Genomic DNA, 72,089 nt, shown 5'->3' with positions numbered 1-72,089 from the left:
GATGAAGTTTATGCTATTGAAATGATCGTTGTTGACGAGGATGTATGAATGCAAAATTTTTGTAAATCACTTTTTATTGTTAGATATTAGTATATACAATTGTTAGGCCCTATTTTGTATATTAGAGGTCTTTTGTATTGTTTACGTATGTATTGTAAGGCCAATATTTGTGACTTGCGATATCAAATTACGAAACTCATTATTTATTCATGGTCAAGTTAATAATTAAAGTGGGCGAGAAATCCGGACACGAGACGAGAGCTTCGACGCACGTTTAGCTTCAACGGGAAAGCTTCTAGAATGTTTTTTTGTTTGGCTATAAATAGGACTTAGTTGTTAGCTTTATGTGTATGTTTTGATGGTGTAAACAACCACCCAAGGGGAGCTCACCTTGGTTGGGATCGGTCCGTCTTAATATTATGAATCTTTTGCACCGGTTACGAGATCGTTTACCCTTATCATATCTTTACATTATATGTTCTATCGTTTGTTTATACCGCACTCGTCTCGAGCACTTATCAAGAACAAAGCCGTTCGTTATCGGATCCGGTTTCGGGACCTACAATTGGTATCAAAGCGGGTTTGAATCAACTGATTCAACTTTATTCTTGATATTCGGGTTCTATTTCCGCGATTACCCGAACTAAGACGTTAATGTCTTGAAGACCTGTTGAAGTTTTGGAAATAAAGTTTATGTTTGGAAATAAAGTGTGAAGATTTGAGGAAATAAAGATGCTTGAAGTTTGTCTCGTGTATTCGGATCTTTCTCTGCCTGTTTAAAAGAGGTATGTTCATATATGTCGACGCTAAACTCAGGTCTGGGTATGTTCGTCAAATTATTGTTCGATTCACACTCTATGATGCTCGTATTAAAAGAGAATAGACAAGTGTATGGTGAGTTTTTGGTCCAGATTTGTTGACAAACTCTTGACTTCTGGTTCCTGTTCATCCATGGCGGATTGGTTCTTCATGGAGATTTATGGTGAAGAAGATGATGTTCTTTGGTTTTTTTTTTTCTATTTACTGGATGAATTCTGTGATAAATGAGTTCATATTGGTTGTTGGTGGCTGTGAGTGTAGCGGCGGTGGAAGAAGTGGCGGTAGAGGCGGCAGCAGAGGCCGTGGTGATGATGGCCGTGGCTGTAGAGGGTGGCAGTTGAAAGGGTGACGGTGTATGGTGGTTGAAAACCGGAATATGGCGACATCTCCGGTAGGTGACGACTCCGACCGAATTTTCCAGCGATCAGTCACCGGTGCTCAGATGGAGGCTACAATTGATGCGGCTCATGGTTTTCACTAAGGTTTTTGGATGTCATAACTAAATTCTCATGTGGGGCCATACTGGGCCACGAAGTTTGTTTGTTTCAACATAATTTGGGTACTTGGGCTGAAATGTCTCAGTTCCACCATTTTAAACCTTTCTTTTGAGCCTGTTAACTTTGGACCTAGTTATATGGACAAATTTACTTCATGTTTGAGTTTGGGCCAGAAGTTAAACACTCAAATCATTGGTTGGTTTATTCAGGCCGGTTGTATGAAGCAGTTTGGGCTTGTATTTGTGAAATATTTTTCGGCCGGTGGATTATTGTTCGGTTTAACCAAACTGAAGAAAGTCAAATTCGATTGGGTTTTTCGTCATTATTGGACCGTGTTCAAAGCATATTATTTATATGTTATTTTCAAGGCGTTCGAGAATTGGATCCTGAAAACGTGGGCTACGAGCATCCGAGATGCTTATTTATTAAGGTGATAATTTTTAAACAAGTTGGATTTAATAGGGAATTAAATTGTTTAAGCCCTCAGCCTGAAAATGTGGGATACGAGTATCTGGGATACTTATTTATTAGGGGTGAGTTGCTTAAATAATTTCATACACGGAAATAATAAGCTTTGTCATTTGATCGTTGTCCCCGGTATTTCGTCAACCTCTTCTGAACCTATATTGCTTAAGATCCGAGATAGATAAAGAAGCGAGAACGTCTTCATGAATGAATTAGGTGGATCATACCTTGAGGGGGTGATTGAAGAAGCTTTGGTTATCCGGATGATTTGCGAAAATACGAGACACGGTTCGACGATGTTTTGAGATCACAAGTCAAGGGGGTGATTGTAAGGCCAATATTTGTGACTTGCAATATCAAATTACGAAACCCATTATTTATTCATGGTCAAGTTAATAATTTAAGTGGGCGAGAAATCCGGACACGAGACGAGAGCTTCGACGCGCGTTTAGCTTCAACGGGAAAGCGTCTAGAATGTCTTTTTTTGTTTGGCTATAAATAGGACTTAGTTGTTAGCTTTATGTGTGTGTTTTGATGGTGTAAACAACCACCCAAGGAGAGCTCACCTTGGGTGGGATCGGTTCGTCTTAATATTATGAATCTTTTGTACCGGTTACGAGATCGTTTACCCTTATCATATCTTTACATTATATGTTTGATCATTTGTTTATACTGCACCGTCTCGAGCACTTATCAAGAATAAAGCCGTTCGTTGTCGGATCCGGTTTCGGGACCTACATGTATTTTATCGTCTTTGTAACTTCTCATGTATTTGGGCCCAATGCCTTTTAAACAATTGCTCATTGGGCCATGAATAATACAATGGATGCATGTCATGCTTCCCCTATATTAGTGAAGCATGGTCATGCAAACCACAACCTTTTACAAAAACATTATCCCTCTACCAACTCTCATTCTCACTACCTCTCTTCTTAACCGAAAATGACCAAACTCCAAACAAGATCCGAGATCTCGGTTCTTTAGTGTGATTTCTGCTAGCACTAAGTAATTGATCCATGAATAGTTGTTGTTAGATTTGGTTTCACGGCCTACAATTGGTATCAGAGCTTTCGGCTCTACTAGTTGAGGTTCTTGGATCACAACCTTGGATTTTGGTCTTGCTTGTGAGTATTAGAGTGTATTTGTGAAGAATCATAAGTGTTTATAGGTGTTACAAAGAATTCAAGTGTTTACGGGTTCCTTGGTAAAGTCTAAAAGATTCACGGATGTTTGTGTGTGATTTGTGTGTTACGGGTTGAGAAAGTGTGCTCAAGTAATCTAATCGCATCTCCAAATAGAGTATTGGGTGTACTTTCATCAGAAAACCTAGCAAAAGTTGGTAAAATTGTACTAAACAAGTTCCAAGATGGATTAAGTTTTGAGAAAAGTTCAAATCACATCGCATCAGTTTCGAATCGCATCGAACAAGAAAAAGATATCGCATCGAACAAGAAAAAGAAATCGCATCGCTTGAAAATTTTAGTCGCATCACTTGAATTTTTGAATCGCATCACATTTGGGTTTTGAATTGCATTGCATTCAAAATCCAATCGCATCGCATTTCAGAAAATTCAACTGCATCGCTTTTTCAAACAAATCGCGTCGCATGCACATGCGATTTGTTTGAAGAAAAATTTCCAATCGCATTCTCGTGCGATCCGATTCTTTTGGACTTGTATTTTTTCTAATTTCGAGGAGTTCTTGCTACTACAAACTGATTTACCCCATGGCTAATAACGTTGAGTGTTGAAAAGTTATCTCTTGCTTGAAAATGAGGCCGTAACAACCACTAAGCCTCCAAAGTTTATGACCTTGGAAAGTAATTTTACTGATTCTAAATGGAGGTTTAAGAATTTTATCAAGCTGATTGATGTTGGACTTTTGAGATTTTTAGAAGTTGGTCCTCATATCTTATGGTTGGAACTATAACTAGACCTGAGCCAAAACTAATTGATGCATATGATGAGAATGATAAACTGCTTCTGCAAGAAGATGAACGGGCTTTCCTTACCCTGACTGTGTGTTTATCAAATAAAGTAACTCAAACACTTAGAGAACAACTGCCAAGGGTATGTGGGATGCTCTGGTTGTAAAGATTGAAGGAAATGTTGAGATGAGAAACAGCCAGAAAGCTATGTTAAAAGAGGAATTTAACATGTTCACTCGTGTTCAAGGGGAAAGTGTGGGTGACCTTATCAAGAGATTCGAGAAGCTGTTGGCTCGAATAAGAAGTGCCGAAGTTGTTATTGATATGTCTGAATTAAACCATAAGCTGTTGAACTCTTTGCCTTTTCTTGGAACAAAAATGTGGTTACGATCAAAAGAACTACAAATCTCATGCCATTCCAACTCAAGACTTAATCTCTACTATCAAGCCATTTGAGTTAGATGACAAGTTACGAATGAATAACCATTTGAGTTCGTTGAACCAAATCGGCATTGCAACAGGAATAGGAATGAGATCTGCTTTCCTCAGCCAAGCTCACCCAACCGTGTTCCCTGTGAATGGTGTGAAAAATTATTCTGCTCAACCGACTCAAAATTCAGCTTTTATCTCTGCATCAACCAGCTCAAGCTCTATTCAAGATGTCGTAAACAAAGCTATTGAACAAGCTTTGAAGGCCCATGGAATCAATCCTTCTCCCAAAAGTCAACCCTACTCAAGCTGCTCCTACACCATTCCACTCATCAATGACTCAAGCATCGCACTGGTTCACGCCTTTCTTTTAAGTCATGAGGAGTTGCTACAAGGAAAACTTTTGCCTTCATTATTTGACCAAGGTGACCTTCAAGACATCAACAAGAAGGATCTCAAGAAAATGCATATCAAGTATCAGATGGCTATGGCTGTTCATCGAGCCAAAAACTTCATGAAGAAATATGGCAAAGACAGCTTCAGAGACACCGATGCTAAAATGATTGGGTTTGATAAAGAAAAGCTCAGATGTTGCAACTGTAATGAGCCATGTCACTTTGCAAGAGAATGCACCAAACCATCCAAGCCAGCAAATGATATCCGAGTACCAAAGTTTCTGATGGAGAAGGAAGCAAGTCAGTTGGGAAGAAGCCCATGGGACAGAACTCCAATCATAGGGTTCCAAGGATTGGCAGCAATTCTCACAAGGGCAACTCAAGCACAAGTTCAAGAGCCCTTGTCTCCCAAGCTGAAGCTTCAGCGGAGCCAGACTAGAAGGATCAATTCAAAGAGCTTGAGAACCCACTGAACTTTGTTGGAATGGCTTTCACCAGCAACCATGAAGCCTCCAGCTCCTCAGCACCAAGTCTTAAGTACAAAGTTGTGATACGAAAAGAGTTTTCGTTCCACTTTTTGAATATGTTGTGACTCTAAAACAATCAAATGTCAACTTAGTTTGTAATAACCTGTATAAATCGATGAAAGACACTCTTGCCTCATCTTCAAGTCATGTATTTTGTGAAAACAAGGTTGTTTAAATTTCTAAAAGTGATTCAAATGAATGTGATAGTTCAACTTCTGATTCAGAATGTGAAACCGTTTTTGATGAAACTATTGCTGATACGGTTGATGAGATGAACGTACCTAACTTTTCATCAACTAGTTATAAAGTTGAGGATGATTAAAGTGAAAGAAACTATTTTGAAAATGAAAAAGCCAATGCCTCCTGTAAATATATTCCACAAGAGAAAACTTCATTTTCACAAAATACAAATTGTTATAAAAATCCTCAATCTTATAATCAATTTGATAATAACTACTATGCTTCTCAACAGCCAAGAAATGTTAAAAACTTTTATGTAAATTCTTTAGATGATAGGGGTCATAGGTCTGACTGTTGTTACAAACGCGTTTCCTTTCATGCATCAGCTTTCCCACTACATCACACATATTACAACTCAGATGATATCCACATAACTCAACGAAGAAAATCTGTCTGTGCATGATTGCCAACGCCTAGACCAAAAACACCTAGATGATGTATCCCAGATTCGTCCAGATGTTGTTAGATGATATGATGCCAGGTGTCGAGGCCCGAGTATTTTGTTGAAGTGGATGAGAATGGTGAAGAGTTGCCTACATCAGAGCCATATCACGTGAAAATGGTTAAGCAGACGGTGTTAAATGTGATGTTGAACATGAAGGGCAAGGGATATGTGTATAAAGGGGCTCTACCAGGGAGGAAGTTTGGTTTGTTTAGTGAGACAGAGATGATATTGGTGAATCTGGTGATGATAGTGGGGAGATTGTTGGTACCGAGGGCGAAGAAACTGAAAGTGTTGAAGAGGCCGAGAAGAGGACCAAGAAGAAGCATGACACGAAGAAGCGGAAGGCCGCTAGCAAGCCTTCTGCTGGTGAGTCGTCCCAACAAATTGAGGAGGAAGAAGCTAAAGAAGATGTTCAGCCGCTGAAGCGTTTGAGAAAGGTAGGGGACCCGAAGAAGACCCCGACCTTGGTCATCGAGCTTCCCGTCACAGGTAAACCCTCTTCCCAACCTGACCCACATACTGCCTCACCAACCACCCTAGCCCAAACCCTAGTCAGCCTTAAAGCGAAACAAGTGCAAATCCCAGTCTATACCAAACCAAAAACCAAAACAAAAGCCAAATCCAAATCCAAACAACCAAAGAGCTTGCTACACGACTCACCCGTTACCTCACCCGAAACCTCACCTACCCAACAAGATCAACCACTACAAACCCCGCTAGAAAACCTTCCACCATCACCGCCACAACAAACCGTACATACCTCAACTTTCCATCAATTATTCTCACCACTCACAACTACCACTCAAGCTGACCAACCTATATCATCTGATCCATCCAGATCCGCACCATTCAAATCAACAACATTTCACCTTTAAGAACCATAAATTTCTGGTCACAAACATTTACAACCTCACCCTCAACCCAGACAATACAAACCTCCACCACAACCCAACCTGAAACCACAACCCCAGACCAACCAAAAGCCCTACCTTTAACCATAACCTCACCACTCCCTACCCAATCAATAACCTTACCATTACAAACCACAACTCCACCTACACAATAAGACACACCACCTACCATCTCCAAACCCACAATCTACACACCTAAACCCCTGTCAAGCGGGAAGTATAAAAAGTCCATGGTATACGCTGATCCTATCCTCGATAGGATTGTCGCACTGGAGGAATCAAATGCCAAGCATGCTGAACGGGAACGTGTATTACTTGAGTACGTTAAAGCACAAAAGTAGAAGGAGGTGGAGACCGGAAAGGAGAACACAAGTTTATTGGCTCGAGTTTCCAAGTTGGAGGAGGAGCGGGAGCTGGATAAGGCCCTAATAAAAAGCCAGAGGGGGTGGATCGAGACCCTCTAAAAAGCGAGTTGACGGTCAACAAAAGCTGCTAAATGATCAATCACTGTTACTCACTAATCACCATGTGGAGGGGTCAAAGGTCGAGGATCGGGTGTCAACTTTGGAGAAAAACTTACCATCTGCCTCAGTTCTTCAAACAAAACTAGATGTTAATCTGAAGACAGTGGTGGATTGAACAAGAGGTGATTGATGCTCGAGTCAATATGTTGGAGAGCCAACAAGGGACTTCTCTATCTATCGGTACTCTTATTTCTGAAAATGCCGATTTCAGAACTGAGATTGAGGCCCTGAAGACAAAGCTTGCTGCCCAAGACCGTCTGAATGAGTTACAGCTCAAGATTAATGAAGATATGGCGAGAAAGTATCAAGAGGCTTTAGAGTTGATCGAAATACGTGATGATGACTTAAATACTCTTGAGGACCGTCTTGATTTGCTGTTTGGTAGTTGGAAGTGTCATGGGGAAGTAAAGCACACTTAAGGACAGCAACCATCTACTGGTCCGAGTGCTACTACTGGTTTAGAGACGGCAATGGCCTCAGAGGGTGAGGCAACTATGGGTGCAATCGTACCACATGTTGGAGTTTCTTCGAGAAATGTTGGTGTCGGTCCTGTTCCACCAGACGTTGGAGGGTCTACTACAAGGACGACGGTACAACAGGAGGAGGAGGATGACGAGGACGATGAGGAAGATGATGAAGAGAACGTTCATGATAGTTTTTATGAGGATGGCGATGACAATGATGACGAAGGAGGAGACGGTGGTGAAGGAGGAAATAGTGCTACAGAAGTAGGAGGTGGTAATGGAGCGGACACACAAATTGCCCCACAAGATGATCAGCCACACGAAGACCCGTTCAACTACCGAGGCTTCTAAAGGAGTGAGATATCAAGATGTTGCACTAGAGGATGAATTTAATGTGTTTCATGCAGGTGACTTTGCAAGTACCGTCTCGTCTCCTAACAAAAAAGGGATCTCTGACACAAATTACGGAATCAACTACTCTCCACGTCCTGACACACCTCCTGAAGTTGTCAGAGATCCGGCTCCTGAAGCTGATCCCGTGATTGCTCTTGCAGCAGACTCGTCAAAAGTGCCAAAACCAATGAAGAAAAGTGGCACTATATGACCAGTCGTGGAAGCGCTCGCTACCGCAACTACCCCTATCACGACAACGCGCTCATTTCTTATGCGAAGTATCATGCTAATAGCGAGTCGTGGGCGTTGCGAAGGGTAAACGGGGACCTCACCTACATGCATTCAACTGAAATGTATACCCTGCCCGAGCTCGGCATGAACTATTTCAGGCGGGCTGTAGGTGAGGGTATTGGTGAAAAGAAGATGGAAGGATGGTTCAAGCGCCACATGGATCGAGAATCAAAGCGCAACTATGCCAACTTCCAGCTTAATAAAGGTCGGAAATACAAGCATCTGACAGAGATTGACCCAGCAACGAGCAAGCGCAGAACGGCGTGGAGGTAAAAGATGCCCGAGGAAGGTCATGAGGTTTATCATGAAGAGCCGTTTGAGCCAAATCTCCTCCACGACTTCCTTTGCTGGGAGTTTAATAATGACACGGGTGAGCCGTGATCCACTGAAAAACCATGCATCCGTTGCGTCTGTTTGACGAGCATGAGTTGATGGGCCTCTGCAAGGAGGATATCTTGAAGCTGTACAACTCTCTTTTTCCCACTCTGGAGGATCACAGCGGAAACAGAATACCAACAAGATATTTGAAGCTTGCAACAAGTTCCTTCGCAAGCGTGTTAAACTTCCACTACCTGATGACGGCGCTCTTGAGTACGAGACCGACTAGAGACGAAGACGAGATACAATACTAAAGACTAGAGGGAGATTGTTAGGACCTATTTTGTATATTAGAAGTCTTCTGTATTGTTTACATATGTATTTTATCGTCTTTGTAACTTCTCATGTATTTGGGCCTGAGGCCTTGTAAACAATTGCCCATTGGGCCGTGAATAATACAATGGATGCATACCATGCTTCCCCTATAAATAGGGAAGCACTGTCATGCAAACCACAACCTTTTGCAAAAGCATTATCCTTCTACCAACTCTCATTATCTCTACCTCTCCTTTTAACCAAAAATAACCAAACTCCAAACAAGATCGGAGATCTCGGTTCTTTAGTGTGATTTTGGCTAGCACTAAGAGATTGATCCAAGAATAGTTATTGTTAGATCTGGTTTCGGGACCTACAACAATTTTAAATTTTGTGGTTAATATTTGTTGTAATTTTATTATTGTAATGTAGTTTTGTTCAAGTATGTGTCTCAAGAAATGGTTGCCGAAGTTTTTTAAGATAGAATGAGTCTTTAATGTATAATCGATTTGTAGTTAAAGTGTGATTTTGAATTTTTGATATTAATCAAATTAGGATTAATGAACATGAAACCATGATAATTCTTCCAATTCTGAATCTGTTTATGTATAATTTTCAAAACAGATTTTTTAAAAATAAATCATGGCCGGACAAAATTGCAATACGCGTTTTTATGGTACTCACTTCCATCTTCGTTATATCTTTTCATTTCAACTTTAATATTATATTAGTTCCCATGCTAATGACAGGTATGTTGAATTCGTTGGCGAGTGTTTGAACATAATGAAGAAGATGTATTTCGATTTAGAGGTGTACTAACCGGTTTTTTTTAACCTAAACCGGTTTCGGGTTAAACCAAACCAGATTTCAGTCAAAACAATCAAAACCGGTTTGGTCCTAACAGATTATAACCCGAACTGGCTAGAAACCTTAGAAACTATAAATTGATGTAATGTTTGGGTCGGGTTCAAACCAGTTTTACTTGAACCGGTTCCAAACAGGTTTGCAGGTTAGAATTAAAAGAAAAAAACGCTACAAATATTTGATTCTATATTTAGTATGTTATAGCTGTCTATGTCTATTTAATATGGAAACCATTTCCATATGTGTATTTAATATTGTCCACCATTTGAATTTTCAAGTTTTAATATACCCTTATATTAAGGTAATTAAATGAATATATTTAAGACAATACGTACATTAATAAGATTATGTTGAAAATTCAAATTACAGTATTATACATTTAGGGTATGTTTGTCAAAACTAGTCGGTGGTTGTTAGCTGTTAGCTGTAGATTTTTAGATATATTTAGGTGTTTGGCAGAGTAGCTGGAGCTTTTAATAAAACTAGCTGAGTGCCCGCGCGATTCGCTATTCTAATCTGAAACCTGTTATGACCTGACCCCTTTCGACTCAAAACCGTATCAACACGAACTGAACTAAATTAGCACTTTTTGCATCGACTTGTTCCGGCCCTAATTTGGTCTTACACATGACCTGAGCTCGCCTGACTCGACTTGTTGCCTATCCTAACTGGTAATATGTTAATTTTTAAAAGTTAATGACATATAGCAATACCATACTCAAATTAAAGAGAATAAAATGCTCGTTTTTATGATATGATTTTTTTTAAAAGAATATTAACGTGTGAAAAGTTATGGCCTCTTAAAAAGTCATGGAGGTAGTTGGTTTTGTATAAGGGTTAAATGTATAACTATTATATAAATTAACAAAAGGTGATGGAAGTTCAAGTGCCAATATTGTAAAATTTTAAATACTAAAGCTTGTACATTTTCTTAAACGCTACTAGTTGGAGCTTTTAGCATAAGCTTTTTCTCCTAAGATAAACGCTTCAAGCTACTCAAACCAAACAAGACTTTTTATTAAATAAGTGCTTTTTCTTTAAAACTTTTAGCTAAAAGCTTCTAAAATCTCTTTGCCAAACATACCCATAATATGTATTAAACATAATGAATTTAGCACTAATACTATGCCTAATTTCTAATTTGAATTTTAAGGATGAAAATAATTTGAAGAAGTCATCAATTATATTATCTGATGATAAACTGAAGAAGAAACTTGTGGATGTATTTGACGTTGATGATGAATCTAACATGTCAGCAATTAAGTGTAAAACATCACATGCAGAAGAGAAGACCAATGTGTTTAGTGGTGTTGTTAAAGATAGAGTTAATGACAAAATGACAGAAGGTGTTAAACTTGTAACTCCTAAGTTGGAGAAGGTTTCAATATGAATGGTTATGATTACATTTATCGACTAATAAAGACAATTATATGTTTTTATTGTTATGTTTCAAGATTTGGAGACTTTGATTTTTTGCTTTTATTTTTTTTATTTGGAGACTAATTTGTAGTCATAGTATAAGTTATAAAATATTTAAAATTTTCATTTATCTCATTAAGTTTTATTAGTATTCATATGTTTTTGTATTTGAATTAAATAAGTTATGATGTCTTATAATTCATGTAAAATTATCATTTATTTATAAATACGAAATTTACATTTCATTAAATTTATTTGATATTATATATATATATATATATATATATATATATATATATATATATATTACGTTTTAAATATGTTTTATTCGTGTGTAACATGAGTACTATCCCAGTAAGATACAAAAGAAATGAAAAACTAATACAATAGAAAGTGATTACAATTACAACTAAAGTAAATGGAACGTGAACAACGGGTGCGTAGAAGAAAAGATAGTGAGCTTGTGTTTGACAAGATTCTCTTAAAAAGAAATTTTATGTCTCCTTTTGAGAACGTCAAGGTACGAAAAAAAAAGTAACATTGTCGGAGTAGATCACCAAGCCTAAAATTCACCATCATGTTACTAGAATTTTGTGACCGAGTGTGAGAACATAAGACTCTCTCAAGTTTTGGGTGTTTAAGCACCTTCATCTTTCTAATGCATCATATTAGTTAAATAGTTGAAATAACAACAGAAACCGGTCACCATTAAAGTAAGGTGTTATTACTAAACATTTTTACTGCATTAATTTTAACTTGTTTAATCATTTTGTTTATATTGTGGTGTTAGTCATCTTTAAAGCGTTAGTTAATCAAGTTCTGTAAGACCCTAAATCCCGGGAATCAAATAGTTGGTAATCACACCATAAAATTCATATGTAAACGTTAAAGTGAATTTGATTTATTAGAATAAGTCTAGAGTGACATACAACGGAAAAGTTTTCAAGTGCAAATCCCAACTCGGGAAAAACATCCGGATAAAATTATTAAATCAAACAAAACAAGTTTCTACATTAAATGGAAATGTCTATTATTTTTAATAAAAGTCCTTCAACTAGAAATGCCTCCAAATGTTTTGGGTAGCCTCGAGCACGTCCAAACGGTATTCCATGTCTCCTCAAACCTGAAATCAATCTAACATGCACACAAAGTCAGCTTAAGCTGAGTGAGTTCATGTTTTTATAAACAACATTTATCATAAATCGATTAATTCAATAAATATAAAAATAAAGCAAAATAATATTTTCCTCAGTCAAGCACGTAGCACGGGCCTCCTCACCTTAAGTCACTAAACACGAAGTCAAGGACTCAAGTAAATTATCCTCTTGCCCCAAGGACAGTTAAACTTTTAGGGGACTCCTCACCTTAACCCGCAAAAGGGGGAATAAAGAATTTTTATCCTCTATTTGACCCGGTCACGGCTTAACAAAAACATTCACATCGGTGGCCACACACACATACAATTTAGTCAAATATTAACTAAATAAAATCCTCAAGCATAGACAATAAATAAATACATAAGTTCAAAATATACAAATATAGTAAAATCTATGCAACATCATCCAAGCAATTTAAATGGGTAATAACATAGTAAGGTGTGCATGCTAGCCTAAAACGTAAAAATATTTTAAAAGGGACATCATGAAACTCACCTGCGTGCAAATCAAGTATGACAAAAAGCCAAGTGACCGTCAAGCAACCCACAATCATTCAAAGACCTAAAGCTGATATATATGTAAATATACCACTAACTAGGCTTTTGAAACTTCTAATAGTTAAACGGACCAAACGGGTCAACAACTCCTAACAGAAGTTGGCACGGTTCTAACCTATACAACCCGTGACCCACTTTTCTATTTAAGACCTAAGGTTCCCATAAACCATCCTAAATACTCTAAGACATGCTTTAACCATTTAATATCAACCCGATTTATTTTTCAACTTTAATTAACCACTTACAATTCAAGAACACCGTAACAGGTTGTCTACTTGAAATAAGCGTTCTAACAATGTTAAGCCCATCCAATACCCAAACTAATTCAAAATATTCCAAATCAGCCCCGAATTACATTATTATTATATTCCATCAACCAATTTCATCGGGAAGCAACAAGGTGTAAAACTACACCTAGATCAAATCAAAGATGTCGCATTCGCGTGTTAAAAACATAATAATGTGTTTATTAACCAATTCAGCTCCAAACAAGAAAATTATATAAAATATAATGCAATACGTCATCAAAAGGGTTTAGAACCTAAATTGGTTGTTAGTTTCATCACGCGCAACACGAATAGCAAAATCTCTCATCTATCCCGAACCGAAACCTTAACGAAACGTTCTAACAAGATTAAACCAACCCAAAGCCCATTCTCCTTCAAATTCATTTACAACATCCCGTAATACCACTTTATTACATCCACCCTTCAGCCAATTACAATCGTGAGAAATGGACTACACAACTTCACACGGTTCAATTCAAAGATGCCGAATTCGTGTGCTAAGAACTCGATAGTGTGATTGCCAATAAATTCAGCCCCAAATCATGAAAAAGTTTTAAAATATAATACAGTAAGTCATTATAAGAGTTTAGGAACCGAATTGGGTGTCAATTTGGCCACACAACACACGAATCACAAAATCCCCAAATCTAGTCGAACCGAAACCTTAATTTTAAAATCTTTGCAATTAACTGACCAAATCAGATCTAATGACTATGAAATTCAAGCATCACGATACGGACATACCTTAGGAGCTATCAGAAGAAAATCCTTAATTTAAACCCTCGCAAGGTTTGCAATTTGCACAACCGCATGTTCGTTCGCGTATAAATAACCTGTAAACAATGTTACCGAAAAACGTCCTCAAACATCATTCCCAACAAAATTTCTCACATCCTAGATCATACCAAACAATACATAAAAGATTCACGGAGTCATGCATTCAAGTATAAGTCGTTCTGAACTCATATGCACAGCATCCTAAAGTACCGACGCGAACAAAAACTGAAATGGTCATAACTTGACCATACAAACTCCGATTCGCACGAATCACATATCCACGAACTTGTCTCAACATGCAGGACCTTAGAAAATTACAATCACAGGCTGCCTCCATCCCCAAAGCTACCAGAACCGAAAATAGTCTCTAGGTTAGTTCGGTTTTACGCGTTAACAGTCAAATAGCTCGAAACCCTATCAAACGAACTCTGTTTTTAAAAAGTGTTTTGAAATTAAAAAATAATTAGTGAAATGTAGGAGAGAAACAAGAAAAAAAACATTGAGATGATCGAGCTTTATGAAAGAAAAAAATAATTTTTTAAACGTGTTTAGTTGTTTAGACAAATTTTTCGCCGATGTGCATGAATCCCATCAAATCAATCAAACAATAATTACTTTGATTTCGAAACCATAAAACAATGTAAAGAATTAGGGAACATGAGTGTTTGGTTTGCTAAAAATCAATTGAAATTTGATTTAAGTTCTTAATCTATTTTTGTTTAAAGGCTTTCAGGAGATTTCTCTTTTTACTTTTTGTGTCATAACTAAACAAAAAAAAATACTAAAACAAATTCTTAAGTTATTAAAAGCCGGGTAAAAGCCTGATGTAATTAGCCCATTAATGTTAAATATAATAACAAAAAATTAAAATAACCTAAAACGAAAATTATAACATATTTTTCTATCAACTCTAAATATCTCACATTTACCAGCTACAAAGCATACAATGTATCTCACTAAACTACGGTTCACTAAATGAGCATACTAGTGTCGAATGAAGTAGTTCATGGCTCGCATACTGAGCACCATTGAAACTCCCGTCTTAGGTTCCCCACAACCAACATATATATAAACGAGCATGCAACATCAGGAAGCAAATGACAACAAATTAAGTTTGACATTACACGAGGAATAAATTATGGTTTACAGTTTTACATATACTCTAGAATTCAACCAGTATTTCATGGGAATACAAAGAATTGATTTGCTACATAAGACCAATATTTGTACGGCATTGTCTTACCAACATAAACGAATACTGACCATTGGCTTTTCAGTTTCTACAAAATAAACGTTAATATGAAAAAAAAAAAAACAAAGAATTTAATAATTTCAAATAAAGGGGAAAACAATCATTAAAAGCAGTGGACCTATTGAGATGTCTCACTAGCATGTGTGGCCCTCAATGTGAGCTTCTCTTGTTTCATTCTTGTATGGGGTAGCTAAGTTGTTGTTCGTTCTCCGAACATGTCTGTCACACCCCAACCTACAACGGAATATGCCGTGGCACGCCTATCACTCAATAGCTCACAAGATACTATTTAAATATAATGTGAATGTCTAATTTATTTCATTCCATAAAATTTAAATACGCAATCCAAATAAAAATAATCCATAACATGAAACAAGCAGACAAAAACACAACATGTCATTTTTATGGTGGATAACCTAAAGTCCAAAATAAAAATAACTACTCGCTTCAATCTTCAATCATCCATTTTCAGTACTTTCAATACACGTAAAAAAATATTGTGGATGCGGTATTAACAACAATTAATTTATGCGATTAAATCTTTTTACAAACACTAGGTTAGGTTACTCGGATGGCGTATGATCATACTAATGAGAATGAGGATGAGGCCACCGAACAATAACCAATAAACACCTTGTCATATAAGCACATATCACTTAATTGAGCAATACGCATACACGCAAATAAATAGAATTATGGTTGAGGACTCGTTTAACATAAAACACGAGTTTGTGCCTTTGTGGTCCCAAAATAAAAGATGAAAAGGGGGTGCGATTACTCTCTTAGGAAAGTAACAAGTGGGTGATAATTGTAAGGCCAAAATGTGACTTGCGATATCAAAGTATGAAACCTGTTATATATTTACGGTCAAGTTAATAATTAAAGTGGGCTAGAATTCCGGACACGAGACGAGAGCTTCGACACGCGTTTAACTTCAACGGGAAAGCTTCTAGATTATGTTTTTATTTGGCTATATATAGGACATTTGTTGTCATATGTAAGTGTGTGTTTTGATGGTGTAAACAACCACCCAAGGGGAGCTCACCTTGGATGGGGTCACTTCGTTAATGTTATGAAATTTTTGTTACCAGTTACGGAGTTGTTCAATATTTTCTTTATATATTTGTTCGATTGTTTGTTTATACCGCACCCGCCTCGAGCACTTATCAAAAACAAAGCCGTTTATTGTCGGATCCAGTTTCGGGACCTACAATTGGTATCAGAGCATGTTTGAATCAACCGATTCAACTTTGTTCTTGATATTCGGGTTCTACTTCCACGATTACCCAAACCGAGACGTTAAAGACCCGTTGAAGTTTGAAAATAAAGTTTGAAGATCTTGGAAATAAAGTTGGAAATAAGCGTGTTTGAAGCTTCTCCTTGTAGATTCGGATGTTCGGGATCTACAAGTGCCATATCCGGGCGTTTCGAGAACCGTTCCGCCATACGCCAAAAATCCGGCAACCCTACGGTCCTTCCCGGCGAAGATTCTAGAGATTAGAGATGCACATCAAACTCCAACATGAGTCAGTTATCTCTGTTTGTTCAAGGAGGTCCGTAGTTGAGAGTTAATAATAATAATAATAATAATAATAATAATAATAATAATAATAATAATAATAATAATAATAAAACTGGCAGAAGTAGCGCCGGCGACCTAAGTGGTGTTGGAGGCTGGATGTGGCCGGCAACGGATTTCCGGTGAGTGGTGTACCAGAAACGGCGGCGGCAGAGGTAGGTTTGGTGGCGGTGTGAATGACTTTCTGGCTAAAGAGTGGCCGGAGGTGGAGTGAGAAAGGAGCGATGGTGGTTGAGGACCCGAATCAACTTTTCGGTGGCCGGAGATCAGTTTTCCGGCAGGATACCATGGGTGACGGCTGGTGGAATTTGCAGCATCATGTTGATGTAAGCTTTTTCATAATGGCGGGTAGGTTTTATTTGTTATGGATATGGGCCTACTTAGATATGGTGTTATTTTGTAACCTACAGACCTTATGTGTGGGCTGCTAAATTGATAAAAAAAAAAAAAAAACCAGCCCATTGCTTTCCAATTTGGGCTGCTGGTTTTCTTTTTTCTTTTGGGCCTGCTAGATTATTTTTATGGTGGATAAATTCATGCCGAGTAAGAGATTATTTTGTGTTGGCCAAACTGAAGAAAGTCAAATTTGTTCAGGTTTCATCATTATTGGACCGTGTTCAAAGCATATTATTTATATGTTATTTTCAAGGCGTTAGGCGTTCAAGAATTGGATCCTGAAAACTAGGGCTACGAGCATCCGAGATGCTTATTTATTAAGGTGATAATTTTTGAACAAGTTGGATTTAATAGGGAATTAAATTGTTTAAGCTCTCAACCTGAAAATGTGGGATACGAGTATCTGGGATACTTATTTATTAGGGGTGATTTACTTAAATAATTTCATTCACGGAAATAATAAGCTTTGTCGTTTTATCATTGTCCCCGGTATTTCGTCAAGCTCTTCTGAACCTATATTACTTAAGATCCGAGATGGATAAAGAAGCGAGAACGTCTTCATGAATGAATTAAGTGAATCATACCTTGAAGGGGTGATTGAAGAAGCTTCGATTTATCGGGTGATTTGTGAAAATGCGAGACACGGTTCGACGATGTTTGAGATAGCAAGTCAAGGGGGTGATTGTAAGGCCAAAATGTGACTTGCGATATCAAAGTATGAAACCCGTTATATATTTACGGTCAAGTTGATAATTAAAGTGGGTTAGAATTCCGGACATGAAACGAGAGCTTCGACACGCGTTTAACTTCAACGGGAAAGCTTCTAGATTATGTTTTTATTTGGCTATATATAAGACATTTGTTGCCATATGTAATTGTGTGTTTTGATGGTGTAAACAACCCAAGGGGAGCTCACCTTGGGTGGGATCGGTTTGTTAATGTTATGAAACTATTGTTACCAGTTACGGAGTCGTTCAATATTATCTTTATATATTTGTTCGATCGTTTGTTTATACCGCACCCGTCTCGAGCACATATAAAAAAATAAAGCCGTTCGTTGTCGGATTCGGTTTCGGGACCTACAATAATAACAAAATAAAAAGAAGTCTTTTTAAGCGATCTGAGCAAACCAAACTTGTGAATTGAACCCTAAAATCTAACAATAATACCAAATCAATAAAAATAATAAAACTTAGACCATTTAAAATTAAAACTAAAAATTGTGAAAAAGTATGTTAAGCGAATGTTTGGTTCATAGTCGGTCCAAATATCGATATGGGTTGGATTCGGTTCCGACATGTCCAAAACATGAGAAATAGGATAGAGATAATGAAAAGTCAGGAGTAAAACAGGTCAGAATGTTAATTAAACGAGAAACCTCAATTTAAAGTCTAAAGAACCCTAAAACGGATTTAATCTAATTGGATGTTGAAATCCCTTCAATTATTGAAATTGATTGAGGGCTTTTGATCTATAGATAATTATGAACAGAAAACCTTCACAAACTTTCCCAAAATTCATTGTAGAACTATGAGAAATCATTGAAGGAAGCAAAGTTGACTTTCAAATGTCAAAGCAACAAGAACATTTGAATTGAAGCACCATTTGACGACTTGAGAGTGAGATTTCAATAAACATCAGAGGATTAGGGTTAGGGGTGTTGGTTTATATAGAAAACCCGTTTACAACTCATTAATTTACGAGATTTAGTAAATATTTGGTTTAGGGAAAGTTTTAATTGCGACTAAATCAAAAGATTTAACTTAGCCAACAAGTTAGCGAATTAATGATGGGAAATCGTCCACATACATTTCGTGGAGACTGATCTAGGATATCAAGTTGATTGAGACAATTTGGAGGATCAAACCGTTGAAAGAAAATTTTAAACTTACAACAAAGTTCGTCGCGTCGCGACGGGATCCGCCACGTCAGTCTGTAGCTAGACGGACCTGTAGCGCGATGAACCTGGAAGATTCTAGAAGCATCAGCCGTTGCACGTGGCAACATGTTTAGTTCCACGCATCGCATTGCGTGGCGGGACATAAAATCATATTTTTAATTTTTTACACTTTTAGTCCCTAAACTTTGGTTAAGTGTAATAATTGCACAAAATAAATGAGTTTGAGGTTTGCTTAACTAGTATAGACTATACAATACAACAAAATAAATCAAACACCAATAATTTAATGGCCTAGATCGAATTAAACACGAATTAAACTCGGAGAATATTTTGGCACAACTCACCAATTTTATTAATCAAGAAAGTAACTCAAAACTTGATCACTTCTCCAAAATAACCCTTACATGAATTCTTTGGGTTTATATAGAGGCTCGATTACAATTAGATTAAAATACAAACTCCTATTTATTTATTAAATAAAATTCCATCTCTATCTAATAAATAAAATAGATAATTATCTCTAATTATAATAATTAATTAATTAATGAGATCGATCCATTAGCTCGAACCGGCCCCACCATCCCGACCCATAACTAGGTTCGGGAATTAACTCCAACATAATTACTAATAATGCGTGCTTTATTAATGATCAAAAATCAGAATACAAAACCCAGGTCGGTTAATAAATACAAATACGAATATGAAATTTGACATATGTCACAATGTCAGCCTATGTTTCTTAAGGATGTTGTATTTGTTTTTGACAAAGGGCTCAAAAAGGCGATGGATGACTATCAACATCTAACGCTCGAAGGTATTCTATTTCAGTATCGTATTCGTTTGATTTGGTGTTCTAGGGGTTCTTTATTATCTCTAATCATCATGCATGTGACAAATTCCTTGCTATTTCAACTCACACTTATGGAGTTATTGATTGTTTTAGTTTGGTTAAGATTCAGTTTATTAAATTGATTTGGTGAGAAATTTGAGAAAAACAAAAACACATTTAAATGAACTTGTTAAAAAGCCGTTCTTCTAAACGTGTTTAGTTGTTTAGACAAAGTTTTCACTCAATTGCATGAATCTAGTCCTTAAAACCTAGTAAAGCGTCAGTGGGTATGATAGTTTGTAGTGGCGAAGGGACATAGTGGTCACTCGGTTGATGAAAGCATATCACTAGTTATCAAAAACTATTAACATATAACATGTTACATAATAACATATGCAATTTATTATTTTTTTATTACCTCATTAGACGACACAAATGGTCCTGGTGGTTTGCCCAAAATAACACATTTGGGTATTTAATATAATTAATTCTATAAAACACACTTGAAAACCCCTTTCTAATTTCATCGATTACTGTACTACACTTTAAGAAACTCAAAGTCAAGGCAGGGCTTTTAGGTACCAAGATGAAGCTAGTGGTTGTACAATCAATCTGTTTTCTACAAAATTAATGGTGAACGATGACATTCTCACACATTTGATGGTGGCTCTGATTTCTAAAAAATTGATCTTGTTAATACGAATTAAGTTGGTAAAGAAGCGATCGTATCTAGCTAATGATGATGGGATGGTCGGATGGTGTTAGAGGTGGCAAGGATGACGACCGACTAGTGAAATGACAAAAATATGAGTTTCGAAAAATCAATGGGGGTAGAAGACATTTAGTTTTGGGAAAATCACTCAAATGAACATCGTCTCACAACTAATTACCAAAATAAACATAGGAAGCGTTTAAAAGTTGACTTCACGAAAATTGAGGAGTTCAAAATTTGACGCATAGGTGAAGTGCCTATACTTTAAACGCTTTATCTGGCAATCGAACTCACCAATGGACCGCTTATATTGTGACACATGACATTTCTAAGGGGAAACATGTAAAAAACAAGACGTTTTCTCTAAAGCGTCTATGAACTTGAAACGTCTAAGGTCACAGAAAACATCTGAGCCGTAGACGCTTCCTTCGGCTCAGACGGCTCAAACTTAAGCGCCAACTTTTTCAGACACTTTCGTCCAGCTTTTAGACTCTTATTATTTCAAAAGGTTTCATTTAAAAAAAAAACTAATTTTTTAGACGCTTCCTTTTTAAAATGTTATTCTAAATTTGTTTTTAGACGCTTTGTTCAATTTATAGATGCTTTACATAATTTTTAGAAATCGTACGAAATGTTTAAGAACGTTTAAATTTCTTACGAAATGTCTAAAAGCCGAAAGGAAACGTCTAAAAAAAGTGGATCTAGAGTTTGAGCTGCCTAAGCCATCTACGCCGAAGGAAGCATCGTGGGCTCGGCTATTTCCTCTATTTCTAAACGTTTCATATCCATAAATAGACGTTCAAGAGGAAACGTCTAGAAGACACATGTGTTTCTTTTGAAAAGTGCCACATGTCAAGACATAAATGGTCCAATGGTGGATCCGCCTATCAAATAAAGAGTCTAAAGTAAAGACGCTTCTTTTGAAAAGTGTCATGTGTCAATTCTGAACTCCTCACTTTTCGTGGAGTGTCTAACTTTTAGACGCTTTCTATGTCTGTTTTGGTAATTAGTTGTTGGACCATGGTTCATTTTGAAGAAATTTCACTTTAGTTTTTTATTTATTACTAGTTTACATTAAGTTTAAGCAAATGGCATATAAAGTCCCTGATATTTACACAAACATTCCATTTCTAGTCTCTCATATCTTAAATACAAAAATGCCTTAATAGAAAAGTTAACATTAACTTAAAAGCCTTAGAACTCAAATTGGTTACAAAATAAACCAAAAATTCTCTTAATATGTTACTTTTAAACCTTGGTAACCAGAGATGTTACTTTGACAAAACCATAGGGACAATTAACTCTTTATGTTTAAAAGAAAGTTATTCACGTCACATGTTCGCGTCATATCTTTACAAGATAAGTATCATGTGAATGATGTGATATGAAAATAAAATTTATAAAAAAAAAACAGAATAAAACGAAATGCAAAAAAGAGAAAAACTCGCTATATATAGTTTACCCTAATTATTAGTTTAAGCCGTCACCACCACCAAGCGCCGTCACCGTCCTCTTCCCGATCTAAGCCATGAAAATGTTTGCAAGATCGATCCCATTCATGATTGCATGGCGATCATGTTTCTCTCTTTGTTAGAATCGGTTATCTTGGAATTTTATACACACATGGTAAATTGTTACTCTTTTTAATGTTGTACTTGATTAGTTCATATTCATTTACTAGGGATCATGTTTTTGGTTTGTTTTGCACTAATTTCTTTAGTATATGAACAATCTTTAACATATTTGATATCATCAGATGATCAATAGAACAATTTTTAATAAATTATCTTAGGGTTTATGTAAGCAAACCAAAAGCATGATTCTTTAGTGACAAGTGTCATGCAATAATAACTGAAAGCTAAGAGACGAGATCATAACATTCATACTCTTATAGTTTTCCTATAAGTTCTAAAGGGTAAGATTTGGTTGTTCAATCTAAGCCACATATAAATGCATGGGGTACGGTAAAAAGTTATTACTCTATTGATTTAAGAAACTCATCCGCTTTACCAATCGCATTTTATTTTAAATTTTAATTTAGCAGATTGAAGTTAATATATGCTTGGTCTATATGTGCCCTATTTGGATTTCAAATTTGTTTACGGTGCTTCAAAGATCGCTTCGAATTTAAATTGGTTGATCAGATTTACTAATGAATGTGATATAGGTTCTTGATTTTGATTTCAGATTAACTAAATTTGCTTAAGATGTAGTTAGTGCATCTTAAGATCTGTGTTTTTACAATCAAATCACTAAATTTCAGTCCCTTGACTAGATGTAGTTTGGACTAATGCTTGCAGGTGTGTAAATGATAACTAGTCTCATGATTTGCGAATTGTATGCATGATATGCAAACTTTTTTGTGACTTAAGATAAATATTAATCTGGTCTAGATTTTTGCATAATTTTTCCTGATTCAGAAAATAAACGAAATTAGGCGTAAATAGTTAGGGATTATCTTTTAACAATCGGAATTTTTTTATAATGAGTTAACATTTAATCCAGTTTAGGAAAAAAGCGATTTTTGATGAATATATTGCTGTCGTCACAAATCTGTCTTTTCAATTTTGAAACATATGACAAGCTGCTTTTGTTTAGAAATATTAGGGCATCTAGATTGCTCTTTTAGTAGAGTTATATTAATATTTGTTGCAATACAACTCAAAAACTTCCAAGTATGTCATGTAGATTTTTCATTATCTTTTCTGTCACACCCCCCCGGCCGAAGGCGGAAACGCCGGGGCGTGCGTAGATTGAAATTATGCGCATGGTATTAAATGTAAAAACTCCTATTAAAAGAAACCAGCGAATTATTCAAATATAATACAAATAGAAAATATGACATAGCACTTTATTCATTCAACTTCTAAGTCTGACTCATGCCCTATATGAAACTTCAAGAATCTTCATAACTTAATTTCCATCACCTGAAAAACATGCGAGAGTGTCAACTAAAAATAGTTTGTGAGAACATAGGTTTTGAAAAAAAATAAGTTTTATGTTGAAAACATTCCATATGTGTTAAGTTACTTTGTATACTTTAGTAATTACAACCAAACCTCTGACAAGTTTAGCGAGTCGTCTAATCCACGATTAGACTATTATGTTTAATGTTTAACGATCGTCGGATTCTGAAGACACAGGCCTCTACCCGAGGCCTGAGTGGGCGGGTCGGGCCAATATATCTATCATCATACTACCACGGGCTTTAACAAGTTAATGGTTGTCAATGCGAATATGTATACACTTGTAATGATCACACATAACGAATATTATGAAATAAAGCTTGATTCAAATAGCATGTAAAACAAGTTGATTATGCATGTTTCCACCCCGAATTATAAAACGTTTAAAAGCAGGTAAAAGGGGCTATGAACTCACCTTGCTTGACGGATGAACACGAACACGAGCAAGAGTTTGTTGAACCGGTAACGGGATGCCCTAGATTAAGTTTGATTTTTAAATTAGTTAGAGTGTCGCAACTAGAATGTTCTAAACCAAGAGCATGACCTCCAGCAAGTTGATTCCCAGGTAAGAGTCACCGGTCCAATGGGATTATTTACGCCACTCTTGCCTTAGACAGAACCATTTGCTTGTCAGATACATACATACCCGGTTTATACTCTATTTGTATACTAACTCAAAATGTTTTAGAATGATTTTCATAAATAATAAAGTACGAGGTTAAAAGTGTAATATCATATAATATAGTTTGGGTCTTTATTGGCATTTAAGAAAGTATAGAGTTCAAAGTGTAAATATTATAGTTTAGGATGTTTATCGACATTTATGAAAGTATAGGGTTTAAAGTGTAAATATTATAATTTAGGATATTTATTGACATTTATGAAAGTATAAGGACCAATTATGTAAATATAATTTGTAAGAACCGAGCCCCCGTGCGGAAGCTTGAATAATGATCGTTATTAACGGTGGAGCTCGGATCTAAGCAAGGATCGAATCGTATTCGCTCTTGAAAGGGGGTTTTGGACGGATGAGTGGTGTTTGGGAGAGAGCCTGAATTGATTATAATGAACAATAGACTGGATGAACAAACATATGCAATCGATTCACAAAGATAAAGAAGTGACAGTATGATTTCATTAACCAAAAGATTGTCATTACAAAGCACTCATATATACACACATACATACAATAAAGATCAACCACCTCCAGGAGAGCTCATCCTGGAGGAGGCGGCTCACTCAAAGAGATAAACCCTAGATCTCACCAAATACACAAAATACACTCATGCTAGACAAATTAACAAATACATATATTTATACTAGTCTAGCATGTATTGGTCTTCAAGCCATCCACCCTTGGTTGAGACCAAAAATATTAATTATTTTTCATCCATAATTATAATAATTCGATGCGTCGGTCTAAAATATAAGTCCTAACAATTTCCCCCTTAGACCGATGCCATCGAATTTCAACTCTATGTGATCAGCAAATAATCTTCCATTCTTCAAATCCATTTCTTTCCTTGTAAGTCATCTTCAAACATTTCCTTTGCTAGGTATGCTCAATGAGTGTCTTCGAGCAGATTTTACTTGGAATATATTCTCTTTCGAAGAATACATATTTTCTTTGAGTAAGCTTCATTCCTCTTGACTTATTCAAGCTTTGCTCGAATAAGTCCATCGAGCAAGCTCATTCTTCTTGATGTCTTAAGCTTTTCTTATTCAGCAATCTTTAGCATGCTCGGATGTAAATCTTGCTCGGTAACTGAACTGTGCTCGAAGTCTTTGCTTTGATTCACGTGAAATCCTCTTATTGCGTCCATGCTCGTCCCCATGTGCTCGATCATCCTGTGCTCGTAACACTTGGTTAAAACCTGTATGATTAAGCTGTTTGCTCGATTGGCAATCCATGCTCGATAGAAGAATACTCTTGCTAGATGAAGTGTAGCTTGCTCGAAGCCTTGACACTTAGAGGAATCAACCATTTAAGGTTCAGAACCTTGCTCGAAGTAGTAAATCATGCTCGATCGTACCATACTCACAAACAATGAAACATCTCTAAAGAATCTTGGATTATTGATCTTGATCAATTTTTCCTTAACTTGAGTCTTTTCACTTGATTTGAAGCAAGCAATTTGCAATGAAATTGAAGAATTTTTACTCCCCCAATTTCGTTGCAATTGTCTTTGAAAATTGTGTCTTCAAATCAAGTATGGGTGAAACAACCTTGACCATCCATATCAAGATTGTTGATTCTGTAATAAACAAAGATAAACAAAACATTTATGTTGGTTGACACTCATAAGGGATGAAATCCGTAAGTTTGGTCAACACTTGTTCTTGTAAAACTTTTTGATGAAGTTTGTGAAAAATTAATAAAGCTTTGATTTCCTTTTGCTTGTTGATGATTGGATAAAATTTACCAAAATACCCTTGGTATATATCTTCCATATAGCTCAGCTTGGTCAAACGGTCAACGGCACCAAAAATCTCAAGTGTAATTCATTCACGAGCATGGATTATCGGTTCACGAGCGCACAAGTCAAAGTCCCTTCACGAGCATACTCAGTGTTTACTCAAGCATGCTGGGGAGCTTGCTCGAGGGCCTTGCTCGAGAAAACACTTGTCTTTTTCTTTCATCGAGCACGCTGGAAAGCTTGTTCGAGGCCTTGCTCGAGAAAACACTTGTCTTTTTCTTTCATCGAGCATGCTGGAAAGCTTGCTCGAGGCCCTTGCTCAAGAAAACATTTGTCTTTTTCTTTCATCGAGCATGCTGGAAAGCTTGCTCGAGGCCCTTGCTCGAGAAAACACTTGTCTTTTTCTTTCATCGAGCATGCTGGAAAGCTTGCTCGAGGCCCTTGCTCGAGAAAACACTTGTATTCTTCTGTTGTTACTCGAGCATGCTTCTGTCTTTACTCGAGCTTGCTCAAGACCTTGCTCGAAAATTACTTAGTTTTTCTTCTTTTCCTAAGCATGCACAAAAGCAAAGTGTGCTCGAAGAAGGTTTGCTTGAGTGGAACAAAGTGTGCTCGAGACTAAAAGATAGATTTTGAGATAAACCAAGATGTGCTCGGGGTTCATGTGCTCGAAACCAAACTTGATGTGCTCGATATAAGATATGCTCGAGATAAGCTGTGCTCGAAGCAACACTTAGTCATTTTACATACTCGAGACCATTCTTATCATGCTCAAGACATCCAGACTTCTTTTCTGCATCATCAATCAATGATTTTCCAATACAGAACCTGCTTGAATATTCCCTTTGCATCTTCCATCCGCTGCTACAAACAATGATTAGATTGCTCCCGGTGCCTGTTCATTCTTGACTTCTGCATATCAGACTGTACCAGCAGCAATGTTCTTCAATATTCCCTTTACTGTTTAAGCAGCACACTCATATCAGAAACAGTTACAAGCACATAAAACCCTAATTTTCAGATCAAGAACCAAGCTTCTACATCTGAAATTAATCGTTGTAGCAATATCCCAGTCATCTCGATATCAACCATCTATCTTCAATCTATCAACAGCCGTTATAGATCTGAAAATCATCTTCAATAACAGTTTTGCCCCAAAACGAGCTAAAAACACTATTATATCAGATCTGGACCGATATGACCAAATAAACATGAAATTGATGTTGAATCTCCGAACGAGTCATCAACCCAAACATCAGTCCACATAAATTTTACCCAAATCATCAAATAATTTCAAAACCCTAAAAATTTTTCAACAAACCTCATCGGTTTAACGTCCATGGTGGATTCAAGAGCGAGGTGAATCAGATTCAGCGGTTAGTCTGAACGATTCGGTGACCTGCTCTGATACCAATTATAAGAACCGAGCCCCAGTGCGGAAGCGTGAATAATGATCGTTATTAACGGTGGAGCACGGATCTAAGCAAGGATCGAATCGTATTCGCTCTTGAAAGGGGGTTTTGGACGGATGAGTGGTGTTTGGGAGAGAGCCTGAATCGATTACAATGAACAATAGACTGGATGAACAAACATATGCAATCGATTCACAAAGATAAAGAAGTGGCAGTATGATTTCATTAACCAAAAGATTGTCATTACAAAGCACTCATGCATACACACATACATACAATAAAGATCAGCCACCTCTAGGAGAGCTCATCCTGGAGGCGGCGGCTCACTCAAAGAGATAAACCCTAGATCTCACCAAATACAAAAAATACACTCATGCTAGACAAATTAACAAATACATTTATTTATATTAGTCTAGCATGTCTTGGTCTTCAAGTCATCCACCATTGGTTGAAACCAAAAATATTAATTATTTTTCACCCATAATTATAATAATTCGATGCGTCGGTCTAAAATATAAGTCCCAACATAATTTTTAGTTATGATAACTTTATAAGTTTTTTTGAAGATCATATGAATATTCATAGTTGTTCATGGAAAAATTATAATTTGATCCAAGATTATGAGAAAACAATTATGATTTCTTGGAATAACATGATCATCATAATCTTTTAGAGCAAAAAGTAAGGGTTTTATTAACAATTTATGATGATCATGGTGAGAGTATATGAACAATTATGAAGCTTCAAAAGAAAACTCAAGAACATAGGAACAAACTAAAAGAAATTCAAAAGAACAAGATCAAAATCAAAGATATATGAAGAACAACTAAGAAAACATATAAAACTTACTTGATTATGCTTAGAGAGAATGAGATTTGCTGTGAAAAAAATATGAGAATGAAGGGCTCTATTTATAGGCCAAAAATTAAGGTTTGAATTTAATTTAGATAAAGATAAAACTTGTTTAAAGATCAAAAGATAAACTAATACTAATAATAATAATGATAATAATATTAAGATAAATAATGATAATAATATAACAATCACAAATCATATATGATATATGCATAAATGCACGGCACTTTTGTTTTTAATTTCTTTTTTTTCAAGTTAAAAGAAACATAAGTTAAAACTTGAGGAATAAGGGTAAGATAGAAGGTTCTAGAATGCTCCATTTTTTTTAATCACATGATTAATTTAATTACTTAGGATAAAATTAATAATAACAAAATATTTTGTTACATGTTATAAAATATTAATCTAGGCATTCCGGTTCAATGTGTTATATTAATGATTAAGCACGGTTATGATGAAATGAACATAGGATCATATAATTACGCATATAAAGAAAATGTTATTCAATAAATGACACATAATTCAACACTAATAAATGTAGACGATGAAATTAATACGAGCACAAAAGACTAGCGTTTTTGCAATAAAAATCCATAGATGTTACATTTTCCTAGTTTATGGTTTATATGAAGAAACGTGGATCGACTTACTAGTAGACGATCAACTTTCCTCGGGTATGAGTGTGCTATATCACCGATGGTTTTCTGGAGTATGAATCCTTCCACCTACAAAACGAGCAGCACCGTGAACTTACCCCTCAGAAAGGGACAGAGGGGTCCTCTTGGGGTAACCCTCCGGTGTGAGAATAAGATATTGTAGGAGAAGATAATAATAATCAGAAAGTGAGTAAGAATTTAGAATGTATTTTCTTGCTTGCCTCCCCTTGTGGAGGTGGTGTGGTATTTATAGTGTTAGGGTTTCCAATGATTGGACTCAGACCCAATTAGGGCCTTTTTGGCCTCCTCCTATTGCTTCGCGCCACGTGTCCTTAGGACACCTGGTGCTTTTTCATTGATTATTCTCTGATCAAGGTATTTCACCTGACCCATGTGCAATCACGTGGTAGCACATGGGTTTTGCTGAGTTGTCCACCTTTCATTGGCAGCTGTCAACATCAGCATATTCTTTATTTCTTAAAGGATACCTTCTGGAAGGTTGTCTGATGAGCACAATCATGGTTGTGCTTATCCTGATTTGGATAAGGACGTGGTTGATTATGTGCATGTGTGATGCGCCTATCCTGGGGATGCGCGAGGTCTTCTCTTTATTCTCACGCGCAGATGTTTCATGCGCAGATGTGATATGCGCAAGCATATGTAATATGCGTGAGCATATGTGATATGCGCCACGCGCAGATGCGCCACGCGCAGATGTGATGCGTGAGCATATGTGATACGCGCCACACGCAGATGCGCCACGCGCAGATGTGATATGCGTGAGCATATATGATGCGTGAGCGTATGTGATACGCGTGAGCATATGTGATGCGTGAACATATGTGATATGCGTGAGCATATGTGATATGCGCCACGAGCATAGGTTTTGGCTTTGTGTCTTCATGACATCCTGATTTCAAGCCTCTTGTCTATATCTTGTGGGTTGACCCGCCCCGCTCGATGTTAAGGCGGGTGCATACCTCTTCAAGCCCCCCCAGTCTAATATGTGTCTTGTCTCGCGCGAGCGAGGTAAGATAGATATTAGACTTAATAGTTTGCTCTTTTAATAGGGTTTGTCTTTTCTTTTTTATTTCTCATATGTGCGTTGCGCGAAATTCTATCCTTTTGGTTGAAATGAATAGCCCATGTACGTGGTTGGTTGGTGCTGACATGCGTCAGAGATGGAGACGTTGTGTCAGACTTTTCGTGTGCTCGAGGTGCTACAGTGGCCTTTCATGTCTCCTCATACAGTGTCAGGAACACGTGTCGCGCTCATGTTGGCCTGCACCTGCGAGTGGGGGCGCGTGAGCGTAACTCTGATCAGTACCTGTTTCTTTCTCTCTCATGGGCCTATAAAAGCAAGCCTTTTGAGTGGTTTTTCTTCATCTTCATTGTTATTTCAGAGCTCTTTCTCCTTCAATTTTCATTCCGATTAAGAGCCTTTGTCTTTTGCTTCCAGATTTCCGTGCTTAAAGTAACCGCTGTTTGATTCACCCTTGTATGTCTGATAACCCAGACACCACAATTTCCCCCAGCAAACGCCGTGTAAAATCATTAGTTATGTCCACTTTGAAGAAGACCGGCAAGGGTAAACGGGCTGCCGAGGCCTCGTCGGAGGAGGTGGGGAAGAACAAAACAGTGAAGAGATGGGATGAGATTCTCTGCAAATTGAAACAGTCTGATTTCAACAATCTCATCGCCTCTCAGGGTTTTCTCCCTGAGTACAGCTGCCTGCTCCCGACGGCCGGGCAAACGGCGGCAGATCCGCCCACCGGCTATATCTCTTTATACTCTCACTTTTTCACTCACTGTAACCTTCGTCTTCCGATGACAAGGTTTATGGGTGTGCTCATTCAGTTTTATGGGATTCACATATCCCAAGTCCATCCTCGTGGACTAGTGCGCATGACTCATTTTGAGTTCATGTGCAAAGCTCAGCGCGAGGAGCCCACCCCTCGGCGCTTTCAATATTTTTACAAGCCAAAAATCCAAGATTCTTGGTTCTCATTCATACCGCGCAGTCAGAAGGTTAAGTGCTGCACTGTTTCCTTCAAAAGCCTTCATGACTGGTCTGAAAATTTTTTTTATATTAAGGCTGGTGTGATTCCCATCCGCATGACCATGCGCGCGATCACTTCTGCGCCCGCGGATGAGAATGTTCTTAAGAACCCAACGGGCACATGGGTTAACAAGTTAACTGCTGAACCATCCCCCGCCAAGAATATTTGCGAGGACGCGCTTGTGGGGGTTGGTATGAGCAAGAGGTGGGCCGACAGCGCGACTGAGCCTGTCGTCCAAGTTGATGGCTTAGGTGAGTTATTAGCTCATTGCATTATTTCTGCGCAAATATAATTCGTTTTACTGATATTATTTGTCTTGTTTTATGCAATAAGCAAGGAATACGTCCACGCCGCCTATGACGAGCATATGGAGGGCAGCTCTGTCGCGCTGAGCGCTGGGGAAGTTGCTTTCCCCGATCGCTTCGATGATATGTTCATCCCTGTCGAGTTAGAATTTTGCTTTGACAGCGATGCGCCTGGTAAGCCTTTGTACTTATGCTTATGCCTTTAGAATACCAAATTTGGTTAACATTTCTGTTGCACGTATTGTAGATGCGCTCGAGAATTATGAGTTGGAGCTTGCGGAAGAGGAGGTGGAGGAAGAAGCTGAGGCGCCACAACTCAAGCGCAAAGCTAAAGGCAAAACTGGCACAGGGGCCAGTAAAAAACAGAAGAAAAATGATGCCCCTGTTGCCCAGGATCCTCCTACCCAAGCGAAGGGACTTGAGAAAACCAAGGGATTTACCTCCAAGTTTTCCTCGTCTTCTTTGCCTCGAGGTGTGGGCAATCCTCCTGGCCACACGAGGTATGGTGCTGCCACCTCATCTCTTCGGGCGGCGGACAAGGGAAGCGGCGTTGCGCCTGCTGTTTCATCTTCTCCAACAGGTATACTTTGTTTATATTTTGTGGTTTTATGAGCGTGATTCCGATAAAGTTATTAATGAAGCTTTGTTCACTCAAATGTTTGTAGAGCCGGCGATTTTGGTAGCTCAACCTCAGGCGCAGCAAGGTACCGAGGCTGCGCCTAAGGTTGCTTTGAAGTCCCCTGTTTTACCCTCGAAAAGGGGGAAAATGGACTTCATGGCGATGCTCAATTCGCGGACGGCGGTGCGCCAAGGTATTTATTGCGCTTTGATTTTCTGATTTTTTTCTTTAGATCAAGTCATGAATCATTTCGCCTTGTTGGTTTTTTCATAGGAATTATTGCTGGCACACAAGCTGCTGGTGGCACAGCTGGCGCCGGCGCCGGCGCCGTTAGTTCTGCTCCTGCTCCAACAAGCACTGAATCTCCTCTCATTGGGATTACTAGGGAGCAGGAGACTATTTTACGCGCTGATCTAACGGCGTCAAGACCTCCCTCACCTCCTCCTGCGCGCAGCCCTCCTCGTGAGACTGTTTTTGATTTTTCCAAGTCGCAGGAGAAAAGACCTGTTACAGAGGATGATGAGGAGGTCAATTTTGAAGATTCCGATGATGGCCGCGCAAGCCCTGTAGCGCCACGAGATTTCGTGGCGCAGCCTTCCTCTCGTGGGGCTGGCGCTGACTTTTCTGCCGGCTCTCCGCAGGTATAAGTTTGTTTTTCTCCGCTGTGCGGACTTCCAAATTAGTGTCTAGATAACTAAAACGTTTCTTTTGCGCTGCTTTGTGTTTGCAGGAAGCCGATCACATATACCGCCCGAGCTGGAATATTACTGAAGATAGCTCATTTCAATCCATGGGCGTGTGTGAAGACTTCTGGGCTCACTCTGTGCCTCCGGCTGAAAGGAGGTTTCAGAAGGACCGCGCTCGCGTGGACTTGCTCAACGACCACCTTTTTGCTGGGTCTGCGTTCTTTGCTGCCTCCCAAGAGCTTCGCAATGATTATATAAAAGTGCGCGATGCCCTTGCGGAGGCCAAACAAGAGGCTAAGATTTCTGCTTGGAATCTTTCTGACGCTCGAGAGAGAGCTGAGAAACTCCAAGCAGAACTTAGCGAGAACCGAGCAAGTGCCAACGCTGCCTTTGTGAAGCGCGGGCATGAGCTGCAGGCTGCGCGGGAGAAGCTGCAGGCGGCAGAAGCGGATGCGGCCAGGTACGCGCGCCGAGCGCGTGACTTGGAGTTGGAGGCAGAGGCGCGTGATCAAACTCTTGTGCAGGCTAACACTGACAAATCTTTATTAGAGAGTGAGGTTGCGCGCCTGAAGAAAAAGCTCGAAGCTGCGCGAGCAGAAAAGGATGAAGCCTTGGCGGCAGCAGCGTCTGGCCGAGAAGAGCTCGATGCTGCGCAAGCGGAAAAGAATGAAGCCTTGGTGGCAGCAGCGTCTGACAGAGAAGAGCTAAAACAAACCAAGGAAAATGTTGAGTTGTTAAACTCTCAGATTCCAGCTCTTGAGACGTCTGTTTCTTCCCTCGCGCAGGATCGTCAATGGCTAGTTTCACAGGGTGTGACTCGTTGCGCTTACGCGATGAAATACTCAGACGAGATTCAGACCCTTGTGATGGATTGCAAGGCTGCGTCGCGCTTGGTGGGTCGAGCTGAAGGGTTTAAGGATGGCTATGAATATGGCATGCTGAAGAAGAATCCATCCGACTACCCTTATCAGCTCGACGTTGTCTGCGCTGACATGGCCGAGGTGGGGGAGAAGTATTTGAATACTCCCATTCCCATCCTTGAGCATGTATTTTAACCTTAATGAGTTTATCTTGACTTATTTTCCTAATTTTTTGTACTCATACTTTTCCTTGTGACTTGCAGATAGCCACGCTTGCTGACCAGTCCGATCTTGGCGCGCTAAAGAAATTACTTGACGAATGTGAAGGGACTGGTGGCAGCGATGATGGCGCGAGCAATGCTGCCGCTGCTAGCGGCTCTGGCGTGGCCAAAGGACCTACTCCTGACACTATCGTGATAGAAGACGACTCCATTCAAGACGAACAGCTTGATTATGGTAAGTTTGGAGATGACGAGGAGCGGGCTGCGCCAGATGCTGAGGGAGGGGGTAATGATGAGGACGATGAAGAGGCTGATGTTGATATAGAGACTTGAAAAGCCCTTCATGTTTTTTTTTTTGTAGTTTTTATCTCATCATTTTGTAAATTTGTAAACTTCTATGTTTTTGAATGAAATTTTGTTTTCCCCTTATTCGCATCTTGCGCATTCCTAATTCATCTCTTTATATTGCATGTGTTTGCTTGTTGAATATAAGATATGCTTGCACATTGAAACTTAAACAAGGTTGTAAGGAAATTATTTTACTTAATCCTTGTCATATTTCAAGTTATTTTGCAATATTCTGAATATGCTGACACGTGCCTTGTCATTTCATTATTCCTCTTTTGCGCGACGTTATCGCGCATTTATTATAGGGAATTACGAATGAGTTTTTTAGCCTTTACGTGTCAGTATGTGTTACTCTGATATCCATTACAATCCCATGCGCGACCTCGACCTGAGGCCTTAACAACTATGTTTTGGCATGTGCTTTGCCTTAGTTGTGCTTAGGTATTTTTATGGTTTAGCTGCGCAGCATGTAAGATGGATGTTGTGAGTAATTTGAGCTAAGGCTCATTTATTAGGCTAAGGCCCTGAGCTAAGGCTCATATTATTGGGCTAAGGCCCTGACGTTTTAGAGTTAAAACTCGTTAACGCGTTTGAGCTTGAAGCTCGCGCATGTATGTTTTACTTCGTTTTATTTTTAATTTGATGTCAATACAATGTTGTCATATTGCTCAAAATTAATAAAGGGAAGTGTGAAACATGTATGCAAAAGGTAATAGAACACACATTAAGAGAAAATAGCGCGCATCATTATTCATAATGGCTTTAAGGGCCTCGATTACAAACTTGACAACTTTTACATGAAACATTTTCTAAGCTGTGCTGCGTTCCATGTGCGCGGGATCTTCTTTCCATTCAAATCTTTTAAAGCGTATGCGCCTTTTCCCAATTCTTCCGAGACTTGATAAGGTCCCTCCCAGTTGGGAGACATCTTTCCCGGGGGTATTGCACGACTAGCTTCATTGTTCCGAAGGACAAAATCATTCTTCTTGAAGTGGCATTCTTTCACGCGCTGATTGTAATATTTTTCTAGTTTTTTCTTGTATTTGGCTTCACTGATGATAGCCGCCTCTCTGCGCCCTTCAAGTAAGTTGAGATCCAACCTCCTTTCTTGCTCGTTGTCTTTTTTGCTCATCATGAGCACCCTATAGGATGGGCATCCAATCTCTGATGGAATCATGGCCTCCGTTCCATAGGTTAGGCTGAACGGGGACTCGCCATTGCTGGTTTTGCTTAATGTCCTGTGCGCCCATAGGACATTAGGTAACTCCTCGACCCATGCATGGGATTCTCCCTCCAACATTTTCTTCAGCCCATTCAGCAAGCTTTGGTTCGCGCGCTCCACTTGGCCATTCCCTTGAGGGTGGTATACTGAAGTGAAGACTTGGTTGATGCGCAATTCCTTGAGCCAACTGGATATCTTCCTGTCAGTGAATTGTTTGCCATTGTCGCTTACAATTTCCATTGGCAGGCCAAAACGGCATATGATGTGGCTCCAAATAAATTGCTTCATTGCCTCGGCTGTGATTTTTGCTAGTGGCTTGGCTTCAACCCATTTTGTGAAATAGTCTACTGCCACTACCAAAAACTTTACTCGCCCTTGCGCTTGTGGTAAGGGACCCACAATATCGATTGCCCATTTGTGGAAAGGCCATGCGGAGGTCACCGGAATCAAGTTGTTCTTTGGCCGCATGGTGTTTGGCGCATAGCTCTGACACGCTTTGCATTTTGGATCTCTTTTAACGCGTCCAAGTACATGCCTGGCCAATAGTAACCTGCGTTCATTGCCTTGGCAACCACCATGCGCGGGCCAGCATGTATTCCACAGATTCCTTCGTGTATCTCTCTGATCACATAGCTTGCTTCCTCGGCATCCAGGCATTTCATGAGCGGTCCAAGATAAGAGCGTCGATATAACGTACCATCAAGCAGTTCGTAGTTCTGTGACTTGTGTCTTATCTTCCTCGCCTGTGCGCGATCGTCCGGTACCTTTCCCTCCTTCAAGAATTCCATTATTGGAGTTATCCATGATGAAGGTGTTGTATGAATTACAAGGACAGACTTCGCTCCCACCGACGGGTTGCTCATTACTTCCACCCTGACATCTTTGCCAAAGTGATCGAAGCTGGTTGATGCCATCTTGCTCAGCGCGTCGGCAGACTTATTTTCACTGCGCGGAATGTGTATGATTCTGAAAGATTCAAATTTTTCGATGAGTTTTTTCGCCTGCTCTAGATACAGAGGCATGGTGTTCTCCTTGGCATCATAAAGGCCATTGACTTGCGCTGCTACCAGGTATGAATCTACATGAGCCTCTAGCTTTTTGACTCCGAACTTGTGCGCAATGCGCAAACCAGCTAGCAGGGCTTCATACTCAGCTTCATTGTTGGTGCTCTTGAAATCCAACCTGATTGCGTAAGTATACTCATGACTTTCTGGATCCACCAGTTTGAGGCCTGCGCCGGACCCTTCGTTGTTTGAAGCTCCATCAGTGAATAATCTCCAAACATTTTCTTCATTATTGGCTTGCGGAGGGTCTACTTCGCGCTGAGCCTCTTCGACTTTTCCTTCAGGGATTTCTGCAATGAAATCAGCTAAGACTTGTCCCTTGATTGCTGGACGAGGTTTGTAGGTGATCGTGTGCTCCCCTAATTCCAGCGCCCATTTTGTCAGCCTTCCAGAGAGAGCGGGACGTCGCAAGACTTGCTGGATGTTGTAATCAGTCAGGACTTCAATGGGATGACCATTGAAATATCTATGAAGCTTGCGCGACGCATGTGTTAGTGATAAAACTAACTTTTCTATGATGGTGTAGCGCGTCTCAGGATCTGTCAGCACCCGACTTACATAATAGATTGGTGTTTGGATTTCCTTGCGATCCACCAACAACACTGCGCCATTGGCGCGCTCTCCTGCTGACAGGTACAACGTTAGAGTTTCACCAGGTAGTGGAGCTGTGAGCGCAGGCAGATTTATCAGACATTCTTTTATCTCACTGAAAGCTTGCTCGGCCTCAGGCGTCCACTTGAATTGGCTTTTCTTTAAGCAATTTCTCAATGTGTTAACGAATGGGGTAGATTTGCTTGCATGGTTTGCTAGGAACCTGTTAATTGATACCAATCTGCCATTCAACTTTTGAACTTCCTTCATGGTGGATGGTGAGGGCATGTCAAGGATAGCCTCCACCTTCTCTGGGTTCACCTTGAAACCATCCTTGGTGACCATTACACCGAGAAATTTCCCTTCTTCTACACCGAATGTGCATTTGCTCGGGTTGAGCTTCATGTTTACTTCCTTTAGGCGCCAAAGGGTTTCTTCGATGTCTTTGAGCATTTGTTTTTCCTCCCTGCTTTTAATCACCAAATCATCAACGTAGACTTCTAAGTTTCTTCCAATTTGCTCGTTGAAAACCGCATCCATGAGTCTTTGGTAAGTGGCTCCTGCATTCTTCAAACCAAAGGACATTTTTGTGTAACAGAAAACACCCTTGTCAGTTCTGAAGGCAGTTTTGTCCTCATCTTGTGGTGCCATTTGAATTTGGTGATAGCCCTTATAGGCATCCAGGAAACATTTGAGCTTGAATGGCGCCACAGAGTCCACCTTCGCGTCAATGTTTGGGAGGGGGTAACAATCTTTTGGACACGCTTTGTTGAGGTCCTTGAAATCAATGCACATTCTCCATGACCCATTGCTCTTCTTTACCATCACAGGATTGGCTACCCATGTTTGGTATTGTATTGGACGGATGATATTTGCGCGCAGTAGATCTTCTACTTGCTCATTCATGGCCCTTGCCTTCTCATCCCCCATGACTCTTTTCTTTTGAGCAATTGGCTCTACAGACTTGAATGTGTTGAGAGAATGCTGCGCCAGGTCTCGCGGAACCCCAGTCATATCAGAATGTTGCCACGCGAAGACCGATATATACGTTGTGAGCAATCTTTTCATTCTCACCCTTGTGTCATCTGATATCGTAGCTCCAATTGTGATTGTTTGTTCTGGGAATTTTGGGTTGAGAATCCATTCCTCTGGCGCGTTGTTTGCCATTGGAAGCTTCATTCTCCCTTCTCGCGGTATACTTGTTACTGCGCACAAATGATCTCGGTATACAAATGTTACTCCTGTTGGTGTTGGGAACCCCAACGCGCCGTGCGCTGGTGACGGTATGGCGTTGAATTGGGCAATCGTTCCTCTACCCAAGATCATATTATGGCATGAAGTGGTGGGCAAGACCAAGAAGTTGACAATTTCAGCTCGCTTGTGTTTCTCATCCCCCATGGTTAGTTCGAATTGTATCTGACCTAGGGGGTGAATAATTTCGTTTGAGACACCCGAGATTGGTGCATTCACAATTTCAAGCCTTGCTTGGTCTGCTGGATCCAACTTCCTGAAACATTGCTCATACATGATGTCTGATTCACTGCCGGTGTCCACCAGGACTTTTGACACCTCATAATGAGCGATGTGTGCAGTGATGACTAGAGGACTGCTGATAGACGGGCCTCCTCTGATTCTTGGGAAGATTACTTGTTGCTCGCGCCAATCCCCTTGGATTTGCGCGCTTCTCTTCCTCGATATTTGCCCTTGCCTTCCTCCTTCAGCTACACAGATTCTTTTGAATTTTTTACTGGCTGAGGCTCCGTCTGGTTGTTCATTCTCTGGTCTTGGGTTTTTCACCAGGTGAGCCAACTTGCCTGATTTCACATCTCTTTCAATCGCATCCTTCAAATGGTGGCATGCATCGGTGTTGTGCCCTGTGGACTTGTGAAACTCACAATACTTGCCACTGTTTGGTGGTCCCTTATGGAGTAATGGCTTGGGGCTTTTAAATTGGACATTCTCTGTGCTTAATACTTGCGAAGGCGTTTTTGTGAGGGGAGTCCATATTCTTGGTAGAGGTCTGTTAGGCTCTCTGCCGCTTCCCTCTTGTCACCTTCTCCGCGATTACGAATGTCTTTTTGGGGCTGGGGTGAACTTTGTTGCGCTTGCTTTTCTGCGGGAGAATAACTGGTTTGTTGCAACCTGGACCATACGGAGTTTTGTTTGCCCTTCCTTTCATTGTTGCGTGGTGCTTCTGTTTGATGCCCTCTATCTCTTGCTCTGTCTTGGGCAAATTGTTTTTCATTTCGCGCGAAGACTCGCGATGCTTCCATAAGCTTAGCCCAAGTGGTTGGCATGCCATCTCTGCTCACGAGAGCTCTGCGGAGTTGATCACTGCGCGCACCTTGTATAAAGGCCACGCGCAAGAGTTGTTCAGTGATACCTCCAATTGCAAGAGATTCCTGATTGAAACGAGTTATGTAGTCTTCAATGGTTTCATCATTCCTGCGCACGCAGTGCATGATGTCATCGGGGTCGCGCGTGTGTCTGCGCTGCTGTACAAAGTGAGCCTGGAACTTCTCCAATAGCTCTTCGAACCCATCAATTTGTCCTGTCGGCAAGCTTTCGAACCAGACACGCGCTGCGCCCGTGAGGCAGCGAGCAAACATGTGACACCATGTTGGCATCGTCCAGCTTTCTAGGTTTCCAGTGTTGTAAAAACCTTGTAAGAAATCATCTGGATCTGTTGTACCATCGTACTTGCCTAGACCACTTGGCATCTTGGTTTTGTGTTGAATGGGAGCCTTCGCAATGCGCTCAACGAATTTTGAATGCTTCACCAAGATGGCTGGCCTATATGGTGTGGTTACGTCCACTTGCCCTTTCGCTTGTGGGTTGTACGGTGTGTATAGATCCATATCGGCTTTGGCTTCAGGCGCTATGTTCATGTGCGCGCGGAGCTGTGAGCCTCCTGCATGAGTATCTCGCGTCTTCCTCATGCTGTGCACCTCTTCCTCATCACTAATATCAGCGTGTTCGGTGTGAACAGAGTGACCATCTTCCGGCGCGCGCGCCCTTTTTGTTGTTCCCTGAATGGTTTGTTTATCAAATGCGAGCCTTTGTGTTAAGTCGGCTAACTTTTTGTGTTTGACCAGCTCATTGTATTTGTCCATTAAACGCCGTTGTTCGTTTATGAGCCATTCTTTAGGGTCATTGGTTTCAACTTCCGGACCCATTGGTCCTTTTTATTTTGCACCAGTCAGATTTTGGAACGTGAGATCGTCTGGAGGAGTTTCAGTCTGGCTATGAGGTGTTGTGATGAAGGGATGGTTACTGGTGGTGCGCGCAGTATCACGCGGCGCCCTCAGAAACTGCTGTCCCTCATTAACATCCTCAAGCTCATTATCCTCCAGAACTTGATCGCTGTTTCGAACACCGGAAACCATGGTGAAGATTTTCAGAGAGAACTGATGAGATAGTGGTTTTGTTGCCGTTGTAACAGGTGATGGCACCAATGAAGAAATGTTGATCGACTTACTAGTAGACGATCAACTTTCCTCGGGTATGAGTGTGCTATATCACCGATGGTTTTCCGGAGTATGAATTCTTCCACCTACAAAACGAGCAGCACCGTGAACTTACCCCTCAGAAAGGGACAGAGGGGTCCTCTTTGGGGTAACCTCCGGTGTGAGAATAAGATATTGTAGGAGAAGATAATAATAATCAGAAAGTGAGTAAGGATTTAGAATGTATTTTCTTGCTTTCCTCCCCTTGTGGAGGTGGTGTGGTATTTATAGTGTTAGGGTTTCCAATGATTGGGCTCAGACCCAATTAGGGCCTTTTTGGCCTCCTCCTATTGCTTCGCGCCACGTGTCCTTAGGACACCTGGTGCTTTTTCATTGATTATTCTCTGACCAAGGTATTTCACCTGACTCATGTGCAATCACGTGGTAGCACATGGGTTTTGCTGAGTTGTCCACCTTTCATTGGCAGCTGTCAACATCAGCATATTCTTTATTCCTTAAAGGATACCTTCTGGAAGGTTGTCTGATGAGCACAATCATGGTTGTCCTTATCCTGATTTGGATAATGACGTGGTTGATTATGTGCATGTGTGATGCGCCTATCCTGGGGATGCGCGAGGTCTTCTCTTTATTCTCACGCGCAGATGTTTCATGCGCAGATGTGATATGCGCAAGCATATGTAATATGCGTGAGCATATGTGATATGCGCCACGCGCAGATGTGATGCGTGAGCATATGTGATACGCGCCACACGCAGATGCGCCACGCGCAGATGTGATATGCGTGAGCATATATGATGCGTGAGCGTATGTGATACGCGTGAACATATGTGATATGCGTGAGCATATGTGATATGCGCCACGCGCATAGGTTTTGGCTTTGTGTCTTCATGACATCCTGATTTCAAGCCTCTTGTCTATATCTTGTGGGTTGACCCGCCCCGCTCGATGTTAAGGCGGGTGCATACCTCTTCAATATATATACTTGAATTACTTTACCATATTAGAACTCAAAATATAAAATATAAACCAATAGGAATAGAGATTATTTTTTTCCCTGATTTATTTTATATGTATTTTGTTAGATTGGTGGATATGTGAAGGTTTTGAGGTTCGGCGCTCAAGACCCCGTAGTGGATGCCGTAAGAAAACAAACTGCAAAGGATGCAGGTATTTTTTTTATGTCAAATTTACATATTTGCATATTTGCTTATAACTTCTAATTCACAACCACTAAAAACTTTGAAGATCAAAACATGTCACCTGGTTGGACTTCCCACATGATCTTAGCAACAGTCATGGCGGTATCCGGCACCGTGATCATCCTCTCGTTACTCCGGGGCACCTCCACGGGTAACCAAACTCCTGCTGATGCACCACCACCACCACGTTCTTGTTTGGCCGTCGTGAAAAAAGATGAAGGACGTTAAGGCTCAAAGCCCATAGGAATATATGGCGCAAGGTAAAGAAGTTTTCTCCCCGTCTATTTTAGTAATTCATACTTTGTTACAAATTGTGTTTGATTTTATGTTTTGATTTAGCGAGTTTAAGTTTGGTTGTTCTATATCTGCCTGATTTTGATTTTTGATTCATTAATTTAATTGGCTTGAATTACTATATATGCAACAAAATCAATGGTGTTAAGATCGCTTTGAATTTATATGGATTGATTGGATATACTAATGAAAGTAATAAAAATGACCGATTTTGATTTCAGCTGTGTTTTAACTTGTTCGAATTGCAATATATGCTTCAAACTTAAATGTTATTAAGATTTCTTTGAATTTGTATCGAGATAGATAGGATTTACTAATAAATGTGATAAAGCTTCCCGATTTTTTTATCTCAGAATTGTTTAAGTTGCTTGAATTGCTATATACGCTTCAAAATCATTCGATGCTTTAAAGATCGCTTCGAAATCTGCGTTTCCTTCTAAATGAAATTACTTTAGCATGTAACTATGAATTGCGATAGTTTCCAAATTATAAAGCCTATAACTCATTCAACATCTAACTGAATTGTGTTTGGTTGCATAAATAACAGGAATTGGGACTATTTTTTCCAAAGAGGAATTGAGTGCCTTTGATGGACAAATTAGAGTGAGAGCACAACACTACGCTGAATTTGCATGTGGCTGCACAAGCAAGAGGCTTGGAGACTCCACGGGCATCCTGAGGATCAGTGATGATGGCACTATCTGTGCTACTTGTAGTTGCAATGAAATCTGCAATCAAGGTATGATTGACATCCCTTACACAACCCCTTCATATATTTATATCTGCTATGAAACTTGAATTGATACTTTTGTTTGAAACAGTGTGTAATAGTCCTGCAAAGTTTGCAAAACACGCATCCAGGTAGTACCAGCCCAAACTGGAGGACAGAGAATTGGGTTCAAAATTTCAATGTTGAGAAGATAAAGCTGTGTGAAACGTAATACGAGACAACTAATTCCCCCACCATGACAAGGTTCTTGTGCTGCCGTGTGTGCAACAAGGTTTGTCGCTTTACGCTTAGCTCAAAGGATGCATGCTGGTTTTATCATGTTGCAGCAACTAGGGAAAACTGAACTTGCAATGATATGATACCAGGAATGTAAGTTGATCTGCCAGAACTTCAATTTGTTTACTTGATTTGTTTGGATTCATCATTACAATAAACTAACCCGTGTTATATGTATTTTCGTTTGATTTAAGGTGGACATGTGAAGATTTTGAGGAGAGAATCTCAAGACCCCATAGTGGATGCCGTAAAAAACCAAACTGCTAGTACCGCGTTTGTTTTGTATGTAAAATGTGTCTATTTAAGGACTATGAATGTATAGAGTGTACTCATTTCTATGCAAATGTCTAATTCAACATGTTGTTGCTTTATTTTAGATACATAATTAGCAATTGTTTAACTCATTACTATTTTCGAGTCTTGTGGTTGGGCCTAAATAACCCCTCTTATCACCAGAAGGAAACTTTTGGCAATTCAACATTTCATGTTTGAATTTTGTAACAATTTCAGCCTAACGCTAACTCTGTTAATTTTTTCTGTTAAATTTACAAGTATTCGAGTCATTTTTTATAGATTTTTTGTCGTCATCTCATACTGTGACAAGTGTTGAATTTTTACTTACAAACTTATAAATATTAATTGTTAGTAAGTTTAGTGCTTATATAGATTAGGTTTATGTGACATTTGATTTGTTAGGTGATCATTTGACTGAACTTAATGAGGACGCAAAAAGAAAAACAAAAAAAAAACAAATTGTATGACGGCCAATAGTATAGTCTATGGATTACTGAAAAGACAATAAACACTTAAGGCATTATTTCAAGGACCAAAGACCAAAAAAGGAAATGAAAACAATTGACAGAAAACAATATTAAGAAAGGCATTTCAACAAATATTTTTCAAGGCTATTGATATAGTGAAATGTTGCTTTTATAGTCTCTCCAGGTATATGGTTATGTTCGGGTTTTGTCTCATACAAGACCTTGATGTCGATCAGTGTCTCCGTTTCTGATACTTTAGTTAACTTAAAAGCGGTCGTGTATGCTAAAAACCCATGATCCAAATGCCCTCCTTCCAGTATTTCAAGAGCAATCTGATAAGCAGATTCATCATACTCCACAATCTTCTCTAATTGATAGCTGACTTTTGGTACACCTAACACAAAAGAATCCAAAATTTGGTTTTCTTTTCACAACCCGACCGGTTATCTAACATGAGACGTTATAAATAATTTATGCACATGTAGTTGCAATATTAATAAATATGGAACCTGTTATATATCTATAAAAATATGAATGTTGAAGTAGTATAAACTAATAAATGAGATTTGGGAGGAAAGAAAAAAGTTAAAAATCTCATCCAATCACTCATCTGGTTTGTCTGTTCAACCAGCCCGACCAATTGACTAGTTCGAATAAATTAAACCGGTTAAAAAATACTTATTCGGGCTGGTTATGTAACCGCTATTTGGTCTGGCTGGCTGATCCAGGATGTTTTCTTATACAAAACAAAAACCAAACAAGCAGTGCGTGGACCCATGCATGATTTTTTTTCATAGGGGGGCGACCGTGATTTTAACATAAAGATAACTAATGTTTTAATGGAGCGTGGTTGACCAATGGGTCGGCTAATGCAAACAAGAAATTAAGACTTACCTGGGCAAAATTTGAAAAGCAACATGCTTCCATAGCCACCATCTCCTTCAAGCAACTCGATTTCCGCCACAATATCCGGTAAAACCTTGGGCCCGACGTGCCTTATGTCACTAGCCATAGCCTTCCATAAATCTTTGATGGGCACAGAAACAGTCACCTGGGCTACATCTTCCTTCATCTTTAATTGGCCTCTAGATCTTGTAAGTGATAAGTTGCATAGGATACGTTATTCACTTCTATATAAATGAATACAAAAAGAGGTAGGTGAGTAGATATAATAAACTTTAGAAAGTTAGAATCTTTTCTTGTATAAGACAGAAAGCAGTCACGTTTGACTGTTTTGGACTATATTTTGTGCATTGGTTGGTTTACTGGTTGTATATATTTAGAATTCTAAATATATATATATATATACACATATATTAGAACGGCGGCTTTCTTTTTGTGTTTAGGCCATCGTACTTTTCAATTTGGAGAGCTTCATTGCCCTACTCTGGCCAGACTATGTTGTCTTAGCCAGACACGCTGACTTTATAGTTTGGCTTGGGTATTCTCCTGGAAATCATACCGCCAATTGTCACTTGACAGTCGTCTCGCCACAAGAGCAGAACCTCTAGCGTAACACACAGTGGGACGAAAACTCGGGTGGACTCGGGATCCGAACTGACAACCTCGCAAGGCCTAGCTAAAATTATTCATTGTCAATATTCACCCAGAATGACACAACTTGGGATCGAACTTGGATCTCCACTAAAGAACTTAAGTATTTTTACTACTAGGCCACAAGTGAGATTATAATTATACTTTTACAAATAACAACGACGACGACAGCAGCAGGAGTAGCAGCAGCAAGAGGAATATTATTATGCTAGTTGATGTGAGCTGATAATAAAAAAATAATATTATATAAAATTAGGACGTTTGGAAGTATATTTAATAAATAATTGGTGTTTACTTTTCGAAAATTATAATGATAATCTTTTAAATTCAAATTAAAAAAAACTATTATAAAACAATTAGAAGAAATTAAAAATAAAAAAATTTATAAGAAAGTCGAATCAATTTTAGTGATTGCTCGATGTATTCAACAAATAGAGTGGGCGAGTCTGTTCTTTATTCTAGTAAAGGAAATTTTTATAGTGGGCTTCTTTTGGAACAATCATTTTAAAAGAATTGGACTCAAGTGGATTTGGATGTTAAATATGATATGGACCAACAGTCTTGGTCCTCTTGGAAGCATGATTCAAAGAATTATGTTGCTCCCTTTTTACTTTCATAGATGTTACTTATGTATTTTTATTGGTATCTTGTGAGTTTACTAAAATGTGATAGCATAAATAATGATATCTGATAGGATTTAGTCAATTGGCCTGGCTTGATAAACCTTTAGGGCCTATTGTTTTAGGTAGGGTGCAAATGAGTCGCCCTGAGCCAGAGGTTGATTTAGTTCGAGCCCGACTCGTTTAACTTACACAAAGCTTGAGTTCGAGCCCATGAGTATTTTTTCAAGCTTGATCTCGGCTTGTAGGTAGTTTTTCAAGCTCAAGCTCGATTCGGGCTAGGCTCATAAGTGGTTTTTCAAGCTCAAACTCGTGTCATTTACTACTTATTAATTAATGTGTATATATTTATAATTATTTTTATATATTATTTTCAATATAACTTTATATATAACATGATATATATTATTTAGTTACTTTTTCATAACATATATATACATCACACGCATATATAGATATATATAGGAGATTCCAATGGAGACTCAAGTTCGATTCTCACTTGTGGTACTTTGGGTGGATATTGGCAGTGAAAGATTTAAGCTAGGCCTTGCGATTGAGAGGTTGTCAGTTCGAATCCCGAGCCCACCCGGGTTTTAGTCCCACCATATGTTACGCAAGAGAGTTCTGCTATTGTGGTGACATAACGACTGTCAAGTGGCATCCGGTGGTATGGTTTCCTGAGGGAACACCAAAGCCAAACTTTGAAGCCAGCGTGGGCCCGGTTAAGATAACATAGTCTAGCCAGAGTGCGGTGGCCTAACACATAAGAAGTTGGGGCTTGGACTTGTTTAAGCTCAGCTCGACTCGATCGAGCTTTTCATTAACTGATCTTGAGTAGCTCACAAACAACTCGACTCATTTACACCCCTAGTTTTAGATGATGTTCAAGTGCTTATACTTAGAAACATGTCCCAAGAAGTATCACGTCTTTTCTTATTGTACTTAGTTTTATTACTTTATAAATTTACAAAATTTGTGGTTTCATCCACTCCCCCTCCCCACCCACACCAAAAATAAGAAAAAAGATAGTGAGCTCGTGTTTTGCAAGATTCTCTTGAAAAGAAATTTTGTCTCCTCTTGAGAACGTCGTTAAGGTATAACCAAAAAGAAAAAAAATAGTAACATTGTTGGTGGAGACCATCGTGCCCGAAATTCACCATCATGTTGCTAGAAAAGTGTTTTGTGATCGAGTGTTCTTGAGGGCATAAGAATCTCAAGTTCTAGTTGTTTAAACATCTTCATATATAACTAAGGCATCATATTAGTTAAATAGTTGAAATAACAAAAGAAACCAGTCATCGTTAAAGTAATTAAGTAAGGTGTTATTACGAAACATTTGTGCTACATTCTAACATTTTAATAACTTGTTTAATGTTTCTGTTTCAACTAAGGTATTGAGCATTACCAGTGACGTCTCTATCTCCATATTTAAAATTACACTAAAAAATACTATATTTTCTTTCTTTTTTTAATTAAATAATATTTTTTTATATTTTTATCATTACCTTTGCTGTCTCCTCCACTCAGCAACCACTTTTAAAAAAACCTTAAAATATTATAGAGGGTGAACAATATTTCTCCAAATTTACTCATAAGCAAAATTTCTATATCTCCTCCACTCACAACCACTTACAACTATTGTATATAATATAGAGAACGCACTCACAACAATATAGAGAACCTGTTGGGAATGCTCTTAAAGGATTCTCAACAACATCTCTATTTCCATCTCTATAAAAGCATTCACAATCCGTCCATCAAATTTAGTGAGTATGGTTTTTATAATATAGGGAGTGGTTTAGGATGTTGTAAGTGGATGAGAGAGAAAATACAGTGGTTTTTCTGTATATGAAAAGTTCATATAGCACCCTAGAAATTTTTTAATATATTTTGAAAGTGGTTGTGATTGAATACGAAAGAAAAGTTAATGATAAATATATAAAAAGTATTATTTAATTAAGAACAAAGTGAAAATGAAGTGTGTTTTAGTGTAATTTGGATTCGGAGATAGGGGAACGGATGAGAATGCTCTAAAAGCATTCAGAATAGCTCCTCTAAAATTATGTGAGATAGTTATTTAAATTTTTTTAGAGTGTTGTAAGTAGGTATGAGTGAAGGAGGGAGAAAATTTTAAAGAGATGAGTAAATTTGGAGGAGCATGTTCATCCACAATTTATTTTTTAATATATTTGAAAGTGGATAATGATAAATATGTAAAAAAATATATTTAATTGTATATGGGAGAGAAAATGATGTGCTTTTTATTGTAATTATAAAGATAGAGATAAAAAAGCTGCCGGGAATGCTCTAATTACACTAAATTTTATCTCTTTTTTAATTAAATAATACTTTATTATACTTTTATCATTATATTTTCTCTCTCCCCTACTTACAACGACTTTTGAAAAAACATTAAAAAATTATAGAGAGTGAACAGTGTTTCTCTATATTTACTCATGAACAAAAGTTTCTCTATTTCCTCCGCTCATAACCACTTACAACTACTCTATAAAATATAGAAAACATACTCACAATATTACGGAGGACACGTTGGAAATGCTCTAAGAGCTATATTTAGGAGGCTTATATATTATATAGTATTTTTACGTAACTTTTCGTTGCGTTTAGCTTTCCTTTAACTATTGTGCGTGCCCAAGACCTTTTAGTTAAAAGAAGCCCATTGGACCGGCCCATTTGAGTCCATTAATAGAAAACCTAGAGGGCATGGGTGCCCTGTATAAAGGTCGGTATTCAGCCATACTTCCTTTTATATCTTAGAAGTATTCTTACAACTTCATCTTTTCTTCTTTATTTTCTTTTGGTTTGCTGTCAATCGATCCGAGTTTAAGTAGTGATTTCCGCTCACTATTAACATAGATTGATCCAAAACAAGTTGTGAGATCCATCCGGATCCTAAACCATGTTGCTGTAATTGATCTAGTTCGACAGAAACTTTCAAGCCTAACTCACAGCTTGACACTAAATCATTAATGAGTTCGGTAATAACTTAAATATAGGTATTTTTTATCTAAGCAGTAGAATTAAACATTCAGTATAGTAAGTTGTGAGTTAATATATGCTAACCAAACTACAACTCGGAAATAAGCCGAGAGTAGACCCCATTCTCAATAATAACTTTCCCAAGCTTCAAAAACATCAAGGCGGCTCTCAGTGTTTAGATGGTGCTCTTTGCATCACTACGAGCCACTTGAGATACGTTTTTCAAGTTGAAAAACCACTGTGTACGGACCTTAACTTGGAATTGTTATTATAGTAATGATTTGAGGCCTCTAATTTTATATTACACTATGATTTATGTGTATTTTGAAATTGTAGTTATAAAAATTACATGTTTTATTTGTCACACCCCGACTTAGGGTTTAGAAGTGTGACCAATAGTTGATACCTGTTTTGTAAATAAATCAGAGTTTATGGATTGATTTTAGCAGAAGACTTTAAGTTATAAAATATTAATTTACATTGAAAAGTTACTCGGGGATTAAATACCCAAGTATTAGTTTACAAATTATGTTTTATTATGTTGCAAGGATTTTATTATCAAAACTGAGCCATCTTACAACGCGAGCTTCTATATCCATGATGACTCTAATCCAATGTTGTAAAACTCGCTAGGCGGTCCCTAGGCGGTCGACCCCTTTGTAGGGAGTACTCGGAGTACTCTAGGAGTACTCGACTTGTACTCGGACATGATAAATATAACATAAAATAATTATTGGATATTATATATATGTTAAGGCAAGCATAATTCACATCAAAATAAGCATAATTCATATGAAAAACAAAAAACACACTTCAAAAAATTCATGTTTTGTTGTTATTTTTAATTTTTTTTTTTTGCTAAAAAAAATTGGTGGCTGCTTTGATCTTGGAGGCCGAGTAATCCCGAGTACTCCGACTTTTGACTGAGTTGGACCTTGGCGAGTAATGGTGGCCGAGTTAGGAAAAGGCGGCAAGTTTGATGTCTGAGGACCTTGGAATCGCTGATTCCAAGGCTTGGAATCTGAATTTTACAACACTGCTCTAATCGTTACTATTTGCTTACTGAACTAAGCTACCTACAATTTGGGAATAAAATACGTTAGCTATATGCTGGTGAAACATTTGACTCTAAAAGCAGTTAAATGATAGTTATAATACAATATAGTTTTCTTTACAAGCTCAACGAAAATATCTTTATTTCCGGTATTTATACCGCTGCCTACACACCCAAAAGTTTCTCCGAGCCATGTAGCCCCTATTGGAGAACTAGTTATGGCTGTCATCCCGTGGCCACGTACGTAACCTTTGCATGATTAGGCTAGACAGTTGTGTTTGGATCCATACATATGTGTAATCGATCTGAGTTGCTTTTATTTTCTATATTGTAGTATAACATTTTAGGGATCATGCAATCTCATGTAAACGTTTGGCTGACTCTTTAAGACAAACACCCCGTTTATCTTATAGAGTATAAATCTGTTTTGACTATTTGTGAAGGTTTAACGTATTCACCTATACCGTCGGTGTTTGTTTGAAAACCTTCTTGATATGAATGAGAATGATGTTAACCTACAAATAAATAGGTTTGTATAAATACCTTGATAGTGTCTCTTTGATTAGATTGTAGACCTTAAGTCTGGTTTTAACCTTGATAAAGTTTGTAAATGTTGTCTTTGAAATTATATTTGTATCTTTGTGGCGTTTGATATATCATGCTTTGGCATAATAGGTTCTAACACGCTGGTAAGTTTCTCCGGGTAAGTAAACGGGTCCTGCGGTTGATTGGGATTTGTACGAACTGCTTTCCTTCAGTAAAAACCCACTACTAGTGATGCCCCCCTTCCAGTTACTACATACCCGTCAAAATTATAGTTTTGTTTTTCAAGAAGTAAAGTTTATTGAAAATCTTTATGAATGCTTAAAATAATCTTTTCAAGGTTAAAGATCATAGCCTTGACTGAGTCTAAGCTATTCATAATATACTTGAAATAGCTTAAACGTAGATCCTACCTTAGCGGACGCTCGGGAATGCTAATAATAAGAAAAAGAGTGGTCAACTTGTTTGGCAGGGTCTTGGTATTGGCATGCTTAGATAATCAATAAGGTGTTTGGACTTCGAACGAACTTCGAGGAAACAAGGTGTCGGTTCATCGTAATGATCAGGCATGTTTCTCTATGCTATGTGTGTGTGAATGGAGGTGTTTTTGGGATGAGAATGGTTCAAACCCGTAACCTCCTTTTTATAGCCAAGAATTGGCTTCCTTCGCATAGCGCGAAGGACTATGTTGGTGTCCCTTCACGTAGCATGAAGCACCACTTTACCTGAACCTGCCACATGTTGGCACGTGGCCTGTACAATCGTGTCACGTGGTTGGACATGTGTACCCGATTACTTAACGAGGTTTTGCATAGCGCGAAGGGCTTAGAAATCAGAAATTTTACTTTAAATCCCTAAACTTTGAAAATTGGTAACTTTGACTCAATCTTAAATTGGAAACTTCGAGGTGTTACATTTTTAGAATTTTATTTTTCTTTTTTTAAGCGTCAAAATCTTACATCTCCTAACCTATCACACACCTAAAGTATACACCAAGCTAGGATCGAACCTGGGTATCCTTTTTTATTAAATGTAAAAAAAATTGAAAATAGATTTCATATATTATAGGTGACAATGTGATCATATTGGTGGACCTACAGAAAATGTGTAAGGGCTAGTCGACCCATGTGAAAGAAAAAATTAGTCTAACCCTTATAAAATTTTGACACCGACTCTATTCCGACCCCTGTGAAATTTTTTCATTGGTCCGCCACTGGATGTGATATCGAGTATTCGAGTTAATGTATAGGTCCGTTCAAGAAAGTAAGAAACTACAGGCTATAGTTAGCTCGGACCAGAAATTAGTTTTGTGTAAAAGTTTTGAAATTAAGATTGCACCATATGCAATTCTAGTTATGTGTCCCATCTAGTGTCTATTATATTATATGTGAATTGATACGTGTACTGATTATTCATCAACCGGTTCATTGTTATGGGACAACGATAGTACTTCTGTTAAAACTTTCAAATTTATCATAAGATAATGACATTTGGTATTATCAATTTTCTTTCTCAGTTAATTTTTTCTTCTTATTTTGATCCATACTATTAATGCATAACCAATGTATGTATAAAATATTTTTTTGATAATAGGAATAATAACTTTATATATTTTTATTTTTTACTAATAGTCATATACAGAAAAACAGAATTCCAGATTTTATGGTATAGAAAAAGGAAATAAGAATATAATTTGTAGCAAAGATTACTTGGTTATGCTGGAAAAGATACACGTATGAGCATCCATGTCGGTCTCCCCCTTTTACAAAATGTTCATCCTAAATCATGTTGATCAGCTGATTTTTAATCATCTAACTCGACTAGATTTTTAGCAACCAAATTCTGCCACTTATTTTAAAACCCCGGTTCGACGAGATTATTTTGGTGTTCTGCGAGATTGTATATTGGCATCCAATGAGATTCTTTTGGTTTTCCCAAGATTATTTTGGACAAGTAACAGAATCTAATTGACTAAACCCCATGACGGATTTTAGCAAGAACATTTTGAAATGGGACTGATCAACCGGACATTTTGTTAATATTGATTTGTCAAATAGACATTTCATTACCCTAAAACTGAACTAAAACTTTTAAGGTTCTCAAGAAATCTTAGAACAGAAAGACACTCAATAACCACTTAACAAGATCACCATATAATTCTAGCATGTAACATCAGTAATTGATATGTTGTGTTAATTATAAAAAGTATACAACTAAATAAAAAAGAAAAAAAGCCAACATATCCGTATCAAAGATATAATAATTATCGGTATGTTTTAAGAGTGGCACCACAAAACGTACATATTATGGCCTTCCAAGACCTCCAGTAAAATGGGATGTAGCAGAATCTAGTTGCGGTTAACATGTCGGCGACTTGAGCTCCTCGGCGGCACCTCGAACACAATCCAGCCACCGGCTTCGTCCTTCGTATCTTTCGAGTTTGATCCACCAAAAAGCAAAACACAACCATATAAGAAATTAAGGATCAATTAAGCCTCTAGCTAGCTGGTTGGTTTATAATATTGTTTGAACAACGTAGGAATGATTGGTTGTATGAATCAGGATGGTGTTTGATTAATCATGAGATGACATATATTGGGATGTGAATTAGTTCATGCCCGGAGGTTTTATAAGCCAAACGTAAGAACGAACAACCTACGAGTCAAAGGTCGGCTTTTGTTTTCAAGTTACAACCGTTGGATGATAACAATGTGGATAGGTATTTAATAAGATACATGAATGTATCTAGAGCTATGAGTTGTTTTGCTTACACGTGTAAAAACTTTATTGTCTTTTAGGTTTTGCCATAATTTTTTTTTAACGATCAACAAATATAGAATGTCTAGGTACTCTGTACTAGGTGACCCAATGACAAAAGTCCACTGCTAGCTAGCCAAACCCAGCCGTACGAAGCTCTTAAGCGCCTCTAAGTTATCTCTAGTTCCAGGGAAAAACCCACCCGCTCGAAGGCCCACTGATGGTAAAACCCGGATGCTCTTAAGATCAAACTGGAGATCACAAAGATCCCAGTTTTCCTTCATTGAGCCACCCAAAGATTTTGCCATAATACTTGATTTTCTTTTCTTTTTTTTTTGTCCTTTCTCTTTTAAGAGACTTTCAATAAACAAAAACGACACAATTAGCAGGACGCTAAAAATGAAAGAAAGAAAAAACAATCACACTGAAAATTTTCACAAACCTTTTCTTATAAAAGACTTAAAAGAAGATATATTTTTAATCCATAGAATGGAATACGATTTATTGGAGAAAACGACCTCAATCCTAACCTTCCAAATGCACCAAAAAGTTGTCATGATAATCTCATGCATACCTTCTTTTTATTGTCAATTGGAGACGAGTTGTGTTCTTTGATCAAATCACGAACTCAGAAAGCGTAGATAGATAGAATACGATACCAAGAGATAACCTATATTTAGTAAAAATTATAGGGGTATATTTAAAATGACATTTCTTTTATATCTTATAAATTCTTACATTTCTACACTATAAGTATATCTTTGTTAGAATATTACCGTAATTTTGAGAATATTGGATATGAAGAAAGAAAGAAGTAAATATATGAGAATGTGTTCTGGGGATAATCTTTCGTTTACATCATAGTATTATTTATACTACACAAAAGTAAAAATTACCGACAAACTCAAATTATTGGATTTACTTTGAGTGTTCATGTGTCTATATATTTGACAAATGTGTAAAAGGTGGCATGCAACTTGCAAGATCGTCGGTGGTTGGTTTCACAACACTCCCCCTTGGATGACACCTTTTAAAAACTTCGGGATATTGAATTACTGCCTCATTAAAAACCTTGCTAAAGGAAAACCCAATGGGAAAAAACTTTAGCTAAGGGAAAAAGAGTGCAGTATATAGCTCCCCCTCAAATTGCAGGTCGTTACATTGTTCGTACATGGCGCATGCCAATATCATGAACATGTTTCCTGAATGTTGCTGTGGGAAGTGCTTTTGTGAAAAGATCAGCTGAGTTGTTGCTGGACTGGACATATCTCATTTCAACCTGATTGTCTTTAATAATGTCTCGAGTATACTCAAAGTATCTTGGTGGTATATGCTTTGTTCTGTCACTTTTGATATATCCTTCCTTCATTTGCGAGACACAAGCTGCATTATCTTCATAGATAGGAGTTGGAATTCGATCTTTTTCTAGTCCACAAGAAATCAATATGTGTCGTGACATAGATCTTAACCATACACATTCTCTTGAAGCTTCATGCAATGCAATGACTTCAGCATGATTTGAAGATGTTGCAATGAGTGTTTGTTTCTGAGAACGCCATGAAATCGCAGTTCCTCCATTCTTAAATACATATCCAGTTTGAGATTTTGCTTTATGGGGATCAGATAAATAACCTGCATCTGCATAACCAACTAACCCTTCTTTTGAATCGTTAGGATAAAATAAACCTAAATCAACAGTTCCTTTTAAATACCGAAAAATATGTTTAATGCCATTCCAATGTCTTTTAGTAGGGGATGAACTGAATCTTGCCAATAAATTAACTGCAAAAGAAATGTCAGGTCTTGTACAGTTAGTAAGATACATAAGTTCTCCAATTGCACTGAGGTATGGTACTTCGGGACCAAGAATCTCTTCATTATTTTCGCAAGGACGAAATGGATCATTGTCAACATTGAGTGATCTAATAACCATCGGTGTGCTTAAAGGATTTGCTTTGTCCATATTGAAACGTTTTAAGAGTTTCTCAGTATAAGTTGACTGATGCACAAGTATCCCATTATGCATATGCTCAATTTGTAAACCAAGACAATATTTGGTTTTTCCAAGATCTTTCATTTCGAATTCTTTCTTTAAAAGAGCAATTGTTTCATTAATTTCTTTTCGTGTCCCAATTAAATTTAGATCGTCAACATACACAGCTATGATCACATATCCTGATGTTGTCTTCTTGATGAAGACACATGGACAAATAAGATTATTTGTGTATCCTTTGCTTATCAAATAATCACTCAAACGATTGTACCACATCCTTCCAGATTGTTTCAGTCCATACAAGGATCTTTGTAATTTGATGGAATACATTTCCTTAGGCTTTGAGCTTATTGCATCGGGGAGTTTAAATCCTTCGGGAATTTTCATATAGATGTCACTATCTAGTGATCCATACAAGTAAGCTGTGACAACATCCATAAGGCGCATCTCTAAATTTTTAGAGACTGCTAAGCTGATTAAATATCTAAACGTAATAGCATCCATGACAGGAGAATACGTTTCTTCATAGTCAATTCCTGGCCTCTGAGAAAAACCTTGAGCTACAAGTCTTGCTTTATACCTTGTAACTTCATTTTTCTCATTTCGTTTTCTCACAAAAACCCATTTATATCCTACAGGTTTCATTGACTTTGGTGTAATGACAATAGGTCCAAAAACCTTTCGATTGTTTAGTGAGTTTAATTCAGCTTGCATAGCATCTTTCCATTTGTTCCAATCTTGTCGATTTTTACAATCATCTACAGATTTTGGTTCAGGGTCATCATTTTCTTCCATGATATCGCTTGCCACAGAATAAGAAAATATATCATCAATATTTTCCATTTCATCTCGATCCCACATTATATGTGATTTACCATAGTTTATTGACAATTCTTTATTGGAATCATTTATTTCTTCCTGAGGAAATGTTATATCATTTATTCTTTCCTGAGGGAAGGTTTTGTCAATCATTCCTTCCTTAGGGTCAGTATCCTTCTCAGAACCCTTTCTTTTTCGAGGATTTTTATCCTTTGAACCGATTGGCCTTCCACGTTTTAAACGTTTTTGAGATTCATGAGGCGCATTATTATGGTTTTGCTTGCTTGGAATCTCAACTCGAGCTGGAGCATTAGCAGCTGGTATATGAGATTTAGTGACCCTGTTTATATCAGTAAATGCGTCAGGTAACTGATTTGCAATTTCTTGTAGATGTATTATTTTTTGAACCTCTGTCTCACTTTGTTTTGATCTTGGGTCTAGGTGTAACAATGATGGCACACACCATGATATATCTCTTTCTTGCTTTTTCATTTCTCCCCCTAATGCTGGGAACATTGTCTCGTTAAAATGACAATCAGCAAAACGTGCTGTAAATACATCACCTGTTAAAGGTTCAAGGTATCTTATGATGGAAGATGTTTCATATCCAACATATATTCCCAACCTTCTTTGGGGACCCATTTTTGTGCGTTGTGGTGGTGCAATAGGAACATACACAGCACAACCAAAAATTCTAAGATGAGAGATATTTGGCTCATTTCCAGAAACAAGTTGTGTGGGAGAGTATTTATGATTTGCACTTGGTCTCATGCGGATTAATGATCCAGCATGCATAATTGCATGACCCCAAATAGAAACAGGGAGTTTTGTCCTCATTATTAATGGTCTAGCTATTAGCTGAAGGCGTTTGATCAACGACTCGGCTAAGCCATTTTGTGTGTGTACATGAGCAACAGGGTGTTCTACAACAATTCCCACAGACATGCAATAATCATCAAAAGCATGTGATGTAAATTCTCCCGCATTATCAAGCCTTACTCTTTTAATGGTATAATCCGGAAAATGTGCACGTAATTTGATAATTTGAGCAAGAAATTTTGCAAAAGCAACATTACGAGTCGATAATAAAGAGATATTAGACCATCTGCTGGATGCGTCTATTAAGACCATGAAGTATCTAAATGGTCCACATGGTGGATGAATTGGTCCACATATGTCACCTTGAATTCTTTCAAGAAACATTGGTGTTTCTTTATTGACTTTTAATGGCGAAGGCCTTGTAATTAATTTTCCAAGAGAACAAGATGTACATTGAGGCATTTTATCTATTTTATGGATCTTTTGACCTTTCAGTGGATGCCCATGTGTATTTTCAATGATCCTTTTCATCATTGTGGATCCTGGATGGCCTAATCTGTCATGCCATAAGTTTATGATACCAGAATCGCAACAATTTTCTTTGACTGCTATATGTGCTTGAGGCACATTTATATATGTATAATGCAAACCAGAATGGAGCATTGGCAATTTTTCCAATATTTGATCTTTGCTTATGATATGCAAATATTTTTCATTACTAACAGTCCTTGACTGAGTATCATATCCATTATGATGTATGTTTCTGAAACTCAACAAATTTCTTGTTGATTTTGGGGAAAATAAAGCATTTTCTATTTTGAGCTTTGTACCATTTGGTAATGCTAAATTAGCTTTTCCCACTCCTTCTATCAAGTTTGTAGGACCTGATATTGTATTGATGATCCCTTTTGTTGGTTTCAGTTCATAAAAATATTTTTTAGATCTAAGTATAGTATGCGTGGCTCCACTATCCGCTATACATATATCTTCTTCATTTGTTTGATCTTGTGCTCCGGTGATTTTCATTTTAAATCTTGAAAAATATTAAGAGAAAAAAAAATAAGTGTATAACGAAGACATATGATATTTTAATAAGAACTTTAATTGAAACACAAGTAGTACATGGAAGAGAAACTACATAATTAAAGATAATGAGAACACACTTAATAATTGCATCTAATTATAGTAGTCAAGCAACTTTGTTTCAAAGTTCCATCCCAAAGTCTTCAACGCTCAGCTCAGCATTGATATTATTAAAGTTATCAACATGGTTCACTTCTTTCTCTTTTCCTTTTAGAGAGGCTTGGTACAGTTCACACAGATGTGGAGCTGTGCGACAAGCCTTTGCCCAGTGGTTTGTACTTCCACATCTAAAACATGAAGTGCCATTGTTTTCGGACCTACCAGCTTCATTCCATTTATTTTGGTGGTTGGAATTAGTATTGTGTGGGACATGATAATTATTGGCTCTCTGGTTACGACCACGACCACGGCCACGACCACGACCGTAAGAGTTATTGTTCCATTTGAATGGATGCTTACGATCATTAAAATGCCTTTTGTCAAAATGACCACGTCCACGTCCACGGCCTCGTCCTCGACTTTGTTCCCATTTATGATCAGAATTTTTATGAGAACTTTTGTGAGCAACATGTGCTTCTGGTATTGCTAATGAACCCGTGGGACGAGATTGATGATTTTTCATCAATAATTCATTATTTTTCTCGGCTACAAGGAGTAATGCATTTAGATCAGAGTATCTCTTAAAATTCTGCAAACGATAATGTGTTTGCAAGTTTATATTTGATGCATGAAACGTGGAGAAAGTTTTCTCTAACTTTTCTTCCTCTGTTACGGGATACCCACAAAATTCTAGCTTTGAACAAATTCGGTATAAAGCAGAGGTGTAATCATTTACCCTCTTAAAATCTTGGAACCTAAGACTGTTCCATTCATCTCTAGAAGTAGGAAGTAAAACTTCCTTTAGATGACCGAATCTGCTTTTCAAATCTTCCCATATCATATATGAGTTATCATAATTAAAATACTCATGCTGTAGCAATTCATCAATATGTTTATGGATGAAAACATCAGCTCTTGCTTTATCCTGGTCAGAGCAATCATTGTATTCTTGGATTGCGTCTAACACATCCATAGATTTTAAATGTCTTTTGACATTTGCTGTCCAAGACATATAATTTTCTCCAGAAATGTTGAGTGCTGGGAATTCGAGTTTTGCTATATTTGACATTTTGTTGCTAAACATAATAGAGCAAATAATAAGATAAATATTAGAATCCATATATATCAATCAACAATGAGATACAATACATTGGTAGAGCTATAAACATATAAAAGAAAAAGAACATGCCGAACTCTTCAGATGGGAGATTAAAAATTAGAATGAGAAGTAGTATAAGCATTATAGTGACCAACATCAAAACCGGGTGAATCATTTTGAGAATTTTATCTTGGATAAATTTAATAAGAAGAATGTTTGTTGTAAATGAAATGGGGTTAATGATTGGTTATTTATAGTGGAGGTTTATAACCCATTTATAACGGTTATATTACCGTTTATAACGGTAATATTACCGTTTGTGTGTGTGTGTATATATATAATATATAATATTAATTATTTTAAAGTAAGATAATAAATAAGATATTAAATACAGTTTATTTTATAAAATATATATATAATTAGTATGCACAATAATAAGAATAGAATTGTTAGTGTAAATAAATCTAACTTCTAAAATAGTTATCAAATTTTAATAACAATGTTTATACACATTATTGCTATTACTCAGTATATTAGTTAGTATATGTATATGCATAGATATATATCTAATGTACATAATTAAAGAAGTGTTTATGATGCTTATGTAGATACCTTTGTGTCTATTACCTTTCTTGGTTAGGATATAAGCGGCTCGTGCTGATAACGTGTTAGAATATTACTGTAATTTTGAGAATATTGGATATGAAGAAAGAAAGAAGTAAATATATGAGAATGTTTTCTGGGGATAATCTTTCGTTTACATCATAGTATTATTTATACTACACAAAAGTAAAAATTACCGACAAACTCAAATTATTGGATTTACTTTGAGTGTTCATGTGTCTATATATTTGACAAATGTGTAAAAGGTGGCATGCAACTTGCAAGATCGTCGGTGGTTGGTTTCACAACAATCTTCACATTAATTTTTCAGCTACATTGTTTTTATTCCATCTCAAGTTATTTATAAAAATCTATATCTTATTGTACAAAGAAAATGCAATACTTCAAATTTTAGTAAACTAATTATATAAATTAAAGCATTGTTAAAAATATAAAAATAGTGTAATATTTTGTTAAATTAACGTTTTAAAATAAAATTAATAATTACTTTTTTTTATTATTTTACATTGATTTCTATATTTAAAATACTTTTAGGCTAAAAATAAAGATATATAAGTGATTAAAGCATGTAGAAGTACTAATTCATACACCCAAATCAAGTTGAAACATCGGTCGAACTTGTATAATTTGTCTTGAAAGTTGAAAGGACTGGAGAGGCTGCCAAAGAAAGTCGTGTTGAAAAGTCTTATGGTTGGTGTTTAGTTATTAAAAACCTTTGATATTATTATGTCTTGTACACTTGTAGTGGTACATATTTCCCAATATGGTTATGTGCACATTAATTTGCTTGGTGTAGAATGTAGATATCACTCTAATCAAGGGTCATTCAGTCGATTTGTTACTTAATTTGAATTTGATGCATTTCTAATTGATACATACATATATAAATACACCTACACAAGAATTTATTAACAAATGCGGTTTTAGGCCAGCTTGATATAGTTTTGTGGGATAATGTAGATACACACACGTAATGCATAACGAAGATATATAATCAAATATTTTTAATTTAAGTTTGGTTCGGATCAAATTACTTATAGGCTACACAAGGTATCTTCTGACAGAAAAACGTTCACAACAAATATATACCCAAAAATAATGCACAAATATCGAATTTTGTTTATAATGAAGTAATTGCTTACATAACATTGAAAATGACACAGTGGAAATTGACCATTTAAACGTCATGTAACATGATATGAACATAAAGTTTATATGGATGGAAATTTCGGGCACTTCCAACTGCCTTTAATTAATAAATGTGTTCATTGAGAAAACCATACGCAAATTGCCGACCTTATGTCAAAAACAAGATTAGTGTGACCCATATGATACCCATAAAATTCAACCACATTGATTTTTAAAACATTTCATGAGTGTATTAATATTATTTATTTATTAGTGTCTCAATTATACTGTGTTCCAATTAACACAGTTTTGGTTGCCCAGATAAAAGTTTCTTGTGTGATCACTCATCCTACTACTACTTTCATTTGAGCACGCTTAACTATGGAGTTCTCCTTGCGTCCACTAGCATTAAGCCCAAAACGTGTTGATGATTTAAGAGGGGGCATTTAATTATGAATCAAGAATCTCTTCTGTCCATGACCGATGTGGGATTCACCTAAGGTGTTACAAATTGTGAAAGGTGAGACCGATGACAACAATTTTCTAATGTAACATTATTATTAGACCCAATTACAAATTTTGTCCTTTAAAATAAGACGAATTATGGTTCGTGTCCTTTTTTTAGTTTCCTTGCAGGCGGTGTACTTTAAACTTTTTTTTCCTACAAGTTTTGTCCTTTACGCTAACTGGGTTAGAAAAAGTCAGTTAAATACCCTCACGTGAGACGCATGTGAGGGCATTTTTGTCTTTTCGCCTGTACCTGCAAATTTATAACACATTCCCCCTCCTTTCTTTCTTCGTTCTCTCTCTACGCCACCATCACCACACCATCACCATATCACAACCACTCCGGCCACCATACCCCCACCCACCCCGTTGCAGATTCCATTCCATTCCCACCGCCGCCGTCAACCACCCATCTACAACCACCACCACCCGGTCAACCATCTAAACCACCCATCTAAACAACCTGGTCGAAATCCGGCCACCACCACCACCGGATCTGGCCACCTCCAACCCATCCACCACCACCGGATCCGGCCACCTCCAACCCATTTCGCCTCTACCTCCACCACCACCAAATCATTAACCCTAGATCTCAAACCCACCAAATCACCCAATTTCTCTAACTCCGGCGACAATCCAACACTGACCCACGAAACCCACACCCCCAATTCTCACCACCACCTCCGCCGCCGCCGTAAACCCACCGGATACCCTGTTGGATATCCATGAGCAGATCCGCCGCCGTAAATCCACCGTAAACCCGCCGCCGTAAACCCACGAAATCCACACCCCCAATTACCGGATAACCCGAACCCATCAAGAACAAGCTCGGATACCCTGTTGGATCTAGGGTTACACCTAACATCACTGTGGTTTCAGATCTGCTCAGGGATCGCCGGAAAATTATGGTGGTGGTGGATCTGAGTCATGGCCCGAGATGCAGCAGCCTTTGTCCAGAAAATCATGGTGGTGTTGGTGTGGACTGTGGAGACAGGGAGAGGAGTAGAGAGAGAGAGAGAAGACTAGAAGAGAGAGAGAGAGTATATCTTTAATATATATTATTTATTTTTTACAATAATATATCTGAACCACCTCGTTGAAAAGACCAATATACCCTCACATGCGCCTCACGTGAGGGTATTTAACTGAGTTTTTCTAACCCAGTTAGCGTAAAGGACAAAACTTGTAGGAAAAAAAAGTTTAAAGTACACCGCCTGCAAGGAAACTAAAAAAAGGACACGAACCGTAATTTGGCTTTTTTTAAAGGACAAAATTTGTAATTCTGTCTTATTATTAGCCAAACTAAAAAATGTGAGACTAATAAAATCTAATTTTCCAAATAAAAACACGGTAATTCCCTAATTACAATATCGTTTCTTTTAGTCAAAGGTTGAAGACACTAACTTTAGCTTATCCTTCTAAGTTTCAACATGAGATCACCATAATATGAACTAAAAGATATGTGACTTGTACGTACGCCATGTATAGTCTTCATTTTTGAAATTGACTTGTTAAAAATTGTTAATGGTCCTATTCCTAAGTTATAAACGTTACATGCATGCATATATATCTGAAAACAATAAATGAGAATGGGCAAAAGGAACGCGTGAAGTGAGTTTTATTGACATCCATTATTATTATAAGAAATAAAATAAAATGGGGCACACTTTTTATTCAACTTATTTTGTTACACACTTGTGACATGCCATTCCATGCATGCCATACCATATCAAAATGGGTGTACGCTGACATGGTCTAGAGCTTCAAAGGGTAGACGTGGCATGTGACGCAAGTATGCTAAAATAGTATGTTAGTAACAGTAAGACCGTCCGTCGTCTTCGTTGTGGGAGAGCATTTTGCTCCAAAATGTCTGGAAACATCGCCCTCAAGCAGTGACGGATCTAGAACCAAATGTCAGGGGTAATGCTCAAAAAATAAATAAATAAATTGTATTTCATACAATGTAAACTAAATAAAAATAGAAACATGATGATAAATAAATTTGAACACATGGGCTGCATATTTCTCCCTTTCGGTTTTTGAAAGCTTGAAATCGAGCCATTGCATCCTCTTCTTTTACTTTAGGAAAATGGAAATAAATAATCCACCTTTTGTGCATTGGCCGATAATAATCCCACGTTTAAAAATCACTACCAATGGTCCCAACTTTCAACTATTTTTGTCACAATGGTCCTTCGTTAAAAACTACTTAACGTCGTTAAGTTTTTTCCTAGTTTCAAATCGATGTTTTAGGGCTTTTAATCGGAAGAAGGATACGAGTCGACCGATGTAAAACTTATCTCAAAATGGTGATCCAAACGACGAAACAATGTTTTAATTCGGGTGCTTGAATTTCCAATTAACAAAAATCAAGTTATTTGAATCACCGTTTCGAGATAAGTTTTACATCGTCGACTCGTATCGTTCTTCCAACCAAAAGCCCTAAAACATCGGTTTGAAACTAAGGAAAAAACATGATGACGTTAAGTATTTTTTAACGAGGACCAGTGAGACAAAAATAGTTAAAAGGTGGAACCGTTGGTAGTGATTTTTAAAGGTTGGATTATTGTCGGCCAATACACAAAAGGTGGGATTATTTATTTCCAATTTTCCTTTTCTTTATCAAGCGTTTCTTTTTTGACCACACAAATTAAAACATTGTTCAAATACTCATCACTTATTCGATTGCGCAAATCCGTCTTGATAAGCTTCATTTTAGAAAAACATCTTTCAACGGTTGTGGTTGCAACTGGTAAAACCAGTGTTAGCTTCAATATACGATAAACCATAGGAAAAGTGGCGTGTTTTCCGATTTCCACCATTACACGAGCAAGGTCACACATTCCACCCAATTTTGTAAATTTATCATCTTCCTTTAAAGTGTGATAAAAGGGCGTAAGATCACCCAAAATACACCATCTTTCTTCATTACTAAAGTCATTCAGATACATATCAGAAAATGCCACTATCTTCGATATGTCAAACTTAGAAAACGAATCACAAGGATTTAAACCGGACATATTTTCTCTCAAATTAGTTGAGACCTCACTAAATCTATTTCCAAGTTCTTGAATTTGCATATCCAAACGGTATTAAAAACTCGGTTTCGTTGATTACTATAACTTTCCGTCATATCTAGCATCTTAATCTTGTTTTTTTTTCAAAAAATTGTCACTCTAGCCAACATCTTGCCAAACCCGTTTTGTCTTAGATTATTCAATGCTCGGTTTGTCCCACTTATCAACTTAGACGCTTCTAACAAGTGTTTACTTTTTTTAAGATGTTTTGATAGAGCATTTGTGAGGTCTAAAATATCGTCTAACAAGTGTATATAAAACACAAAATCAAGACTCTTAAAATACTTAAGAATACCTTTCGCATTAGTTCGTCGTTGCACACTCTCCCCATCTTCTTTAATAAAAGCAAGTACCTCAACAACTTCCAGGAATAATTTTAAAAAACTTACGATTGTTCTATATTGACAATTCATATAAATAATTATAATTTTAGTTAAAAGTTGAAGAAGACGTAAATTGAGAAACTATAGGTCGAAACGATGAACCACCTCTCCTCGGTGCAGCATGGAGCGATGGAGGTCACCTGGTCAGGTGACCAGAGGAGGAGAAGGGCAGCCCACAACAGCACAGTGGTGTCTGGTCACCGTGGTGGCAGTTTTTGATTAATTGAGGACCGACATTTTTGTTTTTAGTGTAACATATATTATTTTAAAGGTTAATAAGTTTTATTGGTTTGGGCTTTACACTTTTCTTTGGGCTTTAGTTGGGTTGAATTTTTAAATTGGTTGGGCTTAAAATGCATAGGGGTAACGTTATTTTTTTTCAGGGGTAACGAAACACAAAAACTGACCTAAATTTTTTTTTGTACACTACCGATGAGAAGTTGAGGGGTACCCTCTCTTACTATGCATCCGCCACTGCCCTCAAGGCATTTTGACTGGCGTTTTACAAGGTAGCATTGTGTACACAAAGTTGGTGTGGCACACATTTTGATGATTTTGCATTCTTTTTTCTTTTTCTTTTTTCCATTTCTTAACTTGATAAGCACAAACTTATTTAGGTTTAATTAAAAAATTAGAAATCTAAAATAAAAAAAATAATTGAGTAATCATTGGAAAAATATTTTAACTACACCCCATTTTATAAAAACTTGAAAAGCTTATTAGGCGCCCTGTGTCACGAAATACCTATGGAAGGGCTTTTTTATTATACGTGGTCTAACAAGTGTCTAAGCAGTTTTAAGTTATTTATTTATTTGAACAACTAAATGTTACACTCTTCAAGAATTGAACATTTGACTATCTAACTCTACATGCATTTTTAAGTTATGACTGCCAAGATGATGATGATGATGATGTTGATGATGATGATGATGATGATGATGTTGATGATGATGATTAATTCATAATAATACTGATAATAATATTAATTCGAAGGGAAGAACTTAATTTACGTAGAAGGTATTTAATTATGTTTACTTTTTCAGGTGACAGTTACAAGAAGTGCTTCCTAAACATATCCGAGAATCCTTTTTTTGGTTTTAACTTCCACAAATCATCTTCCTCAATTATCCTCACCATGTATGATAAAACATGGTTTTGATCTCTTCATACCTTTTCGAAATTCTGCATATTCCACCTAATGGACGCTAATTCTTTTATACTTTTTGAAAATCGTTTTGAACTTAAAGATGCTTCTCGTTACTTACTACTTGCCAAAATTTGTAAACTCGCTACGTAATTAAATTCCACTCGCCTTACTCGTGATGATCTCGCACTGAACGTCTTGTTTGGCACAAAACTTGTCTCATAACATATTCATGGGAGGAAATTATTGTAAGGTGTATGCTATGAGCCATATGTCTTCTATTGTCGCAAAACCTTAACTCATGAAATCTTGAATTCAGCGTTATTATCCTAATGATGAATCTTCCACTGTCAAATAAATGCTCTTTACCATATTTTATCATACTCTCACAATTGTTTGTTGAACTTGACACTCTTCAAGTTGTATCATTTCTCCTTGGTTAACAAACCATTAAAACAAGCATGTTCTATTTAAAGAACTCAATGCTTTAACCTCTTATGTCACACCTTCTCTTTCATCAACAAATCATAGATTTGATGAAATTTGTAACATGCGTGAAGATGAGCAAGTATGTGCTATAGTAAATGAGAGTGAAGGAAACAATCCAAGCGCAATTGGATGATCGCCTTTCATTCACCCCTACAGCTTACCATAGCTACCTCTTCGATAATATTGTAACTACCTAAACTAATTCTCATATCTATCGTTAGGCTGGTCGTGTGTTTTGGCCATAGTTACTTTCCTAAGACAATTTAGTTTTGATGCATATTTTCCCGGTTCATGTTGGTCGGATAATAGACAAATTTATTTTCTTTAGGACTTGCATGATGCCTTATTAAAAGAATAAAAGTCACTATGATAATGAATATCATGCTATTGTGTGTCATATGCTATCATTTTGAGAAATGATGTTTGTTGAAAAGGAGGTGGAGAGAGGGGGGAAAACAATATGAGGTGTTAGGGGATGGAGCTTCGCGGAGTAGGAGGTTATATTCGTCAATTTCAAAAATTATAATATTGAAATTAGCATACATTAATTTCAGGACCATTTGTGCCACATTTTAGTGAACAACGGAGACAATGATCGTAATAAAACCAAATTTAGGGACACAAACGTAATATAACCATACCCTATCATTTTAAGAAATGCTGTTTGTTGAAAAGGAGGTGGAGAGAGGGGAAAAATACAATATGAGGTGTCAAGGAATGTAGCTTCGCGAAGAAGTCAATTTCAAAAATTATAACATTAAAATTAGCGTACATTAAATTCAGGACCATTTGTGCTACATTTTACTAATTTTAGTGAATAATGAAGACCATGAATGTAATAATACTAAATTTAGGGACCAGAAACATAATATGACCATACCCTATAACCCATTCGTTTAATTAAGTCAATTAATAATTAAGTAACATTAATGGGAAATTGATTTTTATAGCTTTGGAAAAATGTGAATAATGTCATTGTTGCTTTAAAAAGATCACATGATATGTTGAATGTCTATATAGTCTTTAGACTATCACATAAGTATGTAATAACTCGTTGATATGGTTTAAAATATACATAATTTGTATAAATATTTCCTATATTTTTGAGTAGCTTTTGAGATGTTTTTATAAAATAATTTGTTAAATTGGTTCATGTATACATTTTATGGGATATAAGAAACAACGAACTAAAACATATATTTTTACTAAACTTGAGACACGAGTAAACACGTCTATATAGTCGATGCATTTTATTAAGGTTTATGAGTTATTTTATAACTAAATCACTCGTTCTAGAAATCTATTTATTTCTAACATTTTTATATGTTATAGAATATAAATGTCATGAGTTAGAATAATAATTTATATCAAAAAGAAAAGCTATGGTGAAGTGAAAAAAAAAACCGTATGCCATAAATATAATTTGAAAGGTTTCATTATTATATTAATATTTGACAATCTCTTTACACTATGTTAACTTAGAGATTGAATTTAACAGAATGGGCCAGCGAGTGAAAAATTAAAGTGGGCTGGACATCACCAAATAATCATCCAAAATAGAGTAATAAATTAAAAGTGCTAAGCCAACCCTACGGAGGGAGACGGAGAACAGAGGGGGCGCCACCCCTTTTGTGGCTGGAAACTGATCGAAGAAAAAAAAAACAAAGCAAGCAAGCTACTAGATCAAAAAGTCATCTTTCAAAAAGTGAATTAATAAGGAAGCAAGCAGGCTGATGAATTTATTTAAGCGGACGGGTAGCTCAATTAATATTATTTGGTTTACGATGAACCGTGACTTATATTTTATTTTTGTTTCATCAATTATTATGAGCGGCTAGACTGTGAAACTGTCTGGGTTTGAATGAATACTTGTTAGACTTGTTTTATTTTCAGTTTTGGATTGTTTTTTGATTGGTTTTGCTTTGGTAAAGGTTTTTATTATATTTGGTTGTGATGCGTATGCGTATTTGGTATTAATTTAATATTAATTTATTGTTCCATATGCGTTTTTGTGAACGTCTTTCATGTATGGATGCGTATTAGGTTGTTTAGTGTGTGTTTACAACTAGTTTATGGTTTATTGTTAACATTTACCATAGGAACGGTAATTGAGAGTTTAGAGATACCTGATATTCTGCCACTTGAGAGACCGGGAGGTAAGTAAGTGTCCTTTGTTTTGGTCTTTTGTGGGTTTTGGTAGTGATTGCACGGAAGTGAGTTACCCTAGACTTTGTTAGACTCTTACAAATTAGAATTATAACCGAATTTAATAAGAATACCCCCTTACGCCTTAGGGTATATTGTGATTAGAGAGATCGGGAGGTGATTTAATCTTTGGGTACCTTAGCATAGTTAGGTAAGGTGAGACCGGGAGGTGATCCGAACCGTTGAGCTTTACACGACATTAGAGTTTTTTAGATATTGTTGGTGAGACCGGGAGGTGATCTAGCATGCCTTAGTTATTTTTTAGTGTCATATTTTAAGATACCGGTTACCGATCATAAATTCAATTCCTAAAGTTTACGAGTAGGATTCTTTGCCGTAGTTTTTTCCCCTATATAAGTTTCACCCCGATTTGTTCGTCTAGTTTTTGTGTCAGTTTTAGTTTAAGTATTTTTAGTTTATATTTAATAATAAAAAAAACACAAAAAATCAATTAAGTCTATTTATTTAAGTTATTAGTCAGAGTCTAGTTTAGGTGTCGCTAGTGTCCTGTGGGTTCGACATTCGGACTTCATTAGGCTTTACTACAGTCGATAGGTACACTTGCCTGTCTAGTGGTCTAGCATTATGAGAGTCTAGATTTATAAATTTAAAACTAGAGTGTCTAAGTTAGGTTAGGTTTTTATAGACCGCTTTCAGCATATCACTCGTTAACTGAACACTCGTTTTTAGTTTGGTGTAAATATTAGACTATGCGTTATGGCCAAGCAAGCACCAGCTTCAACGAGTGGCGCGAGCCAAGTCGGCCCCGAACACCACAACACCCTCGCTTCCCCACTCGCCGCAAGCAGGAGCCGTGACCCCGGGAGAGCGTTGTCGCTTGAGCTAAAGGAAGAAGATTGATGGGTTAGCTTGCGAATAGATGAATTCAGCGGGTACGAACGACAACGGGGTGAATTCACCGGTAGCACCCCAACAAGGGTTGAAGGTGGAGTCCATTCAACGCCACGTGACACAATATATCGGATGAATTCACACGCCGGCTTCAGCGACAATACATGGCCTTATCTGTTTTTATTACAAACTAAATTTAAGGAAGAAAGTCCCCCTTAAACGAATTTGGGCCTAATCTTTATGTTGGGCTAAGATTTTTGTGCATGGACCTTTTATATTTATTCTTTCTCTGACTTAATTTCTTAATCCCTATCCTATTTAGTTGTTGTTAATTTCATTCTAACATCGTTCTTAAAACTGAAAGTGAGTGACGATTTATCATCACCGATCATCGTCTCTTTTTCTTCCTTGTTTATTCTTCGGCTAGACTATCACTTCTCGTGATAAGCCGATACTCTTTGGGTAAACAGAAGCCATAAAAACTAAATCTTACTTTTGTGAAAAATGATGAAAGCTGAAAAGTGTTGAAGAAAGAAAAATCAAAATGATGTGGCAGAAAATGGAGCTTGTCGGAGACGGGAGATGGGCAGGAGGGGGTTGCTTTTACAAGGGTATTCCCATCAGTTGTAAAATTTAACAATAAAATTAACGTACATCAGCATCATAGACTTTCTGTGTTACTTTATACTGTATAGTGATTGTAGTAAAAGAAACTTAGGAACCAAAAGTGCAATATGAGAATTCCACATGAACCAGTCGTGTAATTAACTCAACTAAATAAACTAACATTAAAAAAAAACTGTCTTTTTTTTTACCGCTTTGAAGAAAAATGCAAATAATGGCATTGTCATGTCCAGAAATATCATATACGCTGGAACGTCTAAACAGACTATAGCGTGTGTAAATGCTTTATAAATTATTACAAATTAAATAAACTCAAATACTTAATAAATTACTACAAATTAACTGGTTAATTAAACACTCATTTTTAGTTTGGTGTAAATGCTTTAAAAATTATCACAAATTAAATTTCTCATATTTTCTAAGAGAAAAAAAATCCCCTTTTCAACGATTTATGGGCCCAATCAGTTTGTTGGGCTAGAAGTACAACTATAATTGGATTTGAAAACCCATAAGTCCATAACAATTAAATCCAAATCCGACCCATCACCGACATTAGTATCCTCTAGAAAAGATGTTACATTGATAATCCATTTGCCATCTTTTCATCAAATTATTAGGCTCAAACCCACAAATTTAAATCTTGACTTAGCTGCTAACATCTTATCTTCCACTTGTGACCTGGTGAAAGAAAGAACTGGGTTTTTCAGTGGAGATCCAAGTTTGATCCTCATTTGTGTCATTCTGGATGGATAATGGCAATAAAGGATTTGAGCTAGCCTTGCGAGGTTGTCGGTTTGGATCCGGAATCCATCGGGTTTTCGTCACATCGTGTGTTACGACTTACGCATATAGGTATGCTCTTGTAGCGGTACAACGACTGTCAAGTGGCAGTCGAGGGGATGGTTTCCCGGGGGAACGCCCAAGCCAAACTCTGAAGCCATCATGGATCCGGTTAAGACAACATAATCTTGCCAAAGTGGGACAACCGGGCTCTCCAAATTGGAGTGCGGTGGCCTAAACATAAAAAAAAAGTCTTCGTTCTAAAAAAAGTTGCTAACATCTTACCTAACCAAACAATCCGTTCAAGTTTTGAACATGTAAAAAAAACAGAGGAATATTGTCACACCCCGGCTCAGGGCCTGGGCGTGTGATCCAACGTTGGTACCTGTTTTGTAAATATATCAGAGTTTAAGGTTGTAAAGCAGAAGACTTTAATAAAATATTATTATATTCATAAGAAGGGATTTTAAAACACCTGTTTGATTTATACAAAAGTTTTTGGAAAATAAAACCATGTTTTACATTATTTTAATAAGAAAACATCCATTGAGCCATCAGATCGTCTAACGGCTATCTCTCGTCTCCAAACACCTATTCTCCATTACCTGTAAAACAGTTATAAAAATACGTCAGCAACACATGCTGGTGAACACACTGACACAAAACATTTAAGTTACTTAGTTATCCCCTCGGGTATCTTATGACCCGACCCATCGTGGCTTAGGAAACAACCAAGTTAAATTTACAATTATAAACCTCCAGCTATCTCAGCGATACCGCAGCATCGAGGTCTTAGTAACTATCAATATACACGAGATAATCCCCTCTCGGACATTACTTAGGTCCGGCCCAACGTGGCGGAGGCATTAGCAAGTGTGGTGCGGTGTGCCCACCGTCTACCCACATATGTAAGGATCCAGATAAACGTATACAATAGCTTGAGGGCCAGCATTACTTTTGTTTATAAAGTTTTAGGGATATATAATCCCATGCAAACATTCAAGACTTGTTTTTATAAAAAGTTAGACGTATTCACCTTTCTTCTTGGTTGGTGTTTCTCACCAATTTGTCTCGTTACCTCGGACCTATAGTACGAGAATAACATTTTATAAGTACTAAATCAATGATCTAGCTTCAG

The 72,089-nt window shown here is 37.5% G+C and overlaps 2 protein-coding genes across 2 annotated transcripts; both read right to left on the bottom strand.

Moving 5' to 3' along the window:
- Nucleotides 1-43,808: 43,808 nt before the first annotated feature.
- LOC143559927 (phytohormone-binding protein-like) lies at nucleotides 43,809-44,879 on the bottom strand. Its single transcript, XM_077048350.1, has 2 exons — nucleotides 44,593-44,879; nucleotides 43,809-44,092 (listed from the first exon to the last, which is right to left on the bottom strand). The coding sequence occupies exons 1-2, from the start codon at nucleotides 44,768-44,770 to the stop codon at nucleotides 43,809-43,811; spliced, it is 462 nt and encodes a 153-aa protein (XP_076904465.1). The 5' UTR covers nucleotides 44,771-44,879.
- A 7,816-nt stretch (nucleotides 44,880-52,695) lies between these two features.
- Nucleotides 52,696-52,997, bottom strand: LOC143559926 (uncharacterized). The gene has a single exon (XM_077048349.1). The coding sequence runs from the start codon at nucleotides 52,937-52,939 to the stop codon at nucleotides 52,733-52,735; it is 207 nt and encodes a 68-aa protein (XP_076904464.1). The 5' UTR covers nucleotides 52,940-52,997; the 3' UTR covers nucleotides 52,696-52,732.
- Between the last annotated feature and the right edge of the window lie 19,092 nt (nucleotides 52,998-72,089).

This window comes from Bidens hawaiensis, unplaced genomic scaffold (genome assembly GCF_021521415.1).
Source record: "Bidens hawaiensis isolate Kalapana, Puna unplaced genomic scaffold, B.hawaiensis_p1.1 tig00020121_1, whole genome shotgun sequence".
NCBI lineage: Eukaryota > Viridiplantae > Streptophyta > Magnoliopsida > Asterales > Asteraceae > Bidens > Bidens hawaiensis.
This window is presented reverse-complemented; position numbering and strand designations above follow the sequence as displayed.

Coding starts and splice junctions, on each gene's coding strand:
- LOC143559927 (XM_077048350.1), bottom strand. CDS start 44,770: ATGAAGGAAGATGTAGCCCAGGTGACTGTTTCTGTGCCCATCAAAGAT. Junction 44,093..44,592: donor GCTTTTCAAATTTTGCCCAG/GTAAGTCTTAAT, acceptor CTTTTGTGTTAG/GTGTACCAAAAGTCAGCTAT.
- LOC143559926 (XM_077048349.1), bottom strand. CDS start 52,939: ATGGTTGTGTTTTGCTTTTTGGTGGATCAAACTCGAAAGATACGAAGG.